This window comes from Fundulus heteroclitus, chromosome 13 (genome assembly GCF_011125445.2).
Source record: "Fundulus heteroclitus isolate FHET01 chromosome 13, MU-UCD_Fhet_4.1, whole genome shotgun sequence".
Classification (NCBI taxonomy): domain Eukaryota; kingdom Metazoa; phylum Chordata; class Actinopteri; order Cyprinodontiformes; family Fundulidae; genus Fundulus; species Fundulus heteroclitus.
Window position 1 is genome coordinate 29,338,922 of NC_046373.1, and position 64,844 is coordinate 29,403,765.

Consider the following 64,844-nt stretch of genomic DNA (forward strand, 5'->3'; position numbering starts at 1 on the left):
TGGATGGCACTGACCTAAAGGGTTTACATTTACTTGTAATGTGATCAATTCATACAAATAAGTGGGCGCTGTACATTTTTCCAAACAGATTAAATATAAGATATCATTTAAACTCTTCCATCAATAGTCGCCACGTGGGGGAAAATACTCAGTTGTTAGGCTGCAGTAGGAAAAACAAACCCTCTGATGTACACGGTGCCCCTTTTTACCTTTCCCCATAAAATGTTTATATACTCTTTTGTTATAGATTGTAGTTTACTGATCTGCTTGTCTAGGCTTTAACAATTTGAGCGTTGAACTCCAAAGTCACATTCCTTGGTGAATAAAGCAGATTTTGATTCAAAAGCAAACTTTGTCAACCTTCTTCGGAGATAAAAAATAACTGCATCCAGCCTACTTAACAGACCACTGCATCTCACACAGGCTCAAGCCAAGGCACAAGAGAAAAATGCTGCTCTCTTGTGGCCAAAAAATAAAATAAAACTTTTTAGCCTAACAAGGTTTTTTTCCCCTCCTCCTACCTGAAAATAACCTCCCTCCAAAAAAAAACAAACAAACAAACAAAAAAATCATCCAATCAGTTACTTCCATATGCAATCTTGTGTCAGAGAACAGAATGTCTCATCTCCTGCACAGTGAGTTCAGGCCTCTTCCAGACATCTGGTGCCATAATGTCAAACTAAGCACTAAGTGCCATCAGCTTCAGAAACTCAAGTTAGCATAGACCCCACATTTATTTTTATTTTATCTTAATGTTTGTCACTTTGAAATCATTTATAAGGTGGGGCTGTTTTATGGATTTAGCTCCATTTTATTCGTAGGCATTGAGCAACCGGGGCCTCGTTTATAAAACTTGCATTTGTCACTTTCTATGCAAAAGTTGAGATCTAATAATAATAATAATTTAAAAAAACAAAGCTCTGACCCACGTTTACTCTTGTTTTGGAGACAGGGGAAATTAACGACGCAGATGGTGAATTGCAGCCAAGCTACAACATGATTCCTCTCAGATGTTCAATTTCACTCCATATCAGAGTTTAATCATAGATCGACTTTATCATAAACATTCAAAACTGCTGTGCTAATCATGCTTGCGCCGGTGACAGAACTATACATGAGAACCTTTCAAATAAATACAAAAATGTCCATAAGCAGAGTTAAAACTTAAAAGTCTCCACGACATTTGTCTGGGTTTTCTAGCATCATGTTCCTCTCCCTGAGGATCACCAGGGAGACGTGTTCCACAGATGAACAAACTGTGACAAGGTGTGCTACTTTATTTGCTGTACACTCAAATACATTTGTGTATAATGCTGCACGATGGATGCAATGGCAATGCTGGGAGAATATTGAGGGGGGGGGCTCTGTTAGTCCTCAGAGATCTGAAGGCACAGCCTCAGAGGCATTTCAACACAGAGCGTTGTGAGGTTGTCATCCAATGTTTGAAACTGCAATCAGGTTTAATTTTTAACAAGTCATTTTATTGTGGACGACATCTGAGCTTTTACCTCTGATTTACACATCTAATAAACTCTGAAATGGTTTCAGTTTCTTGGCTTTTTCTCCGTGGTTGCCATTTCCCCATGAAACACCAGCTGGCTCATTTAAATTCACATTAACATCCATGAAGTGTGCTGCATCGACTATTTATGGTTGAATCTGGCCGTGTAAAAGGCAGAACATGAGGATTCCATGTAATATTTTATAAATTAAACCCCTGGTCATCCATGTTGCTGTCCACTGTATGTATATTTGAAGTTTTGTTTTTTGAAGGACTACATTTATCAAATTTAGTTACGGGTACAAAGTAGACTGAATAAGCTTCTGCACCTTATTTAATTTTGTTTATTTAATTTCCCTTTGGGATTAATAAAGTATTTTGAATCGAATAAAGATGATACACAGTTTAAAGACACTGCTTTGCGTGAGCTTTGGAATTTATGGTCCTGTAAACCACAAACAAAAAAAAAACTGCAGCATTTCTTGTCACACTCCCAGCAAATACAGAAATTGTAGACTGGTTGAGTTTAAATCCTTTTATTAAAAAAAATCCAGATGTGTTTACATATCAGACACCACATGCAGAGAGAAAATGCTGTGCTCGCATTTATCAAACAGACTCTCCAGCAAACAAACACGAACCTAAGCATTTAAGACATGGGAGTCAAAGGAACCGTATCCATGAAAGAAATGATGGTTTAGTGCCTGACGATGGCTCTGGCAGGATTTAACAGGAAACAGAGTGTAGACTAGAAGGCCAGGAGCAACTCTCAGCTGAATTTGGCTTTAGAGAAATCCATCTCTGGGTGCTGAGCCATGAACCTGCAGAGAGAGCAAAGGTCAGATTAGGAAAGCCAAAGCGGGTAAGTCAGGAAGATGAGCAACGCCACAAATGAGATCGGCTTCACCCAGCAGATGACAGCTTCTAAAGGGCCATTTTTACACAAGAATTTTCATAACTAATGTCACGAATTTTCAAGACACCAATTATTCATTAGCAAACAGAAAAAAAAAAAAAACTTCCAGACATTTCAGCTTCAATGTTACTGGGGAAGCTTTACTGAGTGGATGCCCGCTTAGTGACACGTAGCATTCTTGATTGCTTTGAAAGCTATTTAACATTTTAAAGATGCATCTAAATTTAAAGTTGCAGTTTCTGCAACTCACGGCTCACATTTGGTAGTGAAAACTAAAAAAAGTTATGAGAGGTCATAAAACTGTATTAGTTAGAAGGGCCAGCAGGAGGTGATGTGCTGATCATTTAAACCCTTTCTTACTCGTTTTCATCTCTTTCTGGGAGAAAATGGAGCCACCCACAGCTGGCTGGCCCATCGGGCCATAAAGGCAAACGCTAAGGGTATCATGGCCTCTGGGGGGCGCCAAGAAATTGGGGAAAAGTTCAACTTGTATAACGTTAAATCAAAACTAATTATTAACTTTTAAAATGGAAAAGCTAACATATAAATGTAGAGCATTGTCTAAAATTACTACAGAGGAGTTTATTGCCATTCAGCTGTAGCAGGAGAGGTTGAGTAGGTGGTGGCAAATTATCACTCCAGTGACGCAGTAACGAAAAGCACCACCAGATGTCAGTAAAACGCATTTGTAGTCTTATAGTTGCATGTAGGTATTTTACTTAGTATTTGTATTTAGTTGTTGGATAGTGTTAATGTTGTTGATATTTGCAAATGGTTATTTTAATTTTGACGATTGTTTTATTTAGAATTACAATTACTAATAATTATTCACCTATTTATAAGATTTTTTTTACTTTTAGAGTATTTGATTTCTTTTCTTTTTTTGGCATGTTTGTCACACTGAAGTGTTTCAGAACATGAATCTAATTTAAATATTAGAACACACAACACAAGTAAACGCAAAAAAATAAAAAATAAATAAAACTTTTTATAATTAAGGGGGATGAGGGTGGGATGGCTCCAGCTAGAACGGCCTTTTTAAAGGTCAGACAACAGCATCTCAGTAGGATTCAGGTGAAGGTTTTGACTAGGCCACTCCAAAGTCTTCATTTGTTTTTCTTAAGCCATTCAGAGGTGGACTTGCTGGTTTCAGCTAGAGGTCCTGATTAGATGACTGGACCTTGTCCTTCAGGGTTTCTTGGTGGACAGTAGGATTCATGAGTCTTTTTATCCACAGGTCCTGCAGCAGCAAAACAGCCCCAGACCATCACACTTTTCTGAAATGTGCGTTACATTTACAGACGTAACGGGACACACACCTTCTGAAAAGTTCAGCTTTAGTCTCGTCAGTCCAGAGAATATTCTCCTAAAAGTCTTTTTGCTTGGCGGTGGTTTTCATCTTGGACCTTCACCAAGCAGACCATTCTTGCCCAGTCTCTCTCTGATGGTGGTGGCATGAACTCTGACTTTCACTGAGGCAGTGAGGCCTGCAGTTCTTTGGATGCTGTTGTTGGGTCTTTTGTGACCTTTTGGGATAATGTTGTTCGGCCAGCAGATCCTGTTCCATGTTTTCACCATTAGTGGGTAATGACTCTCCCTGCGATTTGCTGGAGCCCCGAAACTTTAGAAATGGCGTTGTAAAAATCCCAATTACTTTGTTTATCATGTGTTCCTGAATTTTTATTTTATTTTTCTGGGGGGGGGGGGGGGGGGGGGGGGGGTCTCTTTTTCACATGTAATAAAAACCACCATCTAAAAGCTGCATTTTGTTTTTACTTGTGTTGTCTTTAACTAATACCATATTTTTCCGACCATAAGGCACACTATGAATTATCATGTCTGTGTGTGTCTATGTCCACATATAAGGCACACCGGATTAGAAGACGCATTAAATATTCTTCCTAAGCGTGTAATATCACTCCGCACTGCTAAAAGTAAGTACAATTTTCTTCAAATGACGGTATTTTTCCTGTATTTGAGCAGGTAAATAAGAGTATTTGTCTATGGAATAAGACATTTGCACTTAAAATAAGAACAATTCATCTCTATCATCTTATTTCAAGTGCAGGATATCTAATTATTATATTTTAGGGGTACAAATACTCATTCCATTGGCAAATTAACTTTTATTTCTCTTTTTACAGCGCAACTCTCCGCGTACCCAGCTCTCTCCTGAGACAGAGCTATCAGTCTCTGTTCGGAGGACAGAGTAGTTGAATGACACTGCCCTGTTTCTAACATAAGACTAAATTAAATGTAACTTTTATATTGAATTAACTTACTTGGTTTATTGTTCCTTGCGCGGCCTGCCTTACATAAATGCACTTCTAGTTTAGACATTACAGTCAGGCAGTCTGATAGACAGCTCAGGGGTCTGATCAGGTTGTGACTCAGTGTACCGTAATGCTCCAAATCTCCACTGAGCACTGTGGCCTTGTTGCTTACCAAAGTCGTACTTACACATTTTAATAAATTTTTGAGCGCATTGTACCACATAAAATTGGTCAATAAGCACAACTATAATCATATATAAAGGCGCAATGGATTATAAGTCGCACAATCAATTTTTGGGAAGATTTAAGGATTTTAAGTGTGTCTTTTAGTCCAAAAAATACAGTATTTAGGTTTGTTTGACATTCTGAAACACTTCAGTGTGACAAACGCGCAAAATAAAAAAAATAAATAAATCAGAAAGGGGGCAAAAACTTTCACATCCGGGTCACTTTGTTAAAGTTTTTTGGATTTGCTTCTAATTTGTTAAGCATGTAAATTGGGTGACATTTTATCTTATGAATGAAAAACCACGGTAAAAATTATGCTATTCAATTTCTTTTGTAATGTAAATCACTGATTGAGGAGGTCGGCATATAAAAGGTTGCCTCATAATACAGATCGTGGACCTGTTTGTACCCGAGACTACATTTTGTACCCAAACTGATTTTTCCATCATCTGATGTAAGGAAATGTGGTTTTGTGAATAAAAAAAAAACTATTTAATTCACAAAACCACAACAAGCAAAGTGTGGCGTACAGACAGATTGTCTGGTAGTGCTGCAACAGTGAGACCTTACTTCTTAAGAATGTCTTGTTTCTTCTGCTCTTCAGACGTCGGCAGGCCCATAGACTTCTGCCGTTGGTCGTACATCATCTTCTCCACCATTCCACGCGTCTCTCCGTCCAGGTCTGACAGCTGCTCAGCAGCAAACACACAGGAGGACGTTAATGTTTGCGATTCCTGTCACTTTGTAACCACGCTGAGCTCCATCGCTTACCTTCGAGTTCTCGGGGCAGATTTTCTTGGTGTTAATTTCTGGATCTGTGGTAACAACCTTGCTCCACCACTCCATTTTATTAATCTAAAAATATCAGAAGAGACAATGAAACGAGGCATTCAATCATTTTAAAGCTAAAGAGACAGGTTTCTATAGGGAAACACTTGGGATGTAAATCACCAGCTTTATCATAATATTAAGCTATATTGATTTGTTTGGATGATGATACAACATTTGCCGATAACACAAAGCTCAGATGAGAAAGGAAAGGCTGAGAACCGAGAGAAGCGCTAATCTTGGGTAGATAGAAGCTCAGTTGATATCAGGCAGTTTTTTTTTCTGCTGGATTTAAAGTCTCTCTACACCTTTAAAACTTTAGGTCTCTTTATCTGCGCTGCTTTTGTCCCCTACTTTTTGTCTCCATAGCGCATATCCACACATGGGATCCATGTATCAGAAGGCTAGGCTATCGTTAGCATTAGCAGCCTGGCTGGAACACAGTGCGCTGAATAAATAAACGATGTAACAAAGCTTTGACGCAGATCATTTTGCCTCGATGAATCGTATGACTCAAGATCCTTAAATCATTTGATAAATCATCACAGCCCTATTTACACTGATATTAGCTCACAAAAAAATATATAATTTGACCATTTTATTTCTAAGCTCTTACAGGTATCAGGCATTTAAATCAAAAACTGCATTCTTCTGATTTGAAAATATAATAGATCACTTTTCACTATAGTCTCATGGCTGACTTTCAGAATGAAGGCGTATCCTAAAAACAAATGTTATGGGTGGATATTTTCATTTTGGAACCAATGTAATTGGATTGTTAATCATTTAATTAATACATTGATGTGATGGCTGTACTGTTCCACCCCGTCTCACCTTCTCCAGGTGGACAGTGACCACTTTGCCGTCGTCCAGGAGCCAGGAACTCTCCTCTACCTTTATCTCGTTGTAAAGCTGACCTTCTAGGACGGGAGGGTGGCCTTTCAGACCGACCTTGATGGAGCGACGCTGGATGTCCACCACCACATCTCTGCCCTTGATGCGAAACTTCACATCAAAAGGCACGGCGATCTATGGGAAGACAAAAAGGTTTACAAAGGCGCTACGTAAAACTCTAGTTTTACCCACCATTGGATTTAGTGTCTGTCTCTCTAGGCAGGCCGGCAGAGGACAAGAGGAACCTTTCCTCTCTTTTCACCAACATTTAGCCATAACTACAGATCTAAAAGGTCTAAAAAATAAAATGTAAAGCTTTAGAGTTGAAGAAAGACCAAGATGATTTTGGGTTAATTAATTTGCTACAGAGTGCAACCGTTTTGATGAATAAATTGTCCTAAACGCCGAGTGGTTTGGGTTGGATAACTAACAAAAACCCTTTTGTGCAACAGAGTTTATCCCACATAGTCCGTTTTCAGTCTGATCCTTTTCCTGCTTATTCAGTCATCGAAAAAATGTTCAGCTGAAAGCTCAAGTGGAACCATTTTAAAGGCAGAGTCGCTCTACCCATAAAGAGCTGCTTAGACAGAGGTCTGAATACTGTAGGCCAAGACCACTTTGAAGGATCCCAAAAAGGCTATTTTGGCTAAAATGAAAGTAAAAACTTGAGGCACAGCTGAACAACATTCAATATAATCTGTTTTGTAGGGCCGTGAGCTGCTGATGCAAGTTTTAGCTGATTCTCAGTTGTCTATAGGAGTTATTAATAAAACAATCTGTTTTTCTATCCCTATTGGATAAAGAGAAAATGTGTCTTACAATAAAAAAGGGTTTATAGTAAAATAACCTTAAAAACAAAGGGTGTAATAAACCAAATATTACGATTCTGTCCTGAGAAGCGGTAAACTGGTAGTTTGTTTAAAATGGAAGTACCAGGAGGTGCTGTGCTCCATCAAACCTGGACACCAGTGGGTCTGTCATTACAAAGTGAGGTTTTTAAGGTGAAAGGCTGAGAGAGAACAGAAGCAGTAACACACAGCTGAGCCTGGATGTTACAGAGAGAGAGAGAGAACGTACGTCGATCTCTGACAGCGTTTGGGTCCACTTGTAGTTAGGAAGGTCAGCTCCGTTGCCTGAATTAGGCTTCAGTTTATCTTTGTCCTTCTCGTCCTCCTCTGCCTCTGAGTCAGACTGGACACAATGGAAGATGAAAGCACTGAGGTTAGTGGAAAGCTAAGAGGACAATCATTTCAAGCTCCAGGTGCCAAACTGTTCACTCACCCCTTTGTCTCCTTTTTCAGACGCCTTCTCTTCATTTGCCGTTTCCTTCTTCGTTTTCTCCTCTTCCTTCTTCTATCACACATGAACAACAACATACAGGTCACTCCTTTATGACTGTGGGTCAGCTGCTGAACAACATGAACTCCAAGCCTGCATGCCTCACCTTGTCAAGCTCAGACTGCAGCTTCTCGGCCTCTTCGTCCGTCAGCTCCTGGATTCGGGGTCCGTTGTTGTCCTTCTTTTTCCTCTCCTCCTCCTCCTTGGCGAGCTTGGCAGCCCGTTCTGCTTTCTCCTTCTTTTCCTTCTCCTGTTTCAGCTGCTTGTCTTTGTGGGCCTTCAGCGCCAGCTTGCTGTGATGATCGAAGGCCTCTCTAACCAGCTGAAAATAACACAGCAGTCAGATCTGGGAGGCAAATTAATTCATGCTGTTCCTTCTGACCAAAAGTCGCAGAAACTAGAGAGCAGAGGCGGGGCAGTGGACAAAATCCACAGTTTGCTTTGGTGGAACTTCATCATCAGCCCTCCAGTATCACTATACATCAACAGCTGATCTCAGTGGTTCCCCAGGACATGACCTGTAGTGGTGATCACATCGCTGTGACAGACCCTCCCACTCAAGGGGGAGACATCTTCAAAATAATGAGTTTTTTACTCAAACATAGTAGTAGTGACGTCTCTGTCACCTTTCTTTGATGCTCAAAACAGAAATTTAACATCCAGATTTCTAGGTTATATCTGGTAAATCAGACTCTTAAATTTGGTCATGGCTTAAGTTTTGGCAGTTAAAGTCCTGTTTATGTAACACTGAGGAAGAAATCTTCCCGACTTCCTCCCAGGACTGTGGGAGGGAGTGGAAGCACCCGGAGAGAACCCACAATGCACTGGGAGAACATGCAAACTCCCCTCAGAAAGGCCCCAGGGCGGGAACAGCGCTACCATCTGCGTCCGGTACTGATGTCAATGCTGATATATCATGCATCGCTTTCACAAATATTTGACTAGGAAAGCGTCGAATTCTCGATGCTACGGTTTTTGCCGGCTCTGACCTAACTGACAGGCTGTTAACAAGTTTTTCTCTTTCATGATGACTCTCTTTCCTTTTTGCTCATAATCAACAACATCTGGTGTCTCAATAGACGAGGCAACTTTTGGACACGATGCCACTGACATGAAATAATATTTAGGTGAAGCAGGAAGTTGCCTTTAAATACTTCGACTGTGGGACACTGCAAAGAGAACAAAGCGAGAATTAAAACTGTCTTGTAAACCATTTACATCGCAGTTACAGACGCTCCAAAAGGACAACAGAGAGAAAGTGCACCCAGATGACCTACACCTGAAGGAGAGCCTTCCTGCCTGCAGCCATGAGTATCTGCAACAGCTTTGCGAAGAAACCTCATAAATCACAACTGCATTTAATTTCACTTTGGGATTAATAAAGTATGTTTGAATTGAACGTACTAGGGCTGCACAATATGTTGCTAATATATCATGATCGCAGTATCAGTCTGCCCAATATTCATATCGGAGTGCAACAATTGTCAGCTAATATATTCTAAATGTTATGAGCCTTATATTTAGCAAGCTAGACAGAATCTCATGGAAGCAGATGCTCACAGCAAACACATGACATCACCAAAGATGCTAGAGGTCACAGAGTGATGGAAACCCAGGTGGGAAAGAGAAGAAAATAGGCATGTATCTCAACTAATATTGTCATTGCAATATTTATCAATATTATCATTGTTTCAAGATTTTCTAATATCGTTTAGTCCTCACATGTACCACTTCCTTTTTTTCCGTAACCCAGCAAGAACCCATCCCAGCCGGAGATGGAGTAAAACAGCTCACCTTCTCTGCAGCTCCTGGATCTCCGCCGAGGAAGAAATCCGTCTTGCGCCGGAGGAAACTGAAAAACGTGTTCACTAGCTGTTGGAGGGGAAAAACAGACTCCAGTGAGCGATATCATGAAGAATTTGTCAGAATTATCATTTTCCTCATATGTAGGCACAACATAAAAGGTCGCCCTTTTGCAGTTTAAGCCCATTATAATGCAGTGTCTTTATACTAAGAGCATATTATTTATACCAAGCAGTCTTGCAATGGTGTATAGATCAGTAACAACCTATTTTATTCTTTAACTTATACCACATGTGGGCAGGAAAAGTCCCCTCGAGTGTGTTTCTGTCAAGCTGAGTTTCAACGCACGACCACTGAAATGTTACAGTCCACCAAAGAACATGTTGCACAAGGCCCTAGCGGCTGTGATAATGTACAACTGCAAACCTATAAATAGTGCAGCTCCCATGACGAGCTTGGAAGATCTCATAAAGCACTCTGAGGACGGGAAAATAATGGCACAGCTGCAAACCTACCTAGACAACCTGCCGACATGAACCGATTGTCCCAGCAAACAGTGTGTTGATCAGAGAAGCAGCCAGAAGGCCCATAGTAACCCTTAAGGCACAGGTGTCAAACTCAAGGCCCGCGGGCCGAATCCGGCCCGTCAAGATAAATTATCCGGCCCTCAAGAGCCAAAAAAAAAAAGACACATCATGTCATAAAGTAGAGGCATATATCCTTTTAAAGTGTATAAAGTGGCTAAAACTGTGCCTCCTGTAAGTGTGACTCACCGCAATATCAACTTTTTCTGCAGATAAACTGTATAAACTGGGCCTAAGGTTGCTACTTTTATGTTACTGTGCATTTTTTATACTTCTATGTGAACTAGAATGAAATTATGAAATGAAAAGTATCGTCTATACACGTGCAACCGGCCCTTTTAATGGCATCATGACGCCAAAGTGGCCCCATATAGAAATGAGTTTGACACCCCTGCCTTAAGGGGTAAAGAGATCCACTATTTACAAAAGGGGACTCTGTTGAGTTAACCAGGCACTAAACAAATATAAAAAGGTAAGAAAGACATTCCTGAAAGAAAGCCATAATAAGGTGTTCTGCACTATGTCGAGCAGAAAACTAACACTGCATCACTGTGAACACATCGCTACATTCAAACATAGTGGTGGCGGCATCATGCTGTGGGGTTGCCTTTCTTTAGCGGGGTCTGTGAAGCTGGACACATCTGACAGGATGCTGGGTGGAGCCAAACAGAGGATTATCCTCGAAGTAAACCTGTCAGAAGGGGCAGTGAGACTGTCGGGGAGGTTCAGGTTCCACAAGGACAACACTGCTCTTGCAGTGAAGGTTATACGGGAATGGTTAAGATCACAGCATCTGCACGAGCCGTAACGGCCCAGTCCAAGTGCAGATCTCAATTAACAATTTGAGACAAGAATTGAAAATTTGTTTTGGACAGTTGCTCTGTCAAAACCATGTCAAAATGCTTTTATGTGTCAGGATAACAAAGCTGATCCCAAAATTCTCAGGGAGGATGAACATTAATGCAGCCTCCAAATTCCACATATTTGGCTTTCTCTTTATTTTATTTGCTGAAAACCTTGGAAAGAAATTAGGGGATTTTTTTCCCCTTTCAGTCTACAATTACAAACTGCTGTGAGTTGCTCTGTCACATAAGATCTCAGATAAAAAGAATTCTATTTCGCTGTAACGTAAAAACAAAATTGTGTAAAAGTAGAAGCGCTATCAACATTTGTTTGGGGAGGCACAGTTGACATCTATTAAATACTGACCCTTCCACAAAAATCGGACAACAAATATCTCCAGCATTACACTGCAGATGAGATCCACTAATCTGTACCAATACTCACAACCTTTTATTCAGTTTCCAAATTATTATCTGAATGCTTTCAAGGACTAAGGTTCTTCATCTCATTTCGTGGCCCCTCTAGGCCACATGTATGCCGAATTTACCAGAACAAGCTGGTGGTTGTTGTTACTAAAGTCCCAGTAAATATATGGTAGTAATTAACGTTTCATGACATAATAGGTTAGTTAGAAAGCCTCAGTGTTTCTGCATGTAAAGGCCGAAAGGTGTGTCAGCGGAACTGTTAGCATCCTAGCATTAGCATATTAGCAGCACGCTGGTTTACCTCCTGTACGCCTCCTTCGTGTTGCTGGGCCATAACGAGCAACATGCCGTCATACTTCTCTTCTTCCTCCCCCATAGTGCAAGCAGTTAAACGCCTGGTTCGACCGTTAGCTAAGTGAGCAACAAATACAGTTAAAGCGGGTCTGAAGAATAATATGTGCTCTAATGCTGAGCCTGTTATCACGCGACTAACTTCCTGGAAACTAACCCCACCTACAAACTACTGACCAATTGGAAGGACGTATTGTAGATGACAAGCCAAGCATTATGATGTTTGTGGAAGAGCAGCTCTGGCGGCTGTTACTACAGAATTTTCTAGATAAACACACAAACACGCGCTCGCGCACACACACGTACACAGACACATACTATATGTAATATTGTAATATCACCTCGTCTGGGTGAACACTCGAATCTGATTGGCTGAGGGATGTCCGTTAAAAAAGACACTACGGTCAAATGCACAGACATGAATGATGTCTATGGTCAAATGGTCTGATGTTCTCAAGACGGCTGATGCTGGTTACCCTGGCAACGCGTCACAACTAGAGCTATTAAATAGTTCTCTCAGCTGCTTCTCGAGAAAAAAAATACGATCTTAGTGGTGCAAAAACCCTATCAATTATAGTATCAATAATTGATTTAATATTTATTTACTTCGTAAGTGACAGGATGTCCATTATCAGAAATTAATGGACTTTGCCTCTGAGCTGTCCATTAATGGGCACCTCATTAGGCATTATCCCATATATATATATATATATATATATATATATATATATATATATATATATATATATATATATATATATATATATGGGATAATATATACACACACACACACACACACACACACACACACACACATATATATATATATATATATATATATATATATATATATATATATATATATATATATATATATATATATATATATATATATATATATATATGTTACTGCCCCGAGTGCTCCGATGACCACGAGCAGTACTGTTCCAGGCTATTTCTAGTTCTTCCCTGAGCCCTTGGTATTTCTCCAGTTTCTCGTGTTCTTTTTTGATGATGGCTGTCATCTGCTGCTTATCAATGATCACAATATCTGGTTGATTGGCCATTACCATTTTGTCTGTTTGTAAGTCCCACAAAATCTTAGCGCTGTTGTTCTCCACCACCTTGGGAGGTGACTCCCATTTTGAGCTGGGGTCTCCAGTTGGTGTTCCGCACACCAATTCTGAGTCGGTATCCATAGCCAGACTTGTTGATTATTTGGCTGAGAGAGTTCAAGCCTATGCAGAACAATGGAGGCGCAGAGCATCTTCTTTCTATATCCCACATTTGATGAATATTTGCACAGTTAGCTTGAAATTGACCCCAAGAGGGGTTCTTCAATGCCGCAGGGAGTTTACAATGAAGGCTCTCAGTGTTGTTGACCTTCAGGCATTCCAGGATCCGAGTGTGACATTGAATAATAGACTTTCTTGTCATCAGTCCAGACATTGGACAGGTTTGTTTGTCTGATTTTGCAGTCTAGGGCAACTGTTCTGTCAACCGGCAGCTGGTGTTTGGCTCCAGTTGTGTTTTTTACCAATGTCTTTCTGCGCCTCTGTCATGTGTTGATCCGCACACAAACACGTGTGTGTGTGTGTGTGTGTGTGTGTGTGTTACAAGCCGTATTCAATTTAGCAGTACTATAATAAATCATTTAAACCAAATAGTAATCAAACAAAAGATGAGTTCATGTTGTTTCAGTCCTAATTCAATAATTGATAGATTTCACATAAAGCTGTAAAAACAATCCTGATTGCTCTGATCACAGTTACCTTGGCATACCTATTGAATAGGCACAATATTTCTGTAGCATTTAACAGTCTTGTCTTAGAAAGGATATTCCACTATAAATGTTCCTCTAACATTTCATGTTCATGTTAGAATACATGCCATTTCATGTCATGTATCTAAGTCCGAAAGGAACAGTGACTTCACTCTTCTAGCTTCACATCATTTACTTAATTTACTTTATTTGACTCGCTGAACAGTACAAGACATTTAACCAAAGGCAGATACATTTTTAAAGACTTTACAGAACATGGCATAATGCAACAGAAGAGAAAAAGTGCAAAACATATGACAGATACTACAGCTGGAAAGTCTTTAAATCAGTTGCGTTTTGTGCTTTTAAAGCCAAATCAGAAAGTAGTACATAACCTTAAAATTGAGTTCATCAATACAGTGCCAAATAAGTCTAATAAGGCACATTATAAGACAAAAAGGGCTAGTCGTTATTCAATTACACAGAATCAAAGAATATAATAACCACACCAGAAATTCTTCAGCTGTTATAATAGGTAACTCAAACACAAAGTTAATATATAGAATTGAAATGAAGCATACAATCATAGCCTGTGGCTTGAGAGGATCATACATTTTAGATAATGTAGCTACAACAAAAAGGATAACCCGATCCTGTTAAGCAGATCATCAGGGAAGGCTTACGGGTTTATTCCACTGGTTTACCAGGATGTTTCCAACTTAGTTTTCATGTCAGCACAGAAAATAGGGGGTAAGCTACAAGAAGAAGCCAGTTAGCTTAGTTTAGTATAGGGTCTAAAAACAGCAGAGAGGTAGCAGTCCTGGTAGTAAACATGATTTAAAAAACATTTGAACTCTTCAACTGGAATATATGTCATTTATTAGGAACAGAACATTAGGAACATTAGGAATAATAAATTAGTCTCAAGGTAAAAATAAAACAAGCAGGTCTGCTCTTACAAAGCCTGGCTCTTGTTGGTCTCAGGACAGCAATAACTTTTGTATTTTTACTTTTCTCTATGTTTAGTAAGAAAGTCAATATTTTTAGAGTGGTTTTTTTTCTTGTGTACAACAAAAAGCACAAAAACGAAAGTTGAAGAAAGTCATTACAACAATAAATTTCCATTCATTATATTAGAATACCTTCAATCCTTTCTTCATCTATTTTTTTCCACTATTGCAACTTTTGAACATTAAAAATGCATCTTACATTCATTTGAAATAATCAAAATCAGAAAAATAAAACAGCAAAAATGTAGCTAAAAGCAATGGTTAAACAAGGAACCAGATATATGCAGACAAAAGTATAGTGAAATGTGCACTATCGCAAACCAAGGAAATATTAAAGCAGGTAAACAAAAAGAAAATAATTATTTAATGTAAAAAGAGCATAGTAATCAAACCCACAAGATCAAAAGTCACATTTTAAAATAACAAGCACTTCAAAAACAAGTGGACGGTTAACTGTCATAATAAAATAGGATCTACAGTGGATCTACAGTGGATCTCAAAACTGTACACACCATGTCAGATAATATTTCATGTGAATTTCATTTAAAAACTTTTTTCCACCTTTATTGTGACATATCTTATACAATTTAACTGAAAAACAAACCAATCTGTTTGACTGAAAACTGTGAAAACAGAACAAAAACTAAAATCTGGTTGCAACAGTGGGTGCACCCTTCAACTAATATTTTGTTTTATTCAGTTCTTGGTCTCATTTAAACATTTAGTCTTGTGTGCACACCTGATATCAATTACAGTAAATGTAATAAACCTGAGATAAAGTTCAACGGTCCTAGTAGGATTCAAAATGATGTCACTGTACAAAGGTATAAATCAGAAAAAGTACTAAAACCCACAGTACTTTATAGATATATACCACGACAGACTGAAAACATTTAGCCAGAATTTCAGAAAGCATGGGACACCAGTAAAATTATGCATACTAGATGTTTTCCCAAAATAGATGAAAAGACAAGAAAGAAATTGGTCATGGAGGCTGTTGAGAGCTGGACAGCAAGACTGACGTAGTTGCAGGAATTTATAGGAAATACTGGGCTTGTTCAACACGTGACAACAACTCTCTGTATTCTGTAGGGATAGAGCCTGGACAAAGAAGTACTGGTGAAAACAGATTTCATTTTTCCAAAGTAAACCTGACTAAAATAGCCTAAAGGAGCATGATTAAGTGTGTTGTGGTTTGATAAAATCAAAGAAAAGTTTAGGCCACTGTTGATGTGGAGTTTTTGGCCCACACCAAGCACCACCAAAAGAAACCCAAACCCATGATAAAAGATTGCTGGGGGAGTATCATGATCTGGGGTTATATCAAATTGTAACTCACCCTGATGTAAAAGCAGAACCCCGCCATCAGGTTTCAAATTGAGTCCAATTGTACATCCAATTCACATCAGAAAGGCTTTTTGGAAGGGAAGGGCCTGCTGAGTCCAGAGCTAAATCTGATAGAAAGTTACCTAAAGAGGGCCATGGACAATAGATGTTCTCCCAATCTGGGAACTTTGGTAAGGTAGAGTGCGCAATTTTGACCAAGTTAAGACGCGCTATACTAATAGACTCATACCAAACGGGCTGGATGCTGTTTTAGTATTAAAATTTACTTTAATAAACTGTTAGAGTAAATACTTTTATAACCTTTTATAATGAAAAAATAAAACAATACAAATATACTAAAATTAGTTTAAAAAGAGTGTGTAAAGTTTTGAGAGCCACTGTATAGGCTTCTTGCAGGACAGTCTTCCAAACAAGGAATCCTTCAAAGCACAAATACGGTATTTACAAACCATAAATATCTACACACAGAACCCTGAGTTCACTGAAGCCCTTCAGACAATGTGAACCTTCACATTTTCCTTCTACAGTAAAGGCATGGCCCCCAAAGGAGTTTGGCTCAGCCAGACACTCCAGTGCAAGTAGTACTTTCCTTTCAACATTCTGCATGTGACCTTATGGAAACAATGCGCCGGTGATGCAGGGATGATTCATGTCCTCACTGAAGAGTGTAGCAGTGGGACGCCTGAAGACTCCGTCTCTGACTGGCAGGGCGAGTAAGTCGTTGGAGAAACTGAAGTGTGATCTATAAGAACAGAACGACAAACGGCATCGACCTTAATTGACTCAACACTGACTGCGCATATGAAGCACATCGTCTGGATAAATTAACCTTTTCACATTTTGTCCCTTTACTGTACCTGAAAGTGACAATTAATAACTGTCACATTACAACAACATACTTTGTGTTTTATTTTACTTAAAGGAGCAATAATTAAGAAATTTTTTTCTGCAAAATCAACTTAAATTGTTCTCACTTGTCACCCGGGATGGAAGCAACATTCCCTATAAACAATCGGTCCTCTCATCAACAATGTCTTAGTCACATTTTTCTCCTGTCAAACCTAGAGGTACGGTCCAGAACTACTTTGTGCAGAGCGTAGCCAATCATCAATCATATGACAGTTCCCAGGGTTCCCAAAGCAGTGCAGCATTTGGTATTTTAGATTGCCAAAAAAGCAGCAGCCTGCAAACATGGAAGCTAGTAAGAGAAGCGGACCAGAAACAGAACAAAATACAACAGCATACACCTATCCTGTGGAAGTAAAAATTCAGTGGGGTTTCACACCAGCAACGGACCGTTGAATAACGGCTGTTCTGCGTGAAGGTGTTGTGTATGTGTTGTAACACCAGCTATTACTTATTGCTTATTTGAAAGTGGAATGAATATGATACTTGGTCTTAAAATCTATTCAAAAAATAAAATGTACTATGCCCTACTGTGTGTTTGTCTACCACATACATACAGCTGAGGGCAACAATTCAATTGTCTTCCCTTTCATAAATTGATGGTCTTGTGTTGACCTGTCCAGGGTGTACCCCGCCTCTCGCCCATTGACAGCTGGAGATAGGCACCAGCATCCCTCATGACCCCAATAGGGATAGGCATGTTAGAAAATGGATGGATAGTTTAATCTAAACCTTCAGCTTTTACGTTAGACACCATCCTAACCCAATTGTTTAATTATTGATCACCACCCCCATTTTAGATATATATTTTTTTTATCATTACTAAACAGATATGTACCACAAGCTTTAAGGACAGCTGTAATTAAACCATTACTTAAGAAACCTTCTCCTGATCAATATGACTTAATAAACTGACATATATTTAATCTTATTTTCTGATCGAAAAGTCTTAAAAAAACAGGTGCTAATAAAGAGTGTGAACATCTACACAGCAATGACCTGTTTAAAGAATTTAAGTCAGGCTTTAGACCTCATCATATCACTAGTCAAAGTCACTAATGATATTATTATGGCCTTTAGATTATGGACATGTGTCTATATTTCAATAAATTGCCCTCTGGTAACTGACACTGAGCCTGGTGCTGCTGGTTTTTTTCCCTGTGAAATATCACTTCATGCATGCTCGGTATGAAGGATTGCTGCAAAATCAACGGCACAACGTAAGTGACTGCCCACCGACACGTTTGCTCATCCAGGAAAAGTGAATGCTGCAAGTCAATGAATCCATGAAATCTGCTGGGTTTCCTTAAGAAACCTTTAACCAATCTGTCAGTATAATTCGATTGACTTGATGTTGTAAAGTGCATTGAGATGGAATGTGTTGTAAATCAGCACAATGGAAATTAACTGATTTTAAAGTATCTGAAACTCCAAATTCTCATACATTCAAATCAGTTGAGTAATTAATTATTTTTAAGCTGCTGTCAATACTTTAGCCTTCTTTTGATAAAGTAATATCTCCCAACAGACTTGACGGATTCAAAGATACTAGAGACGCAGAGATCAGAATTTTGTAGCAAGTTCTCATTTTCGGGTTTTGTAAAGACCTTTTGAGTCAATACTGATATCTCACAAAATTTTAGCCTGGTTTTAAAAAGGACATATCAATGCGTTTAAGTTCTTCCTTTTCACGTTTAAGTCATTAAATTGTGATCTATATAAAGTGGAATTGCAATGCTTTGGTCTGAATTATGCAGACGCTCCTTGCGATTCCAATTCCCTGTTGTGCGTGCTGAGTAGAGCCAGACCAAATGGATCCAGTGTAAAAGGGGCTCTATTTACCAAACTGACATAAAATTTTAAACCTAAGACACAGCGGGTCTGACAAAAAATGGATCGTATGAAGTAATAGCAGTTACATCTGGTTGAAGTGTAAAGGGCCGCTTGTGGTTCTCTCCAACTATAGTATGTCTGCGTAGTTTCGACCAAGGTATAGACTCCTGGTCTACCAGCATCTTTAATTGGTCCCTCACCCAGTGCTCCATCCCTCCTTGCTTAAAGTGTTCCACCATAGTCCCACTGCCAAAAAGGAACAGTATTAGCAGTCTCAAAGACTACTGTCCAGTGGCACTAACCCCCATCATTATGAAGTGCTTTTAGAAACTGGTTCAGAGTCACATCACTTCAAGCCTGCCACTCACTCTTGACCCTCACCAGTTTGCCTACAGAACCAACCAGTCTACAGAGGATCCCATCGCTGCTGCTCTGCACACATTGCTGACACACATGGAACAGTGAAAGAGTTAAGGGAGGCTGCTCTTCCTGGACTTCAGCTCGTTTTTCTACACCATTATTCCAAGCAGATTGGAGAGCAAGCTGGGGGACCTGGGTCTCCTCCACAACATCTGCTGGTGGACAATGGATTTTCTGACAGACCGCTCCCAGAGAGTGAGAGTAGGATCCCACCTGTCCTCAGCACTGAGCACCAGTACCGTCTCTACTCAAGATTTTGTCCTAAGCCCCCTACTCTACACCCTCTACATTAACTGTGTCTCAATTCGCAGGCTGCATCCTTCGAAGGACGCATTTTAAGGCCAGTGACGTCACAACGATGCGCGGAGGCTGTCCCATTTGGCAAAAATTCTGAGGATGCTTAAAATGCAGCCTTCGAATGCGTCCTGCTTTTCCCCGAATTCTGAGGATGCACCGCTACCATCCTTAGCGGCCTCGCCTGCCATAAGATTTCCCGAGGTGCTTTGCGCGCTTTTTTAGTGTTAGTGAAAGTAGTGATTTAAGTCAGTTATTTACAGGGTTTGTACACATTTAACTATTCAATTCAAATTACTAAAGTTACAAACATAAGCTTATATCAAGTCTTACAAATAAATATAAAATTTTATATTTACACATATTCGTCAATCTGCTGACAAGCGTTTGTTTAATAACTGGTATATTATGATCATTAGCAGGCCCCTGGGTGAAAATAATAGCAGGTAAATGCTACCTCTCCACTGCGCTCTCCCAGTCTGAGAAAAATTCGTCGCCAGTTTTGCTGCCGCCAAAGCCGTCTAAGCCGACTGTCCTCCTCCAATAACAAGTAAATAAATAAAAAAATAAAATACAAATTCCATATCGATTTTTTGGTCGTCTGGCGCTGTTTTTCCCAGGCTTGGGGTAGACGTGATGACGTCATGTCGCAACCAGGAAGTGCTCCAAAGGCTAGACCGTCCCATTTACCAACAGTTGAGGATCCTCCGGAGCATCCTCCGATGGCTGGGTCCTCCTAAGGCTGAGTAGGTTGGGTCCTTCGAAGGACGCAGCCTGCGAATTGAGACACAGCTACTGTCTACCCCTATCCACCCGAACAACACCATCATAAAGTTTACTGATGAAACCATGGTGGTGGTCTCATCTCCAGAGGAGATGAGACTGCGTACAGAGTGGAGGTGGAACGACTGTCTGCCTGGTGTATCACCAGCAACCTAATTTTGAACACTTTCAAGTCGAAGGAACTGATGGTCGATTTTAGGAGGTGTAAACCAGACAATCAACTGGTCAGTTGATCAAGTTGAAACTCATCAGCCAATTTATTTGTTTCTCTAGCTAGCATCAAAAAACTAATTGTTGTATGTTATATGGAGTATTTTTTAATTCAATTAACCAAACATTTTCGATATTTTTTTTGTAATCGCATATTAACATTAAACAAAGAACAATACTTACCTCCATTCTTCCGCCACATGTTCCTGGCGAACTTGTCAGTGGAAGTCAAGTCTGATATTTGAATGTTGGGATTTGACTTGTAGTCATCTTTAGAAAAAGAAAAAAAAAAAATCCCAAGAATTTATCTGGCACCAGTGGTAGGCATTGCATCGGTGAGGATAAACGAGTGAAAACTGCCTAACTTACTGTTGTTACTGGATGGAAAGGAGCCACTTCCAATCATGGTCTCGTGCCCGCTGTCCGACAGCGTCCTTTCCATCCTGGGAATGGGCGGCCTCTTCTTCGCGCTTTTCCGAGTGCTGATGCGGATGATGCCCCGCACCAGCCGGCACTCCGCTTCCTGCTCGTCCATTTTGTGCTCCTCTGCCAGAGAGTTGATGAGCTGAGAGATGGCTTTGCTCTTCCTCAGAAACACAGAGTCTGAGGTGCATCTGGCGAGCTCTTCGATTTGATACTCGGAGTAGAGCTCCAGCAGCTTCTGGGTGATCAGAGAGTCCACGTTCTCTTCACCGCCCTCCCAGTCATCAAATGTCATGGACTCATGCAAAGAGGCAAACCCTATCTGACTCTGAGCAGGCGTGGGGACATACGGTGAAGATTTGATGTCGACGTCTAAATATCCTTTCGGACCGACTACTGGGACTCCGTTAATGTGAACGTCTGACAAGTCCGTTTCGGTCTTATCTTTGTTGTCCTCCGGGTTGACGCCTCGAAGGCTCACCTTTTCTGGTTCATCTGGGGAGCTCTCGTTCGGCGCCAAGCACGGAGCGAGGATGGAGCCCTGGCACACCCTGTACAGTCCGCACGTGATTACAGTGAACACAAACGTTTTACAGCTCTGCGGGGACGAGCAGGGATTACAGCTCGTTGGGGATGAAGGTTCGGCTGCAGCAGGCACAAAGCTGACGGTCTCAGACTCATTTCCGTTGGCATCTTTAAGGTGGTCTTTGCGGCCCACCTTTGGCTGTGGAGTTGGCTGCCTATCCTCCACCGGGTCCACACAGCGCTCCTCAGTGAACGAGACTTGCCTGCTTCTCCCCGGCCTCTCACTGCGTCTCAGGCTGCCGTTGCTGCCAGCAGACATGACTTACTAGCTGCAAGAATGAGAAGAGAAAGAGGCACAACGGAGGGATTATTAGAACCACGAGACAGCGCTGAAATGGTTTCGCCTAATAACATTCTATCAGGCAGGATCTCAAATTAATTTAAAGTACATTTGTCTTTTGAAAAAAAGAAAAGAAAAGGAAAGCACCATCACAGGCAGGCAACGGGTAATGTCACCCAACAGGTTTCATGGTGTTTGCACCTGGTGAGAGACAATTACCCATTCATACATCCGATTATCTGTATGACGTCATAGAGTATTTCAAAAATTCAGTCATAACTCATGCAAGTATCATCAGGACTGTTGAATAAAGAAACGGGAAACCCCACGTTCTGAATTTAATGAGGACCAACATGAACTAAACTGGGATCACAACAATATTTATTACTATTATTATTATTATTATTATTATTATTATTATTATTATTATGTGCTACTTGATGCATTTGCATAACTATTCTTGTGTTATTCTTGTGTTATAAGAATAACAATATTTCTTATACATTTTGATATTACATTTAGATTAATAGTAAAAAATGCAAAGTTTTATTCATTGCATTAGCTTATATAAGCCAGCTTGTTATAACGTTAATATTAATAATACTGAAACAATAATAATAATTATTAATCCATAATTCTTAGTAACAATAATAAGAATAATCGTTATTATAATTATTATTATCGTTGTTGTTGTAGTAGTCGTTGTGTTGGTTGGCCTGTATCCGGCTGCTGGAAAGGCGCATGAGTCGTGCGCTGTTTCCAGGATTCTGCGCTGACGTTTTTGACTTCGACAACTGTTTACAGAACTCAACGCAACGTCACTTTAATCTTGTCCAAAGAAAACGCGTAGCTGTTTCGTCAACATAGATCCTGACCACTAATTCAATTATCCACACGTTAAAATGTGCAACACGTTCGCTCACTGTCACCTTTTACTGCGCCTCTAAACATGATTTTCGCTTTCATGGCGACTTGTCATCGCGGCTCCTTCCTCCATTATCCGACCAACAAAGTTCTCACCTATAGTCGGAGTACGCTGCGTCCACGAGCCAACTCCACCCCCCCAGAAAAAGTCACGGCTTTGCCAATGTCCACCAGGTATATATATATTTGTCAATCCATTTTTGGCCAGGAGTTGGGTCCAGATCACTCCGATATTATGGTTTCCCGAAGATTTGAGGGGAAATCCGTGTACCTGAGCGTCAAGGTGCAGGAAGCCAACCAGGTACGCTGAAACCAGAGCGTTGACTTCCGGTTAGAAGTTTTACTTTAAAAAGTAAAACTCAGGTAAACTTACAAACACTGTAGCTCTATGCACACTCACCTATATTCATATCATATCTAAATGTACAGGAGCTGTAGGCTTTTTGTTCGCAGAACAAAAAATAAATTCCAATTCCGCACCCTCCCATTCACGTTGACATGCGACTTTATTTTGAAAAGAATTCGTGGCTTCTGCTGATAATGGCGAAAATTTCCGCAGAAGCCAAAATTTGAAGAGGACACCGCAGTGAAAAAAGCCGATGCATATAATGAATGAAGTATAAATGTGTCAGAGTGGCCATGTTTTAATATGTTCCCAAGCAATTGGAAAGAAAAAAACATTTAAGCGTTCATCTGTGTGTTTAGCCAAGTTTTATGTTATTTGCCTTAATTAGCAAAAAGCCTCTATCTGCATCAGCCACCTGTACTGGAGGGTCAGCTATGGAATTGCACTGGGGGGCCTCTAAAAACTGGCCTCAAATGGCCCCAGGCTGCACTTTGGACATGTCGGCGTTAAAAGAGAAAATATAAGAAAAAAATATATAACAAGATCCTAATGGTTAACTTTTGCTTGGACTAGATTTTAAGCAAATAGTATAGCATTATGGCATTTCTCCAATTTTAGCTACCCTTCATTGTTTTCCAGTTAAATCACGAATAGAATTTAAAATTCTTCTTCTAACATATAAAGCCCTTAATAATCAAGCTCCATCATATATCAGAGCTCTGATTACCCCGTATGTTCCTAACAGAGCACTTCGCTCTCAGACTGCAGGTCTGCTGGTGGTTCCTAGAGTCTCTAAAAGTAGAATGGGAATTCAAAGATGGATTTAAGCATTTTTCTTGATTTACAGCTCTGCATTAATTTAAGTGATACAATGAACATTTTTAAGACAATAATTAACCAATCAACCCGGAAGAATTACCATTTTAACCATATCAGAAAAGTGTGGCTTTAGATTATCCAAGTTATATAATATATGACAACATTCAAAAGTTGGTATATCATTTATTTTGAGTGCTAATCAATTTCTAATGTCTAACCAGAATTACTTAGATATAGGGCATGAAAAAACACATATGCTCTAATGTTTCATCAGCAGTATTACACAAGGTATAAAGGTCCTCTTCTAATTTAAATCTTTTTTCGAGGAAATCTGCTACTGGGTATATTTTATTCATTATTTTAAGTGGGTCTCTTTGACTTTTGGGTGAAACTGGCCAATTTAAGAATAACATATTTTAACTCTGTTATAAATTTGTATTTCTTGATTGCAATCATGAAAAAAATAATGACTTAAAAACAGCGTTGATCATGTTAGGATCAGCATCCTAACATGATCAACGAAATGAACAATCAACATAGTTTCTATATCGAAATACAAAAATATATTCATTTATACATTTACTAATATGTAATACCATATTTCTTTGTTTAAGAGCATAAAACAAAGTATTACAACATGAAAGCACATATTTATTTACATATTTAATAATATTCCATACCATATGTCTGTCTGTGTTAGATAACATAAAAACAAAGTTATTTCAGTATGAAATCACATATTTTTACATTTATGTTTGTTAAAGAGCATACATTTATGAAATAAATGACAGTGTCCGGTATCATAACCACATCTCTGCTGTTAGTAACAAACCAAACTCTGTGAAAATCGGGTAGAAGTTCAGGGAGTTATGATTTATTTCAGCTGGCAAATAGCTTCCTCATACAAATAAATGCACTGTGGGCACGTAAGAGACCCATCCAAGATGGCGGCTGCGCTGTTCAGCCTGTGTTCATTTGTTATGAGTGTCTATTATCTATTCTCTAATGTTCATCCAGCAAATCTCAGATGCCTTCTTCTATGACCCCCCCTCCCCCCCCCCCCCCCCCCCCCACAACACACACACACACACACACACACCTTTACAGTTGAATATATACTGAGGTTAAGTTACTAATTCAGACACTTCTGAATGCTGGTAGTTGCAATTGAGGTAAATTAGAGGTAGATGCTTGACACCAACATAAGCTACCCTATCAGAATTTAGCCATAAAAATGAGCAGAAGAGGTATAATTTTACTGTTTACCTCATTGATATGTAACATGTTACTTTGTATAAGTCTCTCCCATAAAACGACGAAAACAAACAAACAAACAAATAGAGAAATATTTGTGAAAAGGACATCAAGAGTCGTTTGGGGCCCGAAAGAGCCGGTTCTTTTAGGAGAGTCGAGTCATTTGATCTGGATCTTGAAAATGACCCCGAATTCCCACCACTAAGCCAGTGTGGTTGTAAAGAGTGTTTCAATATTTAATTGGAGAGCAGAGGGAATTCGGCGTGTAGGCGTGTATACTCCGTTTAATTTCCATATAAAGGGACCATGACGGTGGGACCGAGGACTGCAGCGGGCTAAAAGGTGTGAAGCCGCGCAGCTCGCCGCGCTGATGGCGCTTCACTGATGTCCTGTAGATCAGCATCACAGCTGGAGGAACTGCCTGCGCTGAGAGGCACAGCTAAGCTAGCGACGGCCAGGGGATCATCGCTCCAGCTGGGATTCAGTCTTCCCGGAAACAGGAAAGAAGCACCAATGAAGAGGCATGGAGATTAAAAAGGACATTATATCCTAGCCCGGAGTACCACACACATTCGGCGGCCTCCCACGGTCAGATTCTGGCTCGTTTCATCCGCGGAGTGACGACGCTCGTGGCGGCCGTCCACCTCAGCAGAGAGGTCGGGATCCGGTGATGCTGCCGCTCGGTGCCCTGATCGGGACAGAGCTCCCCCTGCTTCAGAGACCATGAAAAGCCGCGAGTACCAACAGATCGACCCGCAGGCGCTGCCGACACCCGTCCGGACCCCTCCCCATGATCACCCCCAGGCTGGCGGCGGGGACGGCAGGAAGGAGCCGAGGAGGACACCCCGGAGGAAGTGGGAAGTTTTCCCCGGGAAGAACCGCTTCTTCTGCGATGGACGGATCATGATGGCCCGTCAGAGTGGGGTCTTCCCCCTCACCCTGGGCCTCATCCTGGTCACCAGCGGCTTATTTTTTATATTTGAGTGAGTTCTTATTTTCCCACCCAGTCTCACAGTGGTTTATGGTTTGTTTGTTTGGTTGTTTGGTTGCAGCAGTTCTGGGTTTAAAGCTGCCTCTCAGCAGTTCTATAACAAAAAGAAGAAGAAGAAGAAGAAACAATCAAACTCCAGGCTTTTTTTTTTTTGGTCATAATTTTGTTGTAATCTGTCGTGTGATCTATATAATGCTGTGATCATTAAAATAAGCCTTCTATTGCATAGGCGTGTGGTGACGTCACATGAGGCGTAGGAATTAAGGGATCAGTTATTTTGGGTACATCTCCCATTTTTTTTTTTCATTTTTAGTTGTATGTGTGTTTTCTTTTCTGTCAAAGTAAAAAAAAAATGTTTTAACCTTTTTCCCCCCATACAGCTGCAGGAAAACGTGGGATTCCTGTGTGAAATTTAGCAGTAATAAAATGTATAGAGGCAGATTATTAAGGAGACCACGGCTGACCGCAATGTCCAGCTTACATTATCAAACAACTTAAGAAATTGCACAGAAAATCCAATTTGTGGCTTTTGATCTGCCCATTAATACTGCCGTAAACGTTTTACTCATATTGGGGATTAATGCGGTTAGCGTGGTTTGTGGTACAACAACAGCATTATCCGTATGTGTGCTGCCTGGGGAATGTAGATCCCTACCTCAACTTGGAGATTTTCCAAAAGGCTGGCAACATTCCCAAATCCTGCAGGTTCCTTAAAAATATGATAAAAGTGAGCAACTTTGCTGTCCTGCGTTTAGCCTTCCTGTTAAGTACTGAAAGCCTTGCTGTCTCTCCCTTGCTGCCTGACTTAAGAGCAGAGATGTCTCAACATGTCTTCAGCAATCATTTCAAGACAGGTTGGTTTAGAACCGGAACCGTAGGGTCTGGTCAATGGGGTTCCTTTAGGATCATTCCAAAGTCTTGGAGTTATTTCCTGAAAAAGCTGTTGCATCCACAGCAGCACCCGTCGCCGTTTCAGGGTCCTGACCTCTTCCAAAAGGCCTAACCTTGAACTCCTTGCAATTCAAATGCATCTCAAAGTCTTCTGATCTGACTCTCTACACCAAAAGTCACTCATCCACCTTAATATGTAGCAAAGCCAAGCTATCAGCACATTTGCCTCTCATGATGTCATCAACCCAAACGCACCTAAAGCAGGATAATCATATTTGTTCTTCAATGTGCGGGTCAAATACTTCTTATTTTGAGTGACCCTACAGTCAAACTCTTATTTCACTGTGTTTTTATTGTCAGTCTACGTTTATTAGTGAACAATGGATGGTATCTTTAAAGAAGGAAACTTCTGAGGGGATCGGAAACTCACTCTTCCAATTTATGCTTATTAAATTTGAATAATTTTTTAGAGGCTAAAATCCCTCCCAAACTGCTTAAGTTTGAGTGGTCCTTCATTTTTCTTATGATGGAGTGAAATTGCTCCCAAAGATAAAGAGCTTCCTTAAGGTGCATTACCCCTGATAATAATGAAGATGTGGCAGTTCTAGCTGCCGTGCTGTAGAAAGACGGCTGCTGATCAAGTCTCTATCCTCTCTGCGACCGCGTAGAGGAAAGTGTGTTGTGTCTCGCAGGGCTTCAGACGGTAATTAAAAGCCTCCGCTGTTAAACGAGAGCAGATCGTGTGGTTGTTTTGCTCTGTTCGCAGCTCTTCTCAGGGCCAGTCTCTCTCTGTAATCCGTTGTCTGTCTGAATCTCTGGCTGTCTCAGCTGCCCGTTCCTGGTCAAACACCTGACCGGCTGCATACCCGCCATCGGGGGGGTCCTGTTTGTGTTCGTGCTCGTCACGCTGCTGCAGACCAGTTTCACCGACCCCGGCATCCTGCCCCGTGCCACGCCAGAGGAGGCGGTGGACGTCGAGCGGCAGATTGGTGAGGAGCAACGTCTCCCATGACGTTAATCACATGTTTCCACCTTTATTTTATTCCCAACAGTTTACGGTGTTGGATATGGAGAATGTTTGGCACCAGCGAATTAATCGTAAAGTTGCTGATCTGTAATGATCTGTAATGTAATTCTGCCGTTTCTAAGTCAAGTTAGTTTCATCTAAAGCTGTTTACCTGCAGGGAAATGTTCTTAACTATCCCCATTTATTATTCCCCCCTCTCTGACAGTTTCCGAGCAGACTTTGTTTCTCCGGCCTGTTCACATGTGTTCAGAAATGCTCCAACACTTCAGTTTTTTTTTTTTCAGTTTTGTGCTTTGCCAAAAATACCCAAAGTGATCCTGCTGTGCTCCCAGGAACCTCCTACACAGAACCAAAGTTTAGCCAGCAGTGATGTAAGATGGCTATCATCTTCAACTTTTACTTTAGTTCCACTGACTTTAAGACGGTGCCATATGAGGGGAATCGGATTATCATAAATATATTTGTTCATTTTAATCCATTTCAGCTTATATAAGGCCTATTCACAACAAGGACAAAAGTGCAAAAAGTCCAGTTCCTTGCATAGCTTTCCAAACTCCCTGGACTCAATGTACTTTATTGGAATTTTGTGATAGATAAACAGAAACTAGTGCGTAATAGTGAAGTGGAAGGAGATGGTACATTTTATTAAACATTTCTTACAAATAAAAGCCCAACATGGCAGTCATACGTTTGTTTTCTGTCTCTTTTACTCTGATACCTTCTAAAGAGATCTACTGAGGTCCAGGCCAGATTATTTGCCTTCCGAAGTCATAAATCCAGTCCACCTGTGTGTAATTTAACTTATCTATAGATCCAGCTGTTCTGTAAAGATTTCAGAGGTTTGTTTGAGAACGTTAGTGATCAAACAGCATCATAACAGCAGACACGTTGTGGTTAAAGCAGCGTTGGGTAAGAAACCTATCAAAATCTTCAAAATTTTAACTGAGCACTGTTCCTTTTGTCTTCTAGATATGGAAAGGGTATGATACATCTACAAAACCTACCAAATTATGCCCCTCCACCTAAACTGACAGTCTGGTCTAGGAGAGCATTCATTTTTGAATAAACAAAGAATAAACAAAGTTCTGGAGAATCTGTGGAGATCCTCATTTCAGTCGAGAGAATCTGTTGACAACTGTTAATCATGCACGCTGCACATCTGGCCAAAACGGAAGATCGGCAAGAAGAAAGCCTCTGTTCAAAAAAGCCATAAGAAGTCCTGATTGTATTTTGTCCAACTAACCAATGGATCTAAGGCTACGTTAACACTGCAGGGAAATGTGACCCAAATCCAATCTTTTTTTCAATATGCGACCCATATCTGGCTCAATCCGAATACCCTTACAGAGCAAGGATTCTTTAGCCAAAGCGGAAGTGTGTCAGCGGTCACCACGATCAGTGCTGTCCGAATAGTGCAGTCAGTAAGGAAGGAGGTAGGAAAAGTAGCCTGCATGCTCCCTCCTTTGGCTAGTTTTGCCTAGGAAACCTGTGACGTCCCTTACCTGCACTAAGGACCCTTTAGCTATCCCACAATTCTTTGCCTGATATGATGTATGAGCACAGCCCCCTCATGGAAATCATCGAAAATTTCCAGAGAGAAGAGATCGTGCACTTTGTATTTCATTTTCGGATAGCTGTAGGCCCGGATTACACTCGCATCAACCATGTGCGTTTCAGTCACGTAATGAAGTTGGAGTTAAAGGGTGTCTGAATTTGGCACAGAGGTCTGAAGCTCCTTTCCTCCACATGATAGGGTCCTTACTGTTGACCCCGGGAAAGGTGAAGGAACAGGAGCTGGGAATATGAGCTAAAAGCTAGAAGCTATTATTTAGGGTATTCAGATGGAGCCTCTGTCTCTCTCACGGCCCAATTCCAATCTTTTCATTCCCAAACAAATATAATTTGTTCCATTTCCATATGCGGTACTAATTCGGATAGGTATCAGATTTTTTTCAAAGTGTCCGCTGTCTGAACGGTCATGTAGCTAGCGCTCATTGTTAATAGCTGTGCTGCTTTCTTCTTACCTTCATGTTGCTATGATGTGGTCTTAATATTGTCGGCTCAACAGCTTTCTAATAATAAGAAGGAGAGATGCCACATTTTTTTTCTGTTTGATTTTTTTTTAAAACAAAACTTTATTGAACACTTCTAGAAGCAATGACATTCACCATTACTTCCGCAAACAGTGCGCTGCTCTGTGACGTCTCCTTCGCTTTGTGTTTTTGAACTGTTCAGACAGCAGTATGATGGTGGTCACATTTAATAGTAGTATAAATGGCCACCAACAAAAAAAAAAAGAATCATATTTCAGCAAAAAATTGGAATTGTGCATCAAGACCTGCAGTGTGAACGCAGCATAAGGCCCCGTCTACACAACAGTGATTCATTGAAAACAAGATTTTTTTCACATTTCACATTTAAATGATAACGTTCTTATTACAATCTCCCTTCACACAGCAACAGTAGAGATGTAAAAACGATATAATTCTCTCGCCACGCAGCTCGTTGGTGCTCTGTTCTGTGAAACTCAAAGGGCGCATACATACATAAACTTTGTGCCTAAAAGCCACCCCAACTAATAAACATTTGAGATGACGGAGAATAAAGCTTTCCTCTGGAGAGTCCAAAATAGAACGTTTTGGCCAAGATACAAAGTGCTGTGTGGCTGAAAACTAACACGTCACAGCACCCTAAATGCAGCATCCCCATGTTGATGCTCTGTGGTGGCAGCATTATGCTGCATGGAGGGTTTTCTCCACTAGGGGCAGGCTTGCTGATCATGGTAGATAGGAACATGAGATCCATCCATCTATCCATTTTCTAACACGCCTATCTCCAGCTGTCGATGGGTGAGAGGCAGGTTACACCATGGACAGGTCGCCAGTTTATCGCAGGGCAGGAACATACTAGATGGTGCTAAATACAGGACAGTCCTAGAAGAAAACCTGTTAGGGGCTGCTAAAGGCTTGAAAGAAGGTTCACCTTCCAGCAGGACAGTGACTCTGAACATCCAGCGCAGGGTAAATTACAATGGTTTAGGTCAAAGGTTCATGTGTTGGAATGCACCAGTCAAAGTCCAGACCTGAAATATTCTGTGGCAAGACTCAATTTCTTTTCACTTAAAGGTGCCATGACATCACTCTATAAACCAGTTTATATTGCTGCATGTGTAAATTCTCCAAAAAATTTCATTTAAACAGTTATATCAGTTTTTTTTGTCAGGCCAAATGTACCCCCCTCAGTAAAATGGTTGGATATGTTAATGTATTGTATTCAGGACCTTGCTCAATAACTGTATCGTTTGAAATGTGGCGTCTCTGCATTTGGGGCCAGGCCCCACTGGCCTCAAATGCAGAGACGCCACAGGTCTAAGGATTGGCTGTGTCTGTAAAGGATTGTCTAGAGCTGATGTTGATAACTGATTTATATAAAGTGAAAATAGGGTAGAATGGATCCTTGAGGCCCCCTTCGAGTGACAGGCAGAGGTTGTGAGATGACATGTTCTGACTTTAGATACTGGGTTCTATCTGAACCAGCTGAGTAGGTTATAATTTATGCCAATACCACCTAGTTTATTTAAAAGAATAGCATGATCACCTGTATCAACTGCTTTAGCTAGGTCTATAACAAATGCTGCACATGACATTTTATTCTCTAGAGCAGTAGTAGTTGTGTCATGTAAGACTCTTAAAGTTGCCGTGCTACAGCCATGACCTGGTTTAAAGCCAGACTGAGCAGCACAGAGAATGTTGTTTTGGTAGAGGAAATGTGTGAGTTGTTGATTTACAATTTTTTCCGATTATTTTTGACATGCATGACAACATTGAAATGAGCCAAAAGCAGTTAGGTACAGACTGATGTCGGCCCCTAAAGACTGGGTGTACAGCTGCTGTTTTTCCAAGCCAATGGCGTTTCAGCCGTTTCAAAGGACAGACTTATTTGGCCCTTAATCAGTGATGCGATGGTAAACGCTGCAGACCTGACAAAGAGAGGGTCCAGCTCATCAGACGCGGCTGGCTTTTTTTTTTTTTTTTTTTTTGGATCAACTCTTAGGAGCTCTTCAGGGACTGTTTGTTCTGAGACTGGCTGTGAGCTAAAGACGTGTGCCAGAAGCAGAACCGGAAGCAGGCTCTAGTTGTGGCTTCACGCAACAAGGAATAACAGAATTAGTCGATTCATAAATGAAGCCTGATTTTATTAAATGTCATAGAAAATATTTAACATTCGTTCCTTTTCTTTAGTTATGACATTGTCAACTTTGATTGATTAACGGTAATTGAGCTAAAGGTTTATTTTCAGGTTTTCTGACTGTTTTCCAAAGGTTTATGGTGTTATATCCATATAAAGTGAATTTGTTCTTAAAATAACCAGGTTTAGAATTTGTAATGGCTTGCATAGTTTTATTTCTTATTTGCATGAAAACCTGCCAACCAGCATTTCATTTGGATCTTTTAGCGTTCCCCATGTAGTATTCTTTTGTTGCACTAGTACTGCAAGCTCATTATAAAACCAAGGATGGTTTCAATTTTAATTCTCATTTTCTTCATAAGTGCATGTTTGTGAAAAACAGAATTATGCAATTCATAAAACATGGTCCAAGCTTCATTTACAGTGGGGATCAGGTTTATTCTAGACTGCTCAATATTTGCCAGGTCGTGAAGAAATGCTTGAGATATGTACGTAGAGCTTGATCGGACACGTGCAATCTAACCATGGTCACTAATATCACTGTAAGGATAATATTAATAAGAACTGTCTTTTGGGGATTCTTTGGATCATATCTTGTTGTATGAGGAATTTATTGGTTAAGATTTAAAGAGTCAATTCGTACCTGAGGTACATCTAGTATATCCCAGTTTAAGTCAATTAGTAAGACTGGCTCAGATCGAGTAAAATGAGCAAATGTAGAGCTTGTAAAGTTTCTAGAGTACTAGCTGAAGCTGATGATGGACGGTAACACCCAGCCACAAATAAGACATAATTGTTAGACAGGATATATATAATCAATGAACCAAATTGCTCAGGGAATTACTTTGACAACTGAGCAACAATGTTGTTCTTTAATATAGATTGCCACACCTGGTCTAATTTGTCTAAGTATGTTGTACCCTGATGTGTGTAGTTGAGAGTAAGGGATGAAATTACTTGACCATGTCTCAGTTATGACTAGAACCTCAGGATTTGGGAAATGTACCCAGGTTTTTAATTGGTCAATTTTAGGGCTGGGGTATACGTCGAGATTTTAAAAATATCAAGATTTTTAAAAAAAGAGGTACAAGATGAGACTATATCATCTATATCGAGATGGTCTCTGTTGCATTACAATTATACTTTTATGTATTCCAGTAGGTTATTTTTCTCATATTTATATTTCCTAAAAGTATCGCAATATAATTTTTATTTCACATCGCCCAGCCCTATTCAGTTTTAGGTAAGACACTCCTGATGCCTACGTGCAGGAAATCAGAACATTTACAAGAGCAAAACCTTTCTCAGGACACATTTGTGTTTAATAATTCTGATTGCATTGGGGCTGAATATCCTGCAGGGCCTGTGTGAATATAGACTCTTCCTGAGATTATAATCAGAAGTGGAATAAGCAAATGGGCGAGACTACATAATGTAAGATTTAGCTTCTTCGATGACTTGGTTATATTATACAACATTCTAGAATAATAGTGGACAGTAGAGATGGTCTAAATGGAAGTTGCAGAGATAGACCATTTACCTTTGTTGTGAGTAGGGAAACTATATCTTAGTGTTCTTTGAGGCCAAATGGAACAACCAATTCCTAAGTGAGGAGAGCCGTAAGGATCAGAAATGTTATTCAGTCATAATGTGAGCATCCTTTTCCTTCAACTTTACTGTATGTACTACTTTGTGTTAGTCTTAATCATTTTTTGATAATGACCTGAACCAGTCACATCTTTTTTGATGTGACGTCTAAAAGCAGTTAGTTGCTCTGGATTTTATTTAGGGCTAGTGAAGTAAAGGCACCTAATTACAAAAGTACAAGGCACTTCCCAAATACGTATGGAGGGTATTATACCACATAAAGTCCCTATAAAATACATTGAGCTTAGTGATTCTACTGTGATGGCTCATCGTTAAGTTCAATGTTCTTCAAAACCTGTTGACTGTTGCTATATATTGGTGCTATATAAATAACCTTGGCTGGATAAAAGCAAATTAAATATACGTTTTAGTTTTCATCAAACTCTTGAATCTAAATCCATTCAATCCAATACAATTACTGTAATTCAAAATTGATGGCTGGGTAATGGAGCAGCAGCTCGTCCAGAAACCTTTTGCAGATTCTCCAATAGAAGGTGGTTAAAAAGAAACCAATGGACTAGGATCAAGTCTAATTAATAATAAGACAAGAGTGGGTCACCTTCCGTCAGGTTTTGGACCAGAATTTGAGGTCTAGCATGGCAGAGTGAATCGTGAAATTTATAACTACTGGTAGTTATTGTCTCGATATGTTATGAGGCTAAAAAAAAAAGCCTTTGAAATGTATAAATGTAGTCTTCAGTCCAAACAAACCTTTAAAAAAATCAAAAGATTGAAGTTACTAAAAACACATTTGTTTTACTGACAAAACTGTCGCTCACGACTACAGTATAGGAAAGTAAGAGATTAAAAGATGGTACCTGAAAAGCAGCAAAACCGTTCTATTGCAGCTTGGTTCCAGCCGGTCGCAATGAAATCCTGCAGGGTGACAAGGAACTAGAACTCCAACCCATTGGGCACTACTTTGTATATTCCCAGGAAGACGCCTGAACAGCTGTGGAAGAGCGTCTAAGTTGTGTTTGGGCAACAATGTTAAATAAACAATGTGTTGTCCAATGCCTCTCTCTATAGACGACACGGGAAACACCAGCTATCGGCCTCCACCGCGCACCAAGGAGGTCCTCATCAACCAGCAGGTCATCAAGCTCAAGTACTGCTTCACCTGCAAGATGTTCCGGCCTCCTCGCACATCCCACTGCAGCCTGTGTGACAACTGTGTGGGTGAGCTGTGGGTAGACTCACACTCCGTGGCATTTAGCTGTCATCAATAATGAAGGGGGGGTTCACGCTGTTACTGTGAACACCTTTCCAAGACGTTTCATTATTAAAGAGTGTTCCCCAAAGACCTGGAACGGGGGTGTAAGCTGTTCAAATAACTTTGCCATCAAATTTCCGTCATCTTGCAGAGCGGTTCGACCATCACTGCCCCTGGGTGGGGAACTGTGTCGGGAAGCGCAACTACCGTTTTTTCTACACGTTCATCGTGTCCCTCTCCTTCCTGACGGCGTTCATCTTTGGCTGTGTGACTACACACCTGGCTTTGAGTAGGTGACATCGCTTTAGTCTTGTCATTGGTTGGCGTGCAGTCTTGCTGTGGATTGACACCTACGTCCAGGTGTATTGAACTACTCTGGCTGCTGTTGTCTGAAATGAATGCGTGAATCCTTCCTTAGTGCCAGCCACGGTTTGTTGACAGTCTCTAGACCAAGGATGGTCACCACTAGTCCTCAAGGAACCTCGCCTGAATCAAATGGCTTAATTACCTCCTTAGTGATGGCCTAGCGGTTAGAGCATTGTGTTTGTGACCTGGAGGTTCTGGGTTAAACTTCCACACACTGCCACTCTGAGTCACTGAGCAAGACCCTCAGCCCCAGAATGCTCCCAGGGCGCCGCATGGTGGCAGCCCTGTGCCTCCCTGAGGGATGGGTTAAATGCAAAGGTTGCAATGACAATAAAAATTATGATGATGATTATTATTATATGCAATGCAATTCAATTCAATTTTATTTATATAGTATCAATTCATGATACATGTCATCTCAAGGCACTTTATATAGTCAAATTCAATCAAATCATACAGACAGATTCATGAAAAAAAGTTTCCTATCTAAGGAAACCCAGTAGATTGCATCAAGTCTTGACAAGCAGCATTCACTCCTCCTGAAAGAGCCACAGGGACAGTTGTCTGCAGTGTCAATGTCTTTACAGCAATATCTCATACTGGGCAAGCATGAAGCAACAGTGGAGAGGAAAACTCCCCTTTAACAGGAAGGAAAACCTCCAGCAGAACCAGGCTCAGTGTGAACGCTCATCTGCCTCGACCGACTGGGGGTTAGAGAAGACAGAGCAGAGACACAACAAGAGAGACAAACAAGCACAGAAGCACACATGCAAAGTAGCTGTACTAAATAAAAGGGTAACAAAATCCAATTCCATTATGAAATAGTTAAGAAAATTCTTGAAATAAATAAATGAAAGTGAATAATCTTTTTTTATTATTAAATACATATTTTTTTAATATTGTTTTTTTGTGTGTGGACATTTAGTTAATAGAATATTTATTAATTACAGTACAGTATTTATGTTTGAATGAAATGGGTCTCCATAATTCCCAGATGGGATATATAGTCCCTCCAGCCAGTATTGGGTCTTTGTCGAGGTCTCCTCCTATTGCAGGGGTCTGCAACCTGTGGCTCTTTACACCTTCAGCTTTGGCTCTTAAAAACTTAGACCAAAAATGCGAGGGGAAAAGATTGGCCAATGTTTCTAAATGTAAAGGTAATTTAAAATTGCTAGCTTTAGGATGCATTTAGTTCTGGAATATATGCATAACATTTCCATAAAGAAAGAAACTAATGGTGTTTAGAATATTTTACCATAGCTAAATGAAGTGTCTTTTTGTCAATAGGTTGCAAACGACTTGCTTTTTCATCATTTTGATACCATTTGCTGTAAAAATCAAATGTCCTGCTGAAGAAAATGTATTAAACCTAAACATAAAAATGCTGTTGGTTTAAATAAAAATTGTTGATCTTTAATTAAAAAAAATTTAAACAAATTTCCTATAGTATACTATAAAAACAAGCTGTTGTTTCAAAGAGATGTGTAACTTTTGTGGCTCCAAACAAAATTTGTTTAAGCTGGACCGAGGACAAAAATGGCTCTGTGGGTTGTAAAGGTCGCTGACCCCTGTTCTAGTGGGACACGCACTCAGAAATCCCCTAAAGGGAGGCACCACGGGGGCATTCTGATCAGATGCCCAAACCACCTCAGCTGGCTCCATTCGATGCAGAGAAGCAACAGATTTTGTCTGAACTGCCCCCAGATAACAGAGGGCCTCCGCCTATCTCTAAGATACCCTTCTGGGTATCTTTTTCTTTCGGTCATGATCCATATCTCATGACCATAGGTGAGGGTCTGTTCATCTCTCGTTCCATCCTAGATGAACAAGAGATACTATACTCGTCCAGTTGTGGTAGAAACTGACCCCCAACTCAGGCTGTTGATACAAATAATTTTTTTTCTACTGAGGGACAAATACTAAAATCATGTTTCAAAACAAACATGGAAGCAGGTTTAGACAATGGATTGATATGTTGAGACATCTACTATGTTAACAACCCTTGGTTCTTCCCATTTTGACCCATGTTAAACAATTTTCTCAGGATACGTCAACATCCTAATCGTTTTAAACACAGGATAACATTTTTATATTTAAGCTGTTAACCTCAGTATTCAATGCAGCTACGATGAGGGGCAGTTCGCCTGAGATCGATCTGGTTAAGGTTGACCTCTCCCTCCACGTTAGGGAGGAGTCTTTCTCTCAAGTTGAAGTATTTTTGTGTCTTGTTTACAAGCAATGGTAGGATGGAGTGGGAGATACAAAGTTGGGATGGGGCCTGGTGTGTTGTTCTGCAGGAATGACAGTGGAAAAGCAAGAGCTCAGCCAAACAGATAAACTCTCCTGGCTATATGTCTCAGCCTTCAGCCATAGTCATGAAATGCTGATTTTAACTGAAATAACAGGATCCTGAATAGAAGCAATTGAAATGGGCAACCTGCATCGTGTGGGTGGAGCTAGGAACAGAGATGTTGCTCCACTACTGTAGAAGAACTAAGTTGAAGTGATTTGACCATTTGATCAGTGTTTTCTGGGTAAGTCCCACCGGCAAGAGACATTGGGGCAGACCCAGCGTACACTGAGTGAACTATGCTTCCCTCCTAGCCTCTCAAGGTTCTTAGAATCCCTCAGAATGAGCTTTAGAGTCTTGCCAGAGCAAGGAATGTGGGAGTATTACGTTTGACATGGACATAAAGGAAACCAAATCATAACTGCCGTCTCAGCATAATCAAAATCAGTTCCTTTTTCTCTCATATCATGTTATCACAAATGAAACATTATGCAGTGAACCTAATAGTTTTTACTCTTTTCTTCTTTTTTTAGGGGCCCAAGGAGGGAAAGGCCTGGTGTTTGCCCTAAAGGAGAGTCCTGGCAGATATCCTTTCATGCCAAATGTGTTGAAAGGTCCCTGCCATGTGGAGTTCATATTGGTTAAGCTGCCTAATGCAAGCTCTCATTTCATTGCAGAGTAAAAAAAAGAATGAAATTCTTTAACTGATGATAAGTGAAAAGAAATTTGAAGGAGGTTGTCAGAGTGTATAAAATGATCCGGTTTAGTCTAATGCCTTAAATCAGCTAATTTTAGCTTTGCAAAAGAAAAGAAAAGCCTCTGTTGATTTTAGGACCCAAACTCTGACAGAATGATTCAAACTGACTCAAAAGCAAAATACAAATAGAATCATGACCATGATACTTCTTGAATCATCAACTTCAAGAAGTAAATCAGTGTAGACTTTGTAATGCAAACATTAATTCTTTTATCTAAAGAGAAAATCTTCAGCAGTTGTGTTGGCAGCATTGTTTTATATGCAATGCTCCATTTACTAAGCAAGAGGCCAGTACTTATGTCATTTAAACCTCCTCTGAAGCTTTCCTTGACCTGCTTGTTTACTGCAGTGGAGCTGGCTATATGCTTCTTCTCAGTCTGGTCCATTTTGGGCCTCTCAGGCTTCCATACCTACCTTGTTGCTTCCAACCTAACCACCAATGAAGACGTAAGTATCGTTAAGGTAGTAGCACAAAACGCAGGTGTTTCAATTATTGCTTAATGTGGTAGAATGAATGTTAGATTAAAGCAAATATAGATAAAATAGAAGGGAAGGCTATGGTTGCTGCACAGTCAGGAAATGTATGGCATTTGATTCAAGTACATTCCAGATCTGGATAAGTAGAGAAAAGAAAGTATGGCTATTAAAAAAATTATTGCATTTTCAGACTCTCTTCCAAATCCCATTGTCTAGATGTGGTCATTTCTACCTTTTTTATTTCCTCTTTTTCTCTGTCTTTTCTTAAGTCGCTCACTATTTCCTTTTATTATTCCAACCTTTCTTCCCCGTGTCCCTTTCTTAGGTCCTCCCTTTATTTCCTTCTGTCTTTCCTCCTTTTTCTCTTTATTTCCTCCCTTTTTCTTAATTCTTTGTATCCTACCACCCTTCCTTGTGTTTTTCCTTTCTTTCATTCCTTGTGTAATTCCCTTCTTACATGTGTCCGTTTTTGTATCCTACCTTCCTGTCTTCCTTGTCATTCCTTTTCTGTACCATGTTCCATATTCAAAACCTGACTACTATGGAAACAAATGCCATCAGTTCATAGCAAACCTTTTTATTTCCCATTTTAAAACAGTACTGTGTAGGGTTTAGCCACTAGGGGTGCTAGACCTGTAACTTCCAGGTTCAGCGCCCCTGAAGGCCACTGGCAAATTAAACAGTCTCCCTCCGTGTTTTGGAATCTGATAGCAGACCAGTTTGTCCCAGCAGATTGAGAAGTCATGGAGTAAAGTTATAAAGACAAGGCTACGTTCACCCCTCTTGATCCTAACAGCAACAAGAAAATGGGTCTTGCATCCTAACTGTGCTTTCATCAAACACCAACTAGCTAATTTTTTTTTTGGCAAGATCCACTCTTATGTTTCCTCTGGAGCGATCCCTGTCACCCTTTCTCTTTTTGGCCTCCTCAGACATAATGTTTCCCTTTTGCCTCTCTTGGCCATGACAAACTTCGACTCGAGGATGAGAAAAGTAGAAGGTTAGCTCTCGTATTTAAGGGGAGCTCAGACTGACGTAAATTTGCACTCTAGGTCATGTCACCTCTTAGTGATGACAAAGGTTATGAAATGTAACTATCTACAAGAGCAGGAGCAGATCAGAGGGGGAAAATCAGCAGCTGGACCACACGGAATGACGCAGGGTAGCAACCGCATTCGGCCAACCCCATTTTTGACTATTAAGTGTAATAGTTAACAGTCAAGTTTCTTTCTAGTTTAGTAGGTTCTTTTATTTCTTTAATAATTTCTTTCTTTTTTTATTTTATTTCTTAAATAAAAGAAAATAGCAGACGTTTTCCATTCATTTGAAAATAAAAGGTTTTGTGTGTCCTGGGCGTCTGGATCGATGATGCGACGGCAGCCGTTAATAAGTGACATTGCTTTCAGGAACGGAAATAATGACTTTGACAGGCTGCTACAGTTTAAATGATTTAAATGTGTTTGTGTGTCTAAATCATCTTATATGTGATGGGCCTTGATAATTTTTGTCTGCTGTCAATTCAAGGATGTTGACTTCAACAGAGGTCATTTCTCCTTCCCCTCAGCCTGTATCTTCTCCATAGTAAACGTACAAACGTACAACTGACAAATAAACTTGCTTTAAAGTGTAATTGTTTGGCCTACATATTTTTTATTTGGCCCAGCCGAAAAGCAATTTCTGGTTACGCCACTGAGGAAATGTGGGTTAGTTATAATCTATATTGGCTTGATATCCCTAAAAAGAACCCTGTAAGATACATCTGAGGGATGTTAAAGTATGGGTGTTGTATGTAGTGCCAAATATTATAATACTTTTGTATAATTAAATGACTTGTGTGTAACCATGTTTTTTTTTTTTTTTTAGATCAAAGGCTCCTGGTCAGGGAAGAGCGGAGAAGGTGTAACCAACCCCTACAGTCATAAAAACATCTTTATCAACTGTTGTTCAGTTCTCTGTGCACCTATGCCACCCAGGTTAGTCTCTAAATAGCTACACCAATATTGTTTTTTTATCTCCTGGTCAGGAATTAGGTTTTGCTAAGGTAGTATAGTTTTTTGGGTGTTTGAAAAGGCAATGTGAAACAACTCCTTAATTGGTTTATAGAACATTTATAGTAAATGTTCTGAAAGTAAGTCAGGTACCCACACCGCATGGGGTTGAAGGAGACTTACTCGGAGCTGGGCTTTTGGGTCACTTCATGGTTCAGCTGGACTATTTTATTTTTCCAACACTTCTGTACGAAAGTGTTTGAATTTTTTTCCTGCAGCCCACTGCCTGCCCTATGGTAGTCTTCCAAGGACATTTAATCAGCATGTTTAGGATAGGAAGACATGCTTCTACTCAGCAATGATGAAACAGATGATTTTTATTTATGCTTTTCAATTCAAAAGTGATGCACATTAAACATAACAATATTGACATTATGTTATAACAATAAGTAACCCAAAAAGTCATGATTTATTGCTAATTTGTTAAAGAGTCTGATGAGAGAGAGCAAAAGGGACCTCCTGAAACGCTCAGTACTTCGTTCTATTCTTCCACCACTGGTACCACATTGGCTTATTATCATTAACTTTGTGCTTGTTCATTTACACTGTTTACAAGGTAGAGGTAATAGACCTGGTTGCTTTTTTCTCTCATAAGAACTGGCAACACGGGCTGCCAACACACCTTGTTTTTTCTAAAATGCAGTTGCCTGAGCGCAGAGGGTTACAATATTTATCTCAAAGCGTGTACTGTGTCTAAAACATAAAAATGTAAAAGTCAAGTATCCTCAACTAAAACAGCTATCCTCTCAAACATGCTGCACTGCGCAGGTTCATCATGTGCCATGTTACGTTAGTGAAGCTAATTCTTTGTTTACTGTATATGAGTTTGTGTAGCAAACTCCTTGGTTAGCTGTGCCCACCTCTGCAGCTTGGTCTAATTATCTATTTCAAATAATAATTAGCTGACCACCTGGGGGCTCTCAGAGGATCTAAATGTAATTTCCTGAATCCCAATTGATCCTTAAGTGTATAAAAAACAGAGACTACATTACAGCAATATTTTAAACCCTGTTCTGCACTCCTTTCTGAAACAGCAGAACATTGTGGGCTCCTCACACTTGATCCCCATATACATGCACCGTTCAAAACAGGAGCTCATTATTCCGATATTTAACAAATCAATATAACATTGGTGATCCTTATTGACCTAAAAGAGACAACGTTCAGTCCAATTAGCGACATATCTCTTCTAAGTATGCATGAAGTGAGAGGTTTACTCGAAAGGAAAAAAAATGTTGTTAACCACGATTCATTTTCTTTCTGCCCTTAAAGCTTGATCGACAGACGAGGCCTTGTGCCTGCAGAAGAGTCAGCCCAGACTAGCGGCATGGACACGGAGCGGCCCAAGCTAAACAATAAAAGCGAGATGAACGTGGTAGGGGGATCACTCCATCTGGTCTTTGACGTGCAGGAATCCTGCTCTGACTTTTCCCTGCTCCTGAATCAAACCAAAACTGTACCCCTGCCTGCCAGAAGCCTGGTTGCCTGCTATAGTCCCAACACAGTCTCAGTGTGCTTCCCTGTGTCCGAATGTTGTGTAAAGGTTACTCCCCTCTGTGCTGTATTCCAACTGCTGTCAAAGGTCTGTATTGATCATGCTTTTTACTGGGTGTGGCTAGTTGTTTTCTATGGAGTCCATCAAGCACAGCTGCTTGTATGTCTTCATCAGGCATATATCATGGAAGGGAACTGTTTGTCTTTTAATAAAAGCACAGAAATCACTGTTTTCCATTGTTCCTTTGTGTAGTAGTTGTATAATATCTGTGTATTTAGTTCAATGGTTAGTGTTATCTGAAAGCTCAGGCGTTAGATGAAGGGAATACTTTGGCTTTCCCTACTTCCTCCTCATCTTCTTGACTGTCAGTGATAGATATAAAAGGATATCTGGAGTAGTATCTGCACCTCAGGTGAAGTTTCAGTCTGAGCAATAGTACTTGGATATCAAATAGCTGCAGGTTGGCAGATAGAGAGACACAGCTTTTGTTTAAACCAGGGGAACGCCTATGAAACCATTTCTACAGTCCCCTCCCCCCCTGTGTTTTTAGTGTGTATTCATATCCCTGAGGCAATTTTACCTTGTTTTGTCCTATAACCACTATGTATTTAACTTGGATTTTATGTGATAGACTAACACATGATAAAGCATGTTAAGTGCAAGGCAAAGAATATGCGGTTTTCAAAATTCTTACGAAAACTATTCAAAAAGTGAAGACCTTTACTTTGGTACCTCTAAATAAAATCCAGCACAGTTTTTTTTTTCTTCAGAAGTCGGCGTATAAGTAAAAACAGTAAACTTCCAAAATATGAGAGGACCATGGCGCAGCTGCAAACCTACCAAGACGTGGTCATTTATCTAAATCGATAGGCCCGGCACGGAGAGCATGAATCCGAGGAGCAGCCAAGACCACCATGGGAACTCTGGAGGAGCTGCAGAGATTCACGCCTCAGGCCACTTTGGACAATTATTCAGATGAATGTTCAAATGAGATGAAATGTACTTCTCTGGCCTGCATCCAAAATGCTGCAGGCCAGAAAAGTACACACCGCACATAAACCCAAAACACAATGCATCAATATCAACCATCAATGCTTTTCAGTTCAAGGAGCTAAATACAGGTCAATCCTAGAAAAAACACCTTTTTAAAGGCTGCTGAAGACATGCGATTGGAGTGGAGGTACCGTCCGAGCTACAGCAGATTGGTTTAGTTCACAATAACCCAGTCAAAGTTCAGACATAAATTCAACTGAGAATCTGTGGCAAGACTTGAGAACTGCTGTTCACAGATGCTGTCTCTCCAGTCTGAGTGAACTTCAGACAGTTTACAAAATAGAAAGGGGCAAAATTCTCCATCTGAATATCGCAAAAGACTTACAGCTATAATTGCCGCAAAAGATCAGCCCAAACTTCTCAGTTTATTAGTGAAAAAGAAAAAAAACACCACAAAGCATTTTTTTCAACTCAAATATGCAATGCTTTGTGCTGGTCCGTCACGTAAAATCTGTATAAAATCCTTAGAAGATTGGTTCTAATGTGACAAAATTAAATCGGTTCAGGGGTGTGAATAGTTTGACAAGGCCCTGTAAGTCTTTTAAAGCCCTTATATGTTCACCGGGTTGACTTCATGTCTTTGTTCCATAGTTATTGTTGTTTTTGCTTTCATCCATATAAAGATTTTACAGTGTAACGATCAGACCTGTCACAGATCACATTTTCGTTCGTTGTCTACTCATTTCTCATTGTTTAGTTAATCCATCCTCAACATTTACATACCGAACAAGATTTGCAGCTTTCACAGATAAAAAGACAAAAAAGCCGAGCTGCGGTCCACTCCCTGTCTGCGTCTTCTGCTGAGTCCCGACTCAACGTTCTGTATGTGGTGTGTCTCTGTGCATGTGTCCCATTGCCATCATCAGGAGGAGAAGTGTCTGGACTTTGCAGTGTCCTGCGCTGGCTAATCAGCTGCTTTTAGAGCAGGAATGACGAGGCTTGAGCGCGGTAAGCTTGTTCAGACAAAAGGAGGGGAGGTCTGTTGATGCGGGACCTGCTGCCGCCTCGCTACGTTTCCCTGGCAGTCCGCTGTCCTGCATGCCTGCGCACCGGCTCTGCCATGATGCATGAAAAGGAGTTTGGAGATTCAGCACTTTAGATGTGTGGTACTACAATGGCATACAAAACATGTCACCTTACAGATTTCTTCTTTTTTTGGCTTCTTTGGTCACACTGACCAATCTTAACGTGAAAAAAATAACCTGACTAAATACAAAATGCTGTTTTCAGTTTTTAAGGGTAAACAGCTGTCCAAAGCAACCTGGAGCTATGGGAAAATAATATCCGCCCTTTGAAAATCAATAATCTGCTGCGATGAACCACTTTTTTTGTTTTTGTTTCAGTGTTTCATCCTGGCCTGATTACGACCTGAACTGTAGAACTGTCTGGTAACAGTAGGCTGAAAGATATCAAAGAGCATCACATCAGGTCCCCAATTAAACAACAACAAAAAAAAAAAGAAAAAAAACGGGACACTTTGCAAAAACATCTGGCTGACTCCCGTGACCTCCAGTTGGTGGATGGTGTGAATCCAGCAACACCTGGCTTCAAGCTAACTCATTTAGCATTTCAGAAAAAGACACTTATCCAACCAGTCGGACATGGTGGTGGTAGTGTGATGGTCTGGGCTGCTTTGCTGGACCTATAAAATAAAAAAAAACACGTATCAGGTTTAGGGGGCAATTACATTTGAATATGGCCAGGTTAATTCTGATAGGAAATCATGATTTAAAACAGCTTTTTGCATTCAGTCAGGTCATTTTTGTTTGTTCTAACATTTGTTTGATCTGAAATGTTGAATGTGACAAGAAAGCAGAAACAGAGATAATGTCTAAGGGGCATACACTTTATTCCCACCCTGTATGTGCCACACTAAGCAGCCGTTGCCAAACGTTTTGTCAGTGGCAAATGTTTTCAACATCTTTCTATGGTATACAGAAGAACAGTTTAAAACTAACTATGCTTTTATTAATAAGTGTTAAATTTGTGTCCTGAATAATAGTACCTCTTCCTATCTAATTGGTGGCTCCAGTTATTCTTTATTGCTCTGGTTTCTGACCCACACGCTCTCTTTTGACCGGTGATGTGGAGCACATCATCAAATCATGCCTGCGTTACTAGTTGTGCTTGGAGAATATTTTCATCCTCCTTTTTATTCTGACAAGACAAGCAAGAAAAACAATCAGAAGTAGCCATGGCGACTCTGGAGGAGCTGTAGAGATCCAGAGCTCCAGTGAGGCACTCTGTTGACAGAACACCTATTACTTGGGCCCTCTGTGAATTGGACCTGGAGAAGAGGCAGGAAGAAAGCTCTCGTTTGAACAGAACCATATGAAGTGCTGTTTGCAGTTTTTCAACGAGCCATTAAGGAACATCGCAAACATGTTAAAGGTGTTCTGGTCAAATGAGAGCGAAACAAAGCTTTTTAGCCTAAACAAACCAAGGAGACCATTTCTGGACTTGGCCAGAAGCGACTTCTGCTCTTCTAGTCAAAAGGTGCGTGTAGATACACTCTGGCCGCCCTGCCGCCAACGCCGAGCAAGCTCTGCTCTGGTGGCGAGATGCTTCTGCAGCCCGCTTCTCATCAGGAGACGGCCTTGGAGCTTGCTTGACATCCTGAAGTCCTCTTCGCTGCAGATGAACCCCTCTGCTTGATTTTCTGTCAGAAGCAGTATATTTACATGCGTTTCCTTACGCTTGAGCTCATTTGGACCCCGCCTGCCCGCTTTGCTTTGAAGATAATCATCATCAATACAAGAGGGCGACGATTTCAAGCACAACGGTCCCTCTTTTAACAGTTAGCCTGCTAATTAGGTTGTTGGAATGATTTCTGACTTTGTGTCGCTGCCAAAACGTTGTGCCAAGGCACCTACTTAGTGAGATCATACGTTGCATGTGGTCCTGTAGGAATAATATTGTGTTTTATGGCATAAATCTGGGTCTTTTGCTTCCCATCATACATAGCAGTGAGTTTAGTGACAGCAATGGCAGCTGTCTTTTTTAGCTTCACTAGCTTATTCCTTCATTCTTGACTTGTTTCCCTCTCCTTCCACAGTGCACACAGGGAACTAAAGGTTTGCTGGAGGCGGCGGCTCTCTCTCCGCTTCTGGCCACCTCCTGCCCTCAGGGGAAACCTCCGGCAGCTCTTCCCTGCCCAGACAACATCCCTGCACCGAAATCGGCCCCCTCCCTGGAGGTCTCGCAGAGATGCGGCGGAGCCCATCACAACCCCAGGACCTACGGGAGCACCTCTCCTCCGCTTCCCACCAAAAGTCGCTCGCACAAACACAAACGAGCTGCTTCACACACTCCCAGGCCCACCTTCGACTCCCAGGTCTCCCCTTCCTCCCCCGACGGCGATCACGGCTCCAAGGCCGGGGGCCACGGAGCTGCCAAATTCGCTACACTGCAGTGACTGACGCCGTCTCAAAGGGAGGCATTGTGGGAGACGGGCTTCATGTAACATGATCGGGTCCAAGAGAAAAGACAGTTTTCCTTATTGCAGGTTTGTTCAGAAAAAGTTCAGTAAATATGACGTTCTTTAGGATTATGGGTTGGATCGTGAAAGAATGAACAGAGATTATTGTGGATGCAGTTAATTATTATGGGTGCAAAAAGCACGTTGCTGGTGAAGATTCTCAGTCATCCAGGTCATGGTCAATCTTTGGTCAAGCTTTCTTCTCAAGGAGAGAAAGCTTCCTGGAGAGGAAGCGAAACGTCTTCAACTATGGAAAATAAGTCCAGTTGCTTTGTTTTTTTTTTTACCTTTTTTTGGATTCAAAAAGCACGTTATTAACTTAAGCTTTAAGATGTAACAAAAGCAGAGATCGAGCCCTGTCTGGGTTTTCATGGGTCTTGGGTCAATATGGTTTAAAAGTCAGATGCAATTTGTTATTTGAAGCGATATTTCTACGTTTGGCTGGCTTTAAGATCTTTTGAGGCTCTTAAACGGAGCGTAAACTATTGTAAAGTTCTGTTCTCTTTTTTTTTTCTTTTTAAGATGATAGAACCCCGTTTTAGTCGAGGCACCCTTTGGCCCATCTAATCTAGATTAATTCTAAACGAAGACGCATAAAGAGTTATCTACTGCCAGTAAGCTTACAAGCTTTCACCTGAACCTCACTTCAAAAATGCTGAACCCTTTAAGGGAACCAAAAGCTTACAGTGTCATTTGTTTAAGTTCCTGCATGGATTTTATCCAGGGTAGTGAGGACAGTAAGTCCTGGGTCAGATCTAACCCGTGAAGGGATCGCAACAGAATCAGACGTTCTTATTTTAGTTTGAACTCAATCTGCTAACCTCTGCATTGGTTATCTTTTTTCCCCCCCCTTCCATGTTCAGGTTTCATGTTGGTCATCAGTCGTCCTCTCATACCTGGTAAACATCCAAGCGGCTCACAGAGCTCTTTGAGTCAAAACGATGTCAGTGTTGGTGAACGTTGTTGCGCTTACTCGGCTGTTCTGTTGAAAACTGTGAATACTGCACGATGTGAGTGTTGTGTGGGTTTCCCTTTAGACTTGCTCACACTACCTTACTGGGTCAAATGTGTGTCGTATCAGCTGTAATTTGGTGTGTACTCCTTCAGTGCTACAGAAATGACAGAGAATGCAAATGCATGGTCGCAACAAGGCATTCATTTTATTATACAAGAATGTCTTTATTTACATCTCTTCAAACACCAAACCACCTTTTTATTAGCGCCGAAGCAGCTCAGATCTGTGCATTTGCTGCCGTCATCACGGTTATTTACTCTTTTACAAGTACCTGCTTGCACTTTCAACTCCAGCTTGTCAACAGCAAAGTCTTTCCCTGTCACTTTCTCCCTTAAATAATTTCATTTTGGGCCCTTTGACAAATCCGTTGTACGTTTTTATGGAGGAATTTTTTCTCAGGTTGCACATTGTAGTTTAGCTGTTTGATATGCGAGTTTAATGTGATACATGATGGCAATAGCTGCACAAAAATGCAATGACCCCATTGGTTATGTTCGCACAAAAAAACCTGTCGAGACACTTGCATGAACTTCTCACTTGTTCTGTGTGTCCAGACGCCACCTAGCTCCTACAGTGATGCAGACTGTGAATGCAAGCAGTGCATCCACAAGTAGAAATGTACTGTTTTCTTTTTGTAAGAACTCTGAGCTTATTTAAGCTAATGTTCCTCTTAAAATAAAAGCAAGGAAACCAAAGTCCAGTCAGACGAGTTTGTCTTTTGTGTCAGCAAAATACTTTTATTCAACACTAGATGGCAGCAATGGATCACTCCTGTAAATAGAACCGTGGGTGTCCAGATGTGACTTTTTGATATCAAAATAAAAGAGATATTTAAGGATCAGTGTTTTATTGACATTTAGACTGAAAACAACAGTTACTCACCTTTTTCAGGAACCCATATAATGCATTTCAAGAAAACATTGTCTGGAGGTCCAACTATATACCCAGATAGAAAACAAAGGCCTTTCCACGGACAGCTGAGAAGATAGGTGTAAGCAGAGCCGGTCCAAAGCTAAGCAAACTAAATGGCTGCTTTGGGCGCTGGGACCTCTACCGTTCAAAAGTTTGGGGTCACCCAAACAATTTTGTGTTTTCCATGAAAAGTCACACTTATTTACCACCATACGTTGTGAAATGAATAGAAAATAGAGTCAAGACATTGACAAGGTTATAAATAATGATTTGTATTTGAAATAAGATTTTTTTACATCAAACTTTGCTTTCGTCAAAAAATCCTCCATTTGCAGCAATTACAGCATTGCAGACCTTTGGCATTCGAGCTATTTGTTGAGGTAATCTGGAGAAATTGCACCCCACGCTTCCAGAAGCAGCTCCCACAAGTTGGATTGGTTGGATGGACACTTCTTGCGTACCATACGGTCAAGCTGCTCCCACAACAGCTCAATGGGGTTCAGATCTGGTGACTGCGCTGGCCACTCCATTACCGATAGAATACCAGCTGCCTGCTTCTGCTCTAAATAGTTCTTGCACAATTTGGAGGTGTGTTTAAGGTCATTGTCCTGTTGTAGGATGAAATTGGCTCCAATCAAGCGCTGTCCACTGGGTATGGCATGGCGTTGCAAAATAGAGTGATAGCCTTCCTTATTCAGAATCCCTTTTACCCTGTACAAATCTCCCACCTTACCAGCACCAAAGCAACCTCAGACCATCACATTACCTCCACCATGCTTAACAGATGGCGTCAGGCATTCTTCCAGCGTCTTTTCATTTGTTCTGTGTCTCACAAGCGTTCTTCTTTGTGATCCAAACACCTCAAACTTGGATTCATCCATCAACAACACTTTTTTCCAGTCTTCCTTTGTCCAATGTCTGTGTTCTTTTGCCCATCTTAATCTTTTTCTTCTATTGGCCAGTCTCAGATATGGCTTTTTCTTTGCCACTCTGCCCTGAAGCCCAGAATCCCGCAGCCGCCTCTTCACTGTAGATGTGACACTGGTATGTTGCGGGTACTATTTAATGAAGATGCCAGTTGGGGACCTGTGAGGCGTCTGTTTATCAAACTAGAGACTCTAATGTACTTATCTTCTTGCTCAGTTGTGCAACGCGGCCCCCCCCCCCCACCACTTCTTTTTCTACTCAGGTTAGAGCCTGTTTGTGCTGTCCTCTGAAGGGAGTAGTACACACCATTGTAGGAAATCTTCAATTTCTTAGCAATTTCTCGCATAGAATAGCCTTCATTTCTAAGAACAAGAATAGACTGTCGGGTTTCAGATGAAAGTTCTCTTTTTCTGGCCATTTTGAGCGTTTAATTGACCCCACAAATGTGATGCTCCAGAAACTCAATCTGCTCAAAGGAAGGTAAGTTTTGTAGCTTCTGTAACAAGCTATACTGTTTTCAGATGTGTGAACATGATTGCATAAGGGCTTTGTAATCATCAATTAGCCTTCTGAGCCAATGAGCAAACACATTGTACCATTAGAACACTGGACTGATAGTTGCTGGAAATGGGCCTTTATACACCTATGTAGATATTGCACCAAAAACCAGACATTTGCAGCTAGAATAGTCATTTACCACATTAGCAATGTATAGAGTGTATTTCTTTAAAGTTAAGACTAGTTTAAAGTTATCTTCATTGAAAAGTACAGTGCTTTTCCTTAAAAAATAAGGACATTTCAATGTAACCCCAAACTTTTGAACGGTAGTGTATATATATATATATATATATATATATATATATATATATATATATATATATATATATATATATATATATACATATATATATATATATTTATATATATACATATATATATATATATATATACTAACAAAAACACAATTTCATGATAAAATTGTAAGTTCTTTATACTATTTTTGATCATTACTTATACATACAACATATAATTGCTCTTAGCAATTAAAACACAATGTTCTAATGGAAGTAGGAAACAAGGAGTGGGATGATGTCAACAGCCTGAAAGAAGAGGAGAGAGACCCGAGTCCGACAATAGACATTGTATTGTAATACAGTATTGCATACAGTATTATGTAATAGCGTATAATGAAACTGGAAGCAAGTAAACCACCACACAAATTCATCTACATGGATGAGGCAGACTTCAACCCACCAAAACACAGAAGGCGAGGTTAAAATATAACAACTCAACCACAGTTGATGTGCCAGGCCAATGGGGCGGGGGCATAACCGCGGGTGCTGCTATCTCTGAGAATGGTGTGCTAACGCATATTCACGTCATTGGCCCATACAATACTGAGCGTCTTCTCACAGTTTTAAACACTCTCTACATAGATGACTTACCATAATACGTGAAAGTTTTGGACAGATTCAGTCTCCACCGCTCCAACATCTTCAGGCAAGGGTTAGCAGCCCACAGCAGGATGCTGATGGAGTTCTTATCACCTCACTCCCATTCCTTAACCCCATGAGGAATTTTCCTTAGCTTAAAGATGGAAAGTATATGATCGCCGGCCTCATACACAGATGACCCTTCTGGCTGTCATGGTTGCAGCGTGTGATGAGATGCCTGCAGAGGCAGGAGAGGACACTAAGGATTGTTTCTTTTCTGCATCAAAAGAGAAGCTATTTGTTGTGACGTGGATGAGAATTTGTGGCCCAACAGACAGGAACGTCAGGAGATGTAGAAAACTTAACTGTAATTCCCACAGCACTGCACAGTTTTCCCTAAAGAGATTATCCTATGTTCACATTTCTGCTTTTGTTTTTCTCTCTTTGTTGTCTTTTCCTTTCTGTATCACATTGACATGGGCGGTCAACAAATTACAGTACTAACAGTAATGGCGTAAATCTGAATTTTATCCTGTCTCTTGCAGTCAATCTTCACCATACACCAAGGTGTAAGTCACATTTTAGAATAACCGTCATCAATACTTTAACCATAGTTTACATTAGAATGATGTATTTAACAATCCAAACTCACAGAGACACAAGGAAAATCAAATCAACAGAACAAATGGCTGCTGAGCAGAAAGCAAGGCTAAGGAACTGAGGAGATTAGACTGGCGACAGGGCAGAAACATGGAATAGTTAAAAGAACAATGAACACTGAGTAAATTGAAGCTAACTGTAGAAAATACTGAAATAATTCAAATTACAAGACCCAAAATGCAGATCTCAGATAAAAGTAAATCACAAAGCCCATGGGATCAGGACATAAATGGCATGAATGTATGAAGGAAAAAAACAAAAAACAATCTGTGATCCTGTAACTGTCAACCAGGGTCTCTACCTCAGCCCTTACTGCATCCTCACACCACAAAGTGGGGCTCCATTTGCACTATGAAAATAAATTAGTTTTTTTTTTCAGTCCAAAGGACTCTAAAAGTCATTGTATGAGTTTCCTGGAAGACCAAATAAGAGTTAATCAAGAGCTCAACCAAGCGGACCTCTCTTTCTTGTCTTCTGTCTATGGCAGTGTCATGAAAACACTGAGCTGTTGCCAGGGGAGATCCTGCCCTTCACTTAGTGAGTGAGGTCTTTGTCTGGGCGTTCGGCCCCAGGTCTAAGCTTTTCATCACCTTTTACTAAACTTTCACTCCTTTGCACTGATAATATCTAATCAAACAGTGTGACTAACAATCATTTAGAACAAGAGGCATGGTGTACTTCTTCTCTGGAACATCAAAGGTAAACTTAAGGACTGGGATTGGGACATTTCAAGTTTCTAGCCAAACTTGATAGACTTAGATTATAATCTCTTAACTTCTACTAGTTTGCCAAAACAAGTGGATCAGAAAATCGGCAAGCACCGGACGGGTTACTGTGAGGGATAACAGTGGTCTGTGCCATAGCTTCGTGGCCTCACTGAGTCTGAGCTGCCTGTAAAGCCGGGCGTACACTGTACGAGTTTTTCCCCTTTTCGGGCCGATTCTTCAGTCGTGCGAGCATTTTTTGAATCGGCCGAATTTCAGCTTGATCGTAGAGGGGGGGAGGAGGGGGGACTGGCTTCTCACGACTACCTCCAGATCAGGAATCGGACGATCGGTGAAAATCAAACATGTTTGAAATTCAGTCGGCTGTCGTGAGGTTTTCGTGAGCGCATCCTGCTGTTCAAGCAGAGCTACGAGGGGGCGCCCTCCCCTCCTCTCCGTCCCCGCCAGCGGAGGGAGGGAAGCGGGCGTCCCTGAAGCAACCTCCGGCCGGTGTTGGGGAGGGCGAGCCGTCCGGTCCGCGCAACGCGCTGGCCGCCTGTTTCGGCACTCCTCCGCGGTCCGCAACGCGCTGGCCGCCTGTTTCGGCACTCCTCCGCGGTCCGCCGCCTGTTTCAGCACTCCTCCGCTCGCGGGGGGGGGGGGCGGGCGACCTGCCGTGCTGCGCGGCCGCCGATGCGTCTCGTCCCTCCTCTCTCTCCCCTCCGTTCCCCCGACGCCCGGTGCCTCCTGCGGGCCTCGCCAGAGCTGGGCTCGAACCCCTGCTCTGGGTCCCTGTCACCTACCATCGCTCGCCTGCCTCTGCCACCACAGCGAGCGGTCCCAGAGGGGACACGACGTACAGTGTGAGCAGTCCGGTCTCGTCCGAGCGTCGCGCCGCACAGATCGTGAGCGGTGAACTTTTAAACCCCGCGGTTCCCTCGCACAGTTTGAGATGTATATAAGTACCACGACTGAAAAACTCGTACAGTGTACGCCCGGCTTAAGTCCAAACGCTTGATTTTTCATGTGCTGTCAATGCTGTCAAGTGGTAAATCCCAGTGGCCTGAGGGGTGGGTGGGTGGTGGTGGGGGGGGGGGGGGTCCGCTTTACAAACATCTACACATCCATGAATTGGCTTTTTGGTTGTGTAAAGTGCCTTGTGAAAGTATTCAACCCCTAGGCATTTTTCATGCCTTTGTTGCCTCACAGCCTGGAATTAAAATTGATTATTTGAGAGCTTGTATTGTTACGCTTACAGAACACATCTCCACAGCAGGATGCTGCCACCACCATGTATCACTGTGTGTGTGTGTGTGTGTGTGGGGGGGGGGGGGGGGGGGGGGGGTTGTTGGAGTGATGAGATGTGTTGAGTTTGCATCAGAGTCCAACATAATGTTGTCTTTGGTGGCCAAAAACTTACATTTTAGTCTCAACTGACCAGCGCATCTTTCTCCATACACTGAGGGGATCACTCATGGACCTTTTGATTCACTCAAACCAAGCCTTCTTATTTGTAACACTATGTAATGACTTATTTTGGCCACTCTTCCATAAAGCACAACTTTATGGAGTGTACAACTTATTATGGTCCTGTGCAGAGATCCTCCAGCCTTTGCTCCACAGCAATCCAGAGTTTTTCTGGGAGGATACAATTAAATTTGACGCAGCAAATAAAAGTATTACAGATATGAACGATTTACTGATCCCAGGATACAATGTGTGAGAATTGTGAAATGATGCTACTGATTGCTAAATTACTGCTTTTAATGATTCAACAAATATCAAACAAGTATCTTAAACTGAGTAAAAACAAACCACTGAAAACCTGTTTACCAGTGTAGAAAAATAACATAGAACATCATCCTGGACCTTTCTTGGACACTCATCTTTTATTATGTTATTAGTATTAATATTTCAGTGACTAATACTGTATATATAAAATAGTATAGTTTTATTTTTGATAAAAGTATCTTTGTTTAATACGCTTATATAATATTACGTATTACAAATATTGTTCAGTGAAACAAAGCAATTAATTAATCTGTGATAATTCTTTGCATTTGTGATCATTAGCTATGGTTAATTTCTTTTTATTGTTGCGTCTTTAAGCAGCCAAATTGAATTGACACAGAAAACGTGGTAGAGAAGAGGTAGGCTCACTTTTGAACATACTGTGTAGATGTGTTCGCAGTTTACTGTGCAAAACTGTTTACTATCAGCAGAGAATTGGACCGGCTGCTGGAATGAAAAGTATTATGGTGATCTAAATTACATTTTTATATTTAGCTACTTCAGGAATAAATGCTTTGATTTTCACCAAACCAAGCACCATATAATTTTTACACCTTGATGTAAATCCAGCTAGTAGCTCCTAAAGAGGGTTCCTATTGTTTTCTATCATAGCCGGAGCTTTTAAGTCTATCTGCATATCATCTGAAAGTACCTCTACTCTCTGTTCCTCAGAGGACCCTGCTGATGCTTATTAGAGTAAACCTCCACCTCATTTCTTGCTGGGTGAATATAAAGAAATCAAGGCTTTTTATTGTCATTATGTAATCAGAATTAAATTTTTTACTTTTTTTCTAAGTGATTAGCTGTAACTTACAAACAGTCCATTCTTGGTCAGCATTCAGGTTGTACTAACTGCTAACTTCAGCCAGAGTTATGCCACCTCTTGCTTTGTGCACCGACACACCAGGCTCCCTTCGGCCTTCATGGCTGCTCAGAAATGAGCTGCGTACCTTTATTGTTGCCCAGTTCCAGTTATGAACACGGCAGGCTGACACCTTGTACTGCCAGTCCATCCCAGCCAGTGCGCAACCCGAAAAGCTGTGGTGCCACGTGTGCGCAAACAACCATTTACAGTCTTCTTTTTCTTTTGACTCATTGTCAGGTTATGGTAGAGTGGGTATGTATAATAAAGTGGTCTATTTTGCTCACACTTCCAAGTGGCTTGAGCCTGGCCAGCAGCCCAGTAACGCACAGTTGTTTGTGGTCTGACCAATCATATTGCATGATAAAGGAGCTGCAGGTCCATGGGAATGCTTTTTATCCCTACGAAACGTGTGGCACAGACCAGGGCCAGTTTGATAGACATGAGAGCACACAGGGCAGCCATGAAAGCCACAATCTTGGCAGGTGTGTTGTAACATGTCGATACTTTCCACTTGAAGATGATGGCTCTGGTGGTGCTAAAAAGATGGTGCTAAAAGATTTTGATATTTTATTATAACCCCCCTCCTGACTTGTACTTTTCAACAACTTTGTCCCTGACTTGTCTACTCGTTGGTCTTCATGGTGTGATGCCTCATTCTTAGAGGTGCTGTAAACTCTCGGGTCTTTCACAAAATGTGTGTTTATACTGATAGTTCGTGTGAACTTAGATTGCACACAGATGGACTTTATTTCACTAACTATGGGACTTTTGAAAGTAATTGGCAGCACCTGAACTTTGTAGGGCTTCATAGTAAATTATGTGGGTACATATGCATATTATGCCAATATTCAGTTTTTTATTTTCTTAAATCCTAAATTTAACACTTGTGTAAGGCACTGTATATCCCACAGAACTTCAACTTTAATCAGATCTGGGGGATCTGGAGGTCAAGTCACAACCTCAAATATGTGTATGCTGCCTGAAGATGGGTCAGCCAAAAGGAAATAATGATTCTGTTAAAGAATGTGTGATCTACTGCAATGCTCAGGTTGGGGGTACATTTTCAAGCTCCATCAATATGGACTGAAGGACCCAAAGATCCCAAAGAAAATAGTTCCTAAACCATTGCACTGCCTTCCCTGGCTTGCCTTCATCCACGTAGTCTGCCATGATGCCATGTGTTACCCAGATAAACGATACACACTCCCAAAAATCCATGTGATGGACAAAAACCCTGATTGTCAAACCAGAAGAATGGTGATTATGAAACAGATACAAGTGGCTGAAATAAGCTTCCTCTCTGTGGTGGCCGGACATGCAGCAGGCGATTTCACAGATTTTCCCCTCAACATGGGAAAGTGGGTCCTTTGCCGGTTTTCCAGCTCCGTCTGGAGTCCACTTTCCTGTAAAGGCTGAGGAGAAATAAACAAAGCTGTTTTGGCATGGAGGGATCCTTTTCTCCGCCGTTTTACCCTGAAGTTAAGACAGCAGACTTAAAGTACTTCTTGATTCTGAGATTGACCAACTCGGAAATACATGCATTGGTGACCATATTTTCAAAAAATGTGGCATTAAGATCGTGATTGCGCCGTTAAAAGTTTTTTTAAGGACTTAAAATTGTCCCTCGGTGACCGCTAGGCTGAAAATCCACAATTTGGGTCACATGGTACAATGACGTAGTCTGTAGGTGTGGCCCAGGCTACGCTACATAGAGTTCAATGAAGTGCACCATGACAAGTTCAGATGGCTATTCACAAAGGGATGATTTTAACACGAAAGACAGCGCAAGCGTCTGTTACGACTCGGGTAAGTCTGACAAAAACATTTTAGGAGAATAAACGAAATGGTTTGCTGATGTTTAATTGGAATCGGTGCTCATAATCGCGGTCATGGCTGACAGTTTGGATGTAAACACGGAAACAACTCGTTGAAGCTCGATTGCCTGACATCATTTATGATGGCTGAAATCCGCCAAAAAAGCACATAAAAAAGATATACATTCAGCACAAACCACAGCATTCATCTCAGCATTATGTGTTCCCGGAATTTTACTTAATAATCTGGACGTGAGCGCTCTGAAAGTGGACGTGCATTTATCTGTTGCGCCGTGGCGCTCATATTCTCCTGGGGGGGGGGGGTCTGAAAGTCTGGTCAGAAGTGATATGACCTTTTGTCTGTGGGGGAGTGGTTTGGGTTTACAGCAGGCACCCTGCCGTGAAGAAAGGCCGTCCCAGCCTGAAACTCCCTTTCTCACAACCCAATTTTAATCCTTCCCCATGTCAGTTAGTGTTCAACATTCACACAATTTAGCCATGGCGTGGTGGCATAACAGGAGCTAGATGAGGTGGTTCAGGTATCTCACATGGAACCCTCCTGAGCGCCTACCTTTGAAGATATTTTTTGGGATGTCCCACTTGTAGAAAACATCAGGGAGCACCTAGATTCTGCTGCCAGGACTATATATTATTTCTGGGTTAAGACCACCTTGGAATCACATGCAATAAGCCTAAGAGTTTTGCTGGTGAGAAAGATGTTGACGTGTCCCACCATGACTTGTTGTTCCTGCATCCTAATCTCTGATTAACATGAAACAGAATTGATTACTCAAACCAGGACTCCATCCTTTATTTGATCACTTCCAATAGATGCTGGCCACTGCAGACCACAACACCCCACAAGAGTTGCAGTTTTGGACTTAGTCGTCCGGTTTTCATTTGAGCCTTGTCAAACTTGCTCAATTCCTTACTAATACCCCCTTCATGCTTCTAACACATCAATTTTAAAGACACAATGTTCATTTGCTGCCTAATAAATCCCATCCACAAACAGGTGCCATGATGAAGAAAAACATTATTTGTTTTTTTGTTACCTTCAAATGTTTGTGAAGGTATATAAATGAAAGTAAGAATACGATCAGTTTATGCCGAATAGTCTTGTCATCTCTAATTTCTCATTTTGTTAAGGCAAAGCCTGTTTATATAGCTTGATTCACACAAGGCAATCCAAAATTGTGTTGTGATTTCAGTCAATGCAATTAGAAGCTACAGGTTCCAAGGGACTGCCCCTCACAGCAGGGTGTCTACTGAAACTATAAGGCATAGCCCCCCAAACTCATCTTTCTCTTTTGTCTGCTGCTGGCAGCAGCAAAGGAGAGATAAACTCTTTTTCATTGGCCCTCATGAGGAGAAGGTGTACAGTGGAGAGACAAGCAACCGTGGGCTCGAATAAAGTTCAGCCCCTCATGGGCGCAGGCTAGAATTACACCAAGATAAAGCTTAAAAGTCTATTTCAATAAACTCCCAAAGTCCGCTACTATTAGATGCTGTTAGACTCCTTAATAACGCACTACTAACCCTAGTTAAACATAACTACAGCTTGTTTAAAAATAATGCTAGTTCTGGTTTGGCTCTGCCATCGTCTGATAGTGCTACGAGCGTTTGTACAGCATTAATAGGAACATTAATGTGAAATTCAATGGTGTTTTGTGTAACATGATATTAACCCATCCTGCTAATGGCCACCTGGCCTGGGTGGCTGACAAATGACTCCACCGGATTCCCCTGGTTCCTCCAGCTGCTCACTGACCACTGGTCCCTGCTTTGGTGATGCTCGGACCCCGCCTTAGCTCCACATGCCCGCTCACCTGTTGCTCAGTCACCTGATTCATCGTAGGGGAGAGTTCAGCTGAATCTGTCTCACTGCTCCACTCCCCCCGGCAAGGTTACCTGAACCTGGCGGTAAGCACACCTCTGAATACTTGCAGGTTGATCTCCACGGCTCGATCTAACCTGCTGTCCTTCATCCACAGAGTTATTGGTCCCGGTTTCTCGTCGTTGTCAGACGCTCGCTCAGCGAGCCTACCTTCGTCTCTGTTCCTCCATTTCATAATAAACATCTTAAACTGCTTTCTGCCTCCTGACTGTGTTCTGCATGTGGACCAAACACCTTAAAACCATGACACCCTGGATGTGCCTTTATTTCTATTAATACATTCTTATACTTGAAGAGATGTTGTCACTCATTTATTACATATATATATATATGTAGAGCTTGCTCTTAGAAGAATACCATTGCTTAAAAGAAATGCAGATTTAAAAGACAAATTCCAATCCAAATTTAAATTGAAGTTGAATTTTAAATCCAAATCTAAGCTTGTCTATTATCATTGCAACAGCAACTTGCTTAATGTTCCCTGGACACACAGGAGCAGGTATCTGGATTTTGTAGACTGTCACCAGACAGAGGATGGTGAGCACCTGGCGGCTTCTCTAGCACCATGCAATGGAAAGCAAAGTTACACTAAAACATCAGTAAGATGATGTTCTTCAAATGTCCAAAAATACATCTGGATCTAGGAAGATGGAAGAGAAAAAAAAAACATAGGTTTGGAGATATTTTATTTTCATGACAGGCTTAGTTACTTCTGATGAATTATCTGCAAGTAAAAGATTTTTCGGGTGCATTTTATTGCTTATGTATGCACATTTGTCAGATATCTTTGTAGGCCTACAGGGAACAAAACATGATTGCTATATAAATCATACTTTGACAAGCTAACTGTAATAAAGTTCTTTGCAATGAATAATACATACCGGATCATTATGTACAAAACTAACACCAATGGGAACCCTACCCACAAAACCTGAGGCTGTAAAATTTGTTTGACTTAAACTTTTTTTGTGGAAAAGTCTTTGACTATAAATGCACATTGCATGTGAATTTCCAATGCAATCACTAAACAGGCAAACAGTGGATGTTTTCATTTACAAGTACAACAGTTAGATAAACGTCCTTTTTGTTTTTACTTAGACGGACCTACTATCTGCTGTTTTTTGTATTTCTTTCAAATGGAGAATTTATCCGTACTTTGATTTTAAGTGTGGTATCTCCGAACCATGCGATCACTGCCTTAAATTGGAAATGTGTCAGGGTGCGTGAAAAGCCGTGAGATGGAACTGCACATCTGCCTAAGCAGCCTCAAATAGCATCAAGAGAAGAAAGCTGAAAATGAGGAACATTTTATTGTCCCACAATGTTTATTTCTGTGTGGACACTCAAGACCAACACCTACCAAAAATAACCTTTGAGCAGCAATTCTGCTTTTTCATCCAAAGAACATTTTCTTTTGTAACGGCAAATGTGGTGTAACATTCTCACATTGCAGCAAGCAATGGTGAGGATTAAAACTGGGCTTAATTATTGGGTGGTTAAAGAGCATTGTAACAGGAGGCGTTCAGTCTACTCCCACACTTCGGGTCATTACTGACTTTTTTTTTATCCTTTTACAAATAATTTAATCTCTAATATATGTCCACACTTTAACAAGTTTGCTGACCTTTGAGTCTAGTGGGTTACTCTGAAGATTGTTATTGTGTTAAATGGCTACCTCACATAGGGGTAGCTTTATGTATGTAATATTTCATCCCAGTTAGCATAATCTTTAGCTCTTAGAAGTATGTATCAATTATGATTTGAATCTGATCTTTAAAAAATCTCCAAAAACTGGCTTCATCTGCTCTGTTGCACTCATGACTTCAAAAAGAAACCTGCATGCACTCTGTGGCTGGAATGCATGAGTCATTTATACTATCATTAAAGTTCAGTTTTCTCCGTCCACAGTAGACAACCAGATAAGAACAGCTTAAGAGACCTGCCTATCCAGATAGTATCTATACACAGTATAAAAAAAATTATTTTCTTTCTGCAGTTAGAAGAGAGAAGGCAGTGTAGCTGGGAAGAAGCTGAGCCGGAAAAAGCGAGGGAATGTTAATAAATGGAATCAAATGGGACACAAAAGATTCTTTCAAACCAAAACCTAAAGACTAACACTGAAAAAATAACCTAAACCAACACACCAAGAGCAGAACAGAAGGAAGTACTGCAAAACTCAACACAAATGAATGATGTATTTATGGATAGCTTGACATTAATAAATAACGAACACTATTCTAAATTCTACGCCAAGTGAGAACCAAAAACACAAAGACCCATGGATCATGTCAGACGAGGCTCATTCTGGTCTCTTCTCTAACCCAAAAATCAAGTTCTTAATCTCACCCAATATTCTGTTAATACTACCTTGCTTCTGTCCACCCCAACAGTAATTATAAACCTGTCATTGTTTTAGGCCTGTGTATGCTCTGTGCCTCTTTCCAGAAGTACTTACTGCAAGTCTGTAACTTTTTGAAAACCTTTTCCCTTGGCCAACTTGAATATGTCTAAAAAAAAATCATCTCCTCACCCACTCAGAAACTGTTGTCTCAGATCTTTAAGGAACATAGCCACATTATTTGACATTGTTTTAATTTATACGTCAGTAACTCACCCTGGTTGCATACAAAGTTTTTATGAAAGATTATGACGTCCTGCTGGCGTATTAGTTATTATTTTGCCAATTCATGCTTTGTTTTTGCTCAATTTGTTAGTAAATAAAGCTGTTCGTATTTATTTATTATTTATTTACGAATGTACGATAGCAGGAGATAAACCAGGAAGCAGCTAACGGCTATTAGCATTTCCCAGAGAAGTAATGGACACAATGAAGAATGATCCAAGATCCAGTGAAAAAAATGCAAACAATTATATTATTCCAAGAGGGAAAAGACTAGAATTGCGTTGGAAATACAGTATGACCATTGGTGTTCACTGAAGCGTCAGGATGGACGCTTGGTGTACATAACCTTATTTTATCATGATCAAACGGTTTTTGGTCTTTTTTATAGGCATATAATGTGGCTATATAACTTTAATGAAGAATGCATTATAGCTTCAGGCTTTCATGTACTGGCTTAAATCCTAAAGAGAGAGAGTGGACCTGGGTAGATACAATTGTAAAGATTGATGAGTCTCTGATTAGAGGCGTCAGCAGTCACTAGAGCTGCCCAGCGAGCCGTGTCCGGCAGAAAGCACGTACAGACCAAAATAACAATCATAAAAAAGAGACACAAGGGAACAGAAAAAAAGAAAGAAAGGAAATTCAAGGTCTTTGCCAAACCTACATAACACGCAAGCATTACCACATGAAGAAAGTTTTGGACAGGTAACACTGTGTCCACCGAGGAAGAAATCCGTGCAGAATAACTCTGGTTGGGCTCTTGGTAAAAAACCCATGAACCAGAAAATGAGAAGCCTAAAATAAGGCAAAGGACTGCAATTGTGTCAATGAGCCGTGTTTTGCGAGTAAAAATAATTCAGTGGGAAAACGTAATCAAAGGGCAGTCGGCTCCCTTTTTTGAGAGTTGAAATAAAGCTGCTGAGAAAGCAGCCCTTTGGGTTTTCCTCAATGTTTGCAACATTGTTACAAAAGAGTGCCTCTAGGGAAACAGCTGACATAGTATGAGAGAAAAAGATTTTAAACTGTTCAGAGGAGTGAAGAAAATCAATGCACCAAAAAGTGAGAAAAATATAATAAAACATGTCATGAAACGCCAGTTTAGTGTAGCAGGACAGGAAGGACAGGTGTGTTATGTTGGAGATGATGAACAGGCAGGTACATTTTCCTTTTAATTCAATCATGTCAAGTTATAATCCTGTCCAAACGTACTGTTTCACAAAAACCAAAGCCTCTCCCTAACCTTACCCAACATTGGTTTAGTTAACTATAACCATATAGCCTCGCCCAGGCAGTAAATACAGTACTCTCAGTTGCCCAATTTAACTCAAGTCTGAGTCATGTGAACCATCAGACACTGCTTGTACTAAATGTGATAGTTTGTTTTAGTGGGGCTTCTGTTGGGAGATCATTAGTGGTCAGAATATTACCTGCAGTATGCAATCCTCTTGTTATATTTTTTGTTTCCATTTGGACAAACTTGGTTTTAGCTTAATTGGTAATTAGTCTGAGTGAAAATGGTAATTTTTAAAAACTCGAAACCTCTTCCATTACATTATTTCCTATAGGTAGAATTTAGCCCACATTTAGCTTATAATACACAATACTGGTTTCAAGGGAATGACATGAGATGAGATTTTAGAAATATTTTAGGTAAAACAGAATCTTCACAATTTGTTATCACAAGTAAAATATTTGACAAACTTGTTTAGTCTGTAAATTACTGTCTTAATGCTTTGTTTAAGACCATTCCAAATTGATTTGTATTGTAGTGTTATAAAAATATTAATGATAATAATGTGTTGTGCCATCAAGACATCAGGAAAAATCTGAATGGCTGCATCCACCAGGATAAGCCCCCCTCAGCAGGATACCATCAGTGCTATAAAACCAAGCTCCCACAGACAATCGTTCTCAGTCCCATCACTCCTGCCTGGAGTGACAAAGTGGGGATTTCTCTTCGTCCAGAGGACCTGACCAGACTCGGAGAACTGCCGGCTGTATCAAAGCTGAGTCTGCAGTTTCCCTTCTGCTTAACCAGACGCCCAAGTGAAAGAATCCATCTATACCAGCCTTGTTTTGTTTTCGCAGCTGTTGCAGGAAACTGACACCAGGTGACCCGGAAAAGCCTCCCACCTGCAGCCAGCACTGGACCCATTTTCCCAAGCTGAGAGCAAAATCTGGACTGAAATTGCCCGCTGCAACCGGCTCAGAGACTGCATGTAGGACCTCGGAGTGGCCTGCCCCGACTGCATTTCATCTACCCGCTGCTTTTCTTTGGAGTACTGCTTCCAACTGGATGCCCAAAGAGAACCGAATTGACACAGAGGCACCAACAGGTTTGGCAGAGAAATAAACAGGGACATTTCAATGGTTTATTTAGAAGGCTACTTAATGCATTTTCACTGTGTTTTTGAAACATGTGGAGCTTACAGGATGCCATTACTGATGTAATTCGGGCATGTTTTTTTGTTATAACAAACATAGCGTAGCGGAGGGTTTTGATTGCTCAGATGATCCCAGGCGCTATGTTGTCCTTCGCTAAATGCTCCTGGTAGGGTCTCCCAAGCCAAACAGGTTGTGGATGACGGGTCAAACAAAGAGAAGTTCAGAAGTCTTCATAATGAATATTTCAACAAGGGATGACATGTTGCCTGGTATGGCCGAGCCTGGATCCCTGGTACTGCGGAACGAGGCTGGGATTCAGACTTGTCAGCAAGTGCCTGGTGGCTAGGTTAGTCATCGTGGACCCGGCTGAGCCAAACCCAAACGAGTGATGCAAGGCCATCCTGACAGTGGGCCCACCAGCTGCAGGGAGAACCATGAGGGACTAGAGAAAGAGGATTGGGCAGTGGTCAAAGCTGAAGACGTCGGCAACCCAATCCCCGGACTTTAACTGGCTTTAGGGAAGTGCTTTGTTTCATACTTACAAATAAGAGTCTGAAACTGATATACAAGGGATCAAGTTTAAACCTCTCTCATTCATATCCAAGGCTTACAACAATAGCTTATTTTAACTTAAATCTGCAATGTGACATACTGGCAAGAGCTGAATATGAAAGCGTCTTTGAAAATCTTTATTTAGCATAAATTCAAATCAGTTAT

At 40.8% G+C, this 64,844-nt stretch overlaps 3 protein-coding genes across 5 annotated transcripts; 1 reads left to right on the plus strand and 2 right to left on the minus strand.

Moving 5' to 3' along the window:
• Positions 1-2,021: 2,021 nt before the first annotated feature.
• nudc (nudC nuclear distribution protein) lies at positions 2,022-12,162 on the minus strand. Of its 2 annotated transcripts, none has more exons than XM_012873697.3 (9): positions 11,935-12,162; positions 9,773-9,850; positions 8,085-8,300; positions 7,922-7,990; positions 7,718-7,831; positions 6,581-6,775; positions 5,690-5,773; positions 5,489-5,607; positions 2,022-2,322 (listed from the first exon to the last, which is right to left on the minus strand). In XM_012873697.3, exons 1-9 carry the CDS (start codon positions 12,007-12,009, stop codon positions 2,271-2,273), a joined length of 1,002 nt encoding a protein of 333 aa, XP_012729151.2. In that variant the 5' UTR covers positions 12,010-12,162; the 3' UTR covers positions 2,022-2,270. The 2 variants fall into 2 exon arrangements, with proteins under 2 accessions (XP_012729151.2, XP_012729150.2); XM_012873696.3 differs by having other exon boundaries at positions 7,922-7,993; positions 11,935-12,161.
• A 1,766-nt stretch (positions 12,163-13,928) lies between these two features.
• kdf1b (keratinocyte differentiation factor 1b) lies at positions 13,929-23,054 on the minus strand. Its single transcript, XM_012873662.3, has 4 exons — positions 22,858-23,054; positions 20,919-21,826; positions 20,733-20,819; positions 13,929-16,845 (listed from the first exon to the last, which is right to left on the minus strand). Exons 2-4 carry the CDS (start codon positions 21,814-21,816, stop codon positions 16,751-16,753), a joined length of 1,080 nt encoding a protein of 359 aa, XP_012729116.2. The 5' UTR covers positions 21,817-21,826; positions 22,858-23,054; the 3' UTR covers positions 13,929-16,750.
• A 2,396-nt stretch (positions 23,055-25,450) lies between these two features.
• zdhhc18b (zinc finger DHHC-type palmitoyltransferase 18b) lies at positions 25,451-48,816 on the plus strand. Of its 2 annotated transcripts, XM_012873669.3 has the most exons (9): positions 25,904-26,163; positions 27,891-28,051; positions 34,954-35,103; positions 35,289-35,426; positions 38,327-38,378; positions 38,895-38,997; positions 40,891-41,000; positions 42,348-42,450; positions 46,679-48,816. In XM_012873669.3, exons 1-9 carry the CDS (start codon positions 25,904-25,906, stop codon positions 47,036-47,038), a joined length of 1,437 nt encoding a protein of 478 aa, XP_012729123.2. In that variant the 3' UTR covers positions 47,039-48,816. The 2 variants fall into 2 exon arrangements, with proteins under 2 accessions (XP_036001463.1, XP_012729123.2); XM_036145570.1 differs by lacking the exon at positions 46,679-48,816 and having other exon boundaries at positions 25,451-26,163; positions 42,348-43,996.
• The last annotated feature ends 16,028 nt before the right edge of the window (positions 48,817-64,844 follow it).

What these genes read in the sequence shown, in the direction of transcription:
- nudc (XM_012873696.3), bottom strand. Translation starts at nt 12,009, where the DNA reads ATGGGGGAGGAAGAAGAGAAGTATGACGGCATGTTGCTCGTTATGGCC. An exon ending in ACGAAGGAGGCGTACAGGAG is followed by an intron (nt 9,851 to 11,934) that starts GTAAACCAGCGT and finishes CCCCTCCAACAG; the next exon opens with CTAGTGAACACGTTTTTCAG. An exon ending in CTGAAAAAGGAGACAAAGGG is followed by an intron (nt 7,832 to 7,921) that starts GTGAGTGAACAG and finishes CATTGTGTCCAG; the next exon opens with TCTGACTCAGAGGCAGAGGA.
- kdf1b (XM_012873662.3), bottom strand. Translation starts at nt 21,816, where the DNA reads ATGTCTGCTGGCAGCAACGGCAGCCTGAGACGCAGTGAGAGGCCGGGG. An exon ending in CTTTCCATCCAGTAACAACA is followed by an intron (nt 20,820 to 20,918) that starts GTAAGTTAGGCA and finishes CTTTTTCTAAAG; the next exon opens with ATGACTACAAGTCAAATCCC. An exon ending in CATGTGGCGGAAGAATGGAG is followed by an intron (nt 16,846 to 20,732) that starts GTAAGTATTGTT and finishes CTGTTCTTATAG; the next exon opens with ATCACACTTCAGTTTCTCCA.
- zdhhc18b (XM_036145570.1), top strand. Translation starts at nt 25,904, where the DNA reads ATGAAAAGCCGCGAGTACCAACAGATCGACCCGCAGGCGCTGCCGACA. An exon ending in GGCTTATTTTTTATATTTGA is followed by an intron (nt 26,164 to 27,890) that starts GTGAGTTCTTAT and finishes TGGCTGTCTCAG; the next exon opens with CTGCCCGTTCCTGGTCAAAC. An exon ending in GGACGTCGAGCGGCAGATTG is followed by an intron (nt 28,052 to 34,953) that starts GTGAGGAGCAAC and finishes CTCTCTCTATAG; the next exon opens with ACGACACGGGAAACACCAGC.